General features: G+C 48.5%; 1 protein-coding gene across 1 annotated transcript; it reads left to right on the plus strand.

The window, feature by feature from the left end:
* Positions 1 to 11,517: 11,517 nt before the first annotated feature.
* LOC147097232 (putative G protein-coupled receptor 139) lies at positions 11,518 to 43,562 on the plus strand. Its single transcript, XM_085971979.1, has 3 exons — positions 11,518 to 11,560; positions 20,977 to 21,734; positions 43,470 to 43,562. Exons 1-3 carry the CDS (start codon positions 11,518 to 11,520, stop codon positions 43,560 to 43,562), a joined length of 894 nt encoding a protein of 297 aa, XP_085828105.1.
* Positions 43,563 to 72,089: the final 28,527 nt, after the last annotated feature.

The following is a 72,089-nucleotide window of genomic DNA, read 5'->3' on the forward strand; positions in this document are numbered from 1 at the left end:
GGTGGCTGCAGCAATGTACCGTGAACTGGGAGATGTTGGCAATGTCCCCAGTAGCGGATTGGAAGGAGCTGGTAGCATAGAAGTTGAGAGCCACCGTCACCTTCACTGCCACCGACAGAGACGTCCTGCTCCGCAGCTGTGGCTGCAGATCTCTGCGAAGCAGGTGGCAGATCTCAGTGACCACCTCCCTTCTGAATCGCAGCCTCCGAACACACTGCTCCTCAGACATGTTTAGATATGAGAACTGCTGGCGGTATACCCTGGGTGGGTAAGGCCTCCTGTGCCGACGTCTGTTGGCCCTTCTCCATCTGGCAATGACTGGCACTCTCTCATGGCATCTCTGATCCCTTTGAATGCAATGCAGAAAGCCAACGTTTCCACCCATTGCAGCCCCCATTATATGTGGTGACTCAAGGCTATGGCACTGAAAGTTAAATCCAAGTGCAAAGCTCTGGCCTGAAGCCAGAAGTACCTGTGTGAGCGCTGAGTCAAAGCAGAAAGCTCTCTCCAAATATCCGTCTCTCACACAGGAGGATTGGCACAAAATGGCTGCCACTTATAATGCAGGAGGAGTCCCCTTTAAATAGCGTCCCCCGCGCCCCACAGCAACTGGGAACCTTTCCCCTCAACCAGTCACTGGGGGCGCCAGGCGCAAAGAAGGGCAGCGCCACTGAAGTTCCGGTTCGGGGCGCACCAAGGGCGTTGCACCATGAAATGACGTCACGATCTGCGCGCGCAGCTGAGCGGGCGCTGCGGTTTTGCGCCGCCGCTAAATCTTGAGTGAAGTTCGCGAGAGGTGCAGATCGCGTCGCGCCCGGGTGCTAGCTGCTTAGCGCCCCACTTCTCCTCCTGCTAAGGCGCTAGCGGCTGGCGCTAACAACTGAATTTCTAGGCCAATGTGTTACCACCCATCATCATTAACTGATGCTAGTGTAGTGGGTATGGACCTGTTCTAGTAACTCAGAAGTCGTGATGTTAAATCTCACCAGGTTTTGAAACTAATTTCAGTAATGTCATGCCCATGATAGCTGTCAGTTTGTCATACAAACTGGCGCATTATGTTGTTCGGGGACAAAGGGAACCTGCTATCTCCACAAAATCTGGTCTACACCTGTGGTTGTCTCCTTAATGTGTTCTGAAGTTCCAAGTAAACCACTCAGGTGAGAAAAAAAGACAATAAAAGTGGCCTTGCCAATGTTTCCCACATGATGTCACAATGCAGATGTTTATGTACCTGGTTTCCTCAATGTTGGCTAAACGTGACTTACTTCAAGATAACCTGACAAGCCATTTGTCTGGGGCCCCCGCCACAGATTGCATTCCCCTCCCTGGCCACGGTCTCAGGCTGAACCAGATTAGTTACAACCTTGGCACCCTATTTGACCCTGAGCTGAGCTTCCAACCACATTTCCTCTCCTTCACAAAGACCATCTACTTTCACCTCTGTAACAAAAAAGGCTTATATTTCTGTTGTGCCGTTCATGACCTCAGGACATCCCAAGTGGAGTGGCTTGAAAGATTGAATGAATGTGAAGGAAATGAATGAATACCAGCAGTGTCTAGGGTCCCAGGTTCAATATCAGTTGTTAGTTTAGGGGTCGGTACTAGGATCACTGCTTTTCTTGATATATATTAATGACTTGGACTTAGGTGTACAATTTCAAAATTTGCAGATGACACAAAGCTTGGAAGTATAGTGAACAGTGAGGAGGATAGTGATGTGGCATCAATAACTCAAGGACAAGAAGTTAAAGGATTCAACTGAAGGCTTTTAATCACTAAGAACATTGCACGTCATTCCACATCGGATTCGTCTGGCAGAATGACTCATACAGCTCTTGAGACCTTTATGTGACAAAAGACAAGGGGCGGAGCCAATACACACAATAGGGGAAAAGGGGGGGCGGTACACACAATACAATGCAGGTAAAACACAGGGGCTGATGAAGGCATATATTTCATCACAGATAGTGATAGACTTCAAGAGGACATAGACAGGCTGGTAGAATGGGCGGACACGTGGCAGGTGAAATTTAATGCAGAAAAGTGCCAAGTGATACATTTTGGTAGGAAGAACGAGGAGAGGCAATATAAACTAAAGGGGACAATCCTAAAGGGGGTGCATGAGCAGAGAGACCTGGGGGTATGTGTGGACAAATCATTGAAGGTGGCAGGGCAGGTTGAGAAAGTGGCTAAAAAAGCATACGGGATCCTGGGCTTCATAAAGAAACTATGGCCCCGATTTTCAGCTTGTGTGGGAAATGGTCAGATTCCCCCGAATGTGGGGTTTCTGACACACAAAAAAATGTGTCAGCCAGCTTCACGCAATTTTCCCTCAAGTGGCCAATTAATTCCCAGCATGTGGGCAGCCTTGCTAGTTGCCCATTTCTAGTCAGAAAGCCCCACAGTATGATGTAATCATTCGTGGTGCTTTCAAGGTCCATAGCAAGCACTGCATCCTCTGAAGGCTTCCAAACGAACCACACAGGATGGCAGAGGAGCCTGCAGCAGCTGTGGCCAGTGCCAGACCCCGAGCTGCCTTCAAATTCGACGAGGCTTCACTGCAGGCATTATTGGATGGGGTTAGGGCCCACAGGGAGGTCCTCTTCCCTAGGTCAGGGAGGAAGAGGCCTCCCACTGAGACCAATGCTGCATGGATGCAGGTGTCAGCAGATGCCAACTCGCTGGGAGTCACCAGAAGAACTTTGGCATTACATCTCTAACTCCTTCCTTTACTCCCCCACAGTACCACCCAGAGCCCCCGTCCTCACTGTGGAGGAGGAGGAGGCTGTGCAGCCAGACTCCTCAGAGGAAGCTCCAACCTCTGAGGGTGCAGTTTCAGCAGAAGTAAGCGCACCCAGCACCAGCGCAGACACTCACACTCGGGGGGACCTTTGGGACATAGAGTAGTGTTGTCACCTGGTGTTTCACAGCTGACAAGTGAGCCTCAGCAGATTCTGGAGACAGGGACAGCAGTGGAGAGTCCTCGTCAGAGGGCGCAGGACTCTGCCAGCTCAGCTCAGCTGCACTGCATGTTGACCCTCTGCCTCTGGGTCCATCTGCAAGAGAAGAGGTGTTGGATCTCCATGCACAGATGCAGGAGTTTCTGGCAGGTTTTGTCTCCAGGGTCGCTGCGAGTGTGGAGCGAATGGAGGAGTCCATAGCGACCATGAGCAGAGCCTTTGTGGAGTCATTGGCGCATGAACGCATCACCATGGAAAGGTTGGTAACCTCCATGGAGGAGATAACTCGCCAGGGTACGGAAAACATGGTGAGTGCTCATAAGAGAATGACATCTCTTGAGGAGCATTGGCCATCTGTTGAACAGAGAAACCAGATCTTCATGGAAGTCCTTCTGAGTAGGACTGCCAGTGCAGAAACGGGTCCCCATGGCCCCCTAAAACGCAGCAAGGTGCTGTCAAGCCACTTCCAAGTGCTGGCCCCTTCTGGCCTGTGCAGCTTCAGGTGAGTGAGCAGCAGCCTGGTGCTCCTGGAGCTCATCCTGCTGTTCCTGGTTCTGCTGCTGCCGCCTCTGCTGCTGGAGATCCTCTAATGGCAAGAAGGGAAGGAAAAAAAGGCGTCCCATGCTTCTCGTAGATGCCTCCACTGAGGAGCGCTGAGTGAGGGTGGTGAGAGGGGCTTCCCAGGAGATCGCATTGGAGAAGTGTGTGAGGCTCCAACCTTTCACAGCTGTGCCTAAGCCTTGAAGAAGTAGCCCCAAACCTGCAACAACAAGGTCCTTCAACATGCAGGCGAGTTTCATGTGGGGAAAGCCCCAAAATTGCTACGGCCCCTCAAAATCTACTTAAACAAGGTAATAATTGGTGATTTGTGTTCCAACAGCCAGCCCCGCCAGCGGCGGGCAGGACTGAAGCGGGTCGCAGAGAAATGGCGGTCCGAAAGTCGGACGGGGTGGGGAATCAGGCGGGGGGGGGGGTCGCGACCCACTTTTTCGGCGATTTTCGGCCCCCGGCCGCCTGGAAAGCCGCCCGACGGCTGGCAGAAAATCGGGGCCATAGAGTACAACAGCAAGGAAGTTAGGATGAAACATTATAAAATACTGGTTCGGCCTCAACCGGACAACTGTGTTCAAATCTGGGCACCACACTTTAGGGAGGATGTGAAGGCCTTAGAGAGGGTACAGATAAGATTTATGAGAATGGTTCCAGGGATGAGGGACTTCAGTTACGTGGATAGACTGGAGAAGCTGGGATTGTTCTCCTTAGAGCAGAGAAGGTTGAGAGGAGATTTGATAGAGGTGTTCAAAATCATGATGGGTCTAGACAGTGTAGATAGAGAGAAACTGTTCCCATTATCAGAAGGGTCGAGAACCAAAGGACACAGATTTCAGGTGATTGGCAAAAGAACCAAAGACGACATGAGGAAAAACCTTTTTTACACAGCGAGTGGTTCGGATCTGGAATGCACTGCCTGAAAGGGTGGTGGAGGCCGACTCAAATGTGGCTTTCAAAAGGGAATTGGATAAATACTGTAGTGTATGTGCCTTTAAGACAGAACTACTTTTACAGCTCCTGTATACTGTAGTACCAGCAGTGACCACGCCTGTATATAAGCTTTGTGCATACCTCTGTACCCCCAGTCTTGAGACTACCCTCCTCCAGTAAATGCCTGTTTATCGTTAATTTACAGCATCCGTGTGGTTATTGAAAAACAGCATACCCTCAGAATCACGGATCTAACAGTGGCAACGAGTGTCGATTCGAATCTACCAGCAACAAAAAAAAAGTCGAGGCCAGGAACACGGGCGTCGACCACAAGCAGCCGCCCAGTCGTCAGGCAGAGAGTGAACATCGCAGGGGAGGCTGTGGAGAGCCGGGCTTGGTTCCCCAGCCACGACGATCAGCAAGAGACTGACGGCAGGTCCAGCACAGACCCTTCCCGGGCAGCGGCGGTTGGAGCCGACCGACGGCGGAGAGAAAGCCGAGCAGCGTCGACGGGGTAAGACAGAGGGTGAAGCGCACAGGGCGCAGCCGGGGGTTGAACACCGAGCGGCGTCGGAAAAAAAAAAAACGGAGAGAGAGAGGGTAAAGAAACAGCCGGGTTCAAGACCGAGCGGCGTCGAATAAAAAAAAATAAAATGAAGAATGCGCAGAGCACAGCCAGGGCTCACGGGCTGAACAGGGTCCGCTGGGAGAAGAAGGGAGAGCGCGGGAGATGCCATTGAGCCACGGAGAAGAAGGAAGAGTGTGGGAGATGCCATTTTTAGAAGCCGCAGAGGAGAAGAAGGGCGAGCGCGGGAAGGAAGGAAAGCGCGGGAGACGCCATTTTGTGCCAGCAGAGAAGAAGGGGAGACGCCATTTTTGAAAGTTAAATCCCACCCAGGGATGTCGAAGAGTGGCAGTATCTCTACATTCGACAATTAAGTCGAAGATTGGGCGACATATGTGAAACGTATTGAGGTGTACTGCAGGGCGAATGAAGTGCCAGATGCTAATAAAGCACTGGTTTTGTTAAATTCCATGGGTGCAAAAACTTATGGGTTACTGCAAAATCTAATAACCCCAGAGAAGCCGGTGAACAAGAATTTCGAAAGCATAGTAGAAATCCTACAGGACCACTTAAACCCCACACCGCTGCTGATAGCAGAACGATTTAAGTTCCATAAAAGGAACCAACACAGAGACGAAAGCAATGCTGAGTACCTAACGGAACTACACAAGCTATCGAAACACTGCCAGTTTGGAGCGGGACTAGCAGATACGTTAAGGGACAAGTTTGTGTGTGGGCTACAAAGTGAAGGAACCCAGAAACGGCTTCTATCAGAAAAGGATCTTACGCTGGACAAGGCTTTCAGTATGGCAGTATCACACAAAGCAGCCGCAAGGGGCGCTGCAGAGATACAACGGAGACCGCAAGAATATGGCACCAATGAAATGTCCTATGGAACAGGGAAGTGCTATCGCTGCAGCAAAACAACACATGACCAGAAGGATTGTTGGTTCAAGGACCAAGTGTGCAGACAGTGTGGGAAAGCAGGACACATAGCAAGAGTCTGCAGGTCTGGGAAGAAAACTAACAGTAAGAAATCTCCACAGGAGAAGTACAAAAAGGTACACCAGGTGATGGACAGTGGTTCAGACGAACAGAAAAGTGACACAGACTCTGGAAGCAAGGAGCTGGGTTGTCTGAAACTACATAAGGTAACCGAAATGGAGGATCACCAGACTATCTGGGTTACACTCAAGATAGACGGAGTCCAAGTGAAAATGGAATTGGACACAGGATCAGCCCTAACAGTCATAAACCAAAGGGACTACAAGCGGCTATTTTCACACATACCCATGAAAGCTACAGAGATTGCCTTGAAGACGTATACGGGGCAAAAAGTCTACCCCAAAGGAAAAATAAGGGTAGAAGTGATATATAAAGGCAAGGAAATACCTAAAATGGATATATATGTATTGCCAGATGGAGGACCACCACTGCTAAGACGTGAATGGATCCGGAAGATACAATTAGATTGGCATTCCATACAGGCACTGAAGGTTGAGGCCAAAAAGGATGATGACGTCACACCTGGACGACTGTCAAAAATGCTAACTGACGCAAAAGAAGTGTTCCAGGAGGGACTAGGAACACTAAAAGGCATAACAGCAACGATTAAAATAGAGGAAAATGCAAGCCCAAAGTTTCTTAAGGCCAGACCAGTGCCTTATGCGATCAGACCAGCTGTTGAAGCAGAGCTGGAAGGGTTGGAACATTCAGGAGTACTGTCCAAACTGGACTGGAGTGAGTGGGCTACACCCATCGTTCCTGTAATGAAGAGGTCGTTGAGTAATACGCCTGGGGAACAAAAGAAGGTCCGCATCTGTGGGGATTTTAAGGTGACAGTGAACCCAGTACTTCACACGGTACAATATCCGCTTCCACGAATTGAGGATATATTTGCCTTGCTATCTGGAGGTAAACGCTTCACCAAAATTGATCTAGCCCAGGCGTACTTGCAAATGGAGGTAGAAGAAGCTTCGAAACAATACCTTACGATCAACACTCATAAAGGTCTCTATGAATACAACCAGCTGGTGTTTGGAGTAGCCTCGGCTCTGGCTATCTGGCAAAGGGCGATGGATCAGGTGCTGCAAGGGATTCTAGGGACCCAGTGCTTTTTGGACGACATCTTGGTCACGGGCAAAAATGACGGTGATCACCTTGCCAACTTGGAGAAGGTGCTCACCAGATTAAATGAGTATGGGCTACGAGCTAATCGCCACAAGTGCGAGTTTTTCCAGAAACAGGTCTCGTATTGTGGCCACGTCATCGATGAAGAGGGGTTACATAAGTCCCCTAACAAGATTGAGGCAGTAGTCAAGGCTCCAGCACCAGAAAATGTGTCACAACTGAGGTCGTTCCTCAGGCTGGTGAACTACTACCACAAGTTCTTACCAAATTTGTCTACAGTATTACACCCACTGAACACCCTACTGCAAACAGGGGTACCATGGAAGTGGGATGACGAACATAGACGAGCTTTCCAGAAGTGTAAAGAATTGATCGCATCAAAAGAGGTGTTGGCCCATTTCAACCCAGCACTACCAATTCGTTTGGCATGTGATGCATCACCCTATGGTATTGGAGCGGTGCTGTCGCACAAATTCCCTGACGGGTTGGAGGGGCCAGTAGCCTTTGCGTCTCGGTCACTAACCTCAGCCGAGCGCAACTACGCCCAGATTGACAGGGAGGCCCTCAGCCTAGTATGGGGAGTAAAAAAATTCAACTACTATCTGCATGGGCAGAAGTTCACCTTGCTGACTGACCACCAACCACTTGTCTCCATCTTTAATCCTAAGAAGGGCGTTCCAGTGATGGCTGCACAGCGGTTACAAAGATGGTCCCTGTTTCTAGGGGCGAATCAATATGAAATAGAATATAAAGGCACGAAACAGCATAGGAACGCTGATGGGCTATCGCGCCTGCCACTGCCTACTGTGGAGGAAGCACCAGCAGTGGACCCTATTGAGATATTTTATTCGTCAATAATTAAACGATTGCCAGTAACGAACGCGGATATAGAGAAGGAGACCCGCAATGATCCGAAGCTGTCTCGGGTGTATGAATTGACGGTGAGGGGATGGCCAACTCATGGCGACTCACTGTTGCCAGCATTCTCATCCAGAAGAGAACAGCTGTCAGTATGCCAGGGGACAGTGATGTGTGGATCCAGAGTGGAGATTCCACCCAAGTTAAGGGAGAGAGTGCTAAATGAGCTACATGAAGGTCATCTGGGGGGGAGTGAAAATGAAAAGCCTTGCTAGGGCTTATGTGTGGTGGCCGGGAATCGATCAACAAATCGAAGACCTAACTAAGAGCTGCTTAGAATGCCAGAAGGTCCAAAATGCACCACCACATGCCCCTCTACACCCATGGGAGTGGCCCTCCTCTCCATGGCAACGGGTGCATATTGATTTCGCTGGTCCATTCATGGACTCAATGTTCTTGATAGCAGTGGATGCTCATTCAAAGTGGCCTGAGGTGATAAAAATGTCTTCAACCACTACAGAGAAAACGATTGCAGTCCTACGGACCATATTTTCCAGAAACGGTTTGCCAGAGCAGATTTGCTCTGATAATGGACCACAGTTTGTGTCCGACGAGTTCCAAAAATTTATGAGAAAGAATGGGGTAAGGCATTACACATCCGCCCCATATCATCCAGCCACAAATGGATTGGCTGAGAGTTTCGTACAAATGTTTAAGAAGGCGATAAAGGCCATGTGCGACGATGAAATTCCACTACAGCATAAGATGGACAATTTCTTATTAGCCTACCGAAACGCGACACATGCAGTTACCAACCAGACCCCGGCCATGATGTTCTTTAACCGAAGGTTGAGATCTCGTCTGGACTTGCTCAGACCAAATGTGCGAAGAAATGTTGAGGACAAGCAATTCCAGCACATCAATGAGAAGCCGACAAGGAGCTTCAATGTAAGGCAACCAGTCTTGGCCCGTGACTATCGAACAGAGAAATGGCAACCCGGAACGATATGTACAAGGCAGGGGCCATTAATGTACACAGTGGATGTCGGGGAGAACATTGTGAGATGCCACGTCGATCAGATCTTAGCGTCACATGAACGCGTCAACCCCATGTCTCGAGTACTTGGGGATGATCCCGACATACCGGTAGCATCTACCTCAGACCCAGTAGCAGTGGAACCCGATGAACTACCCGATGAAAAGGTGTCAGAATCGCTTCTGCACCAAGAACAAGAACCTCCGGAAAGGCGCTATCCCGTAAGGGTCAGGAAGCTGCCCCAAAGACTGAATCTATAAATGGACTTTTGTTGTTTAATGTACATGTTGAAATGTCAATTGTTATTTGAATATTAGGGGTACTACTAATCTAAAAGGGGAGGAATGGTAGTGTATGTGCCTTTAAGTCAGAACTACTTTTACAGCTCCTGTATACTGTAGTACTGGCAGTGACCACACCTGTATATAAGCTTTGCGCATGCCTCTGTACCTCCAGTCTTGAGACTACCCTCCTCCAGTAAAGACCTGTTTATTGTTAATGTACAGTATCCGTGTGATTATTTAATAACAGCATATCCACTGAACCACGGATCCAACAGTAGAGAATTCCACAGGTTCACCACTCTCTGGGTGAAGAAATTCTTCCTCATCTCTGTCCTAAATGGCTTACCCCTTATCCTTAGACTATGACCCCTGGTTCTGGACTCTCCGACCATCGGGAACATTCTACCTGCATCTAGTTTGTCCAGACCTGTCAGAATTTTATAAGTTTCGAAGAGATCCCCTCTCATTCTTCTAAACTCCAGCGAGTATAAGCCCAATCGTCCCAATCTCTCCTCATACGTCATTCCTGCCATGCCAGGGATCAGCCTTGTGAATCTTCGCTGAACTCCTTCCATGGCAAGAACATCCTTCCTCAGATAAGGTGACCAAAACTGCACACAGTACTCAAGGTGTGGTCTCACCAAGGCCCTGTACAACTGCAGCAGGACATCCTTGCTCCTGTACTCAATCCCTTTTGCTATGAAGGCCAACATACCATTTGCCTTCTTCATACTTGCTGTCAACCGGGGGGTTTTCGAGCAGGCTGAGGATCCCTGAGGCCGTGGAGCTGTCGAGTGCGGAGACCACGTGAAGGTAACGGGTCTGATCCGCAACGATGTTTCGGAGCTCGAATTGTGCTTCTGCTTGTACGAACCAGGAGGCCGCCTGTTGTTCCCAAAACTGTGGGAGCTTCAAAGCCACGGAGTTCGCTTCCATGTTTCGTTTCGCTTCGCATCTTCCGCGAAAATTGTTCATGAAAATTCGGGGTCACCACTGTAGGAATGGCTAGATTCCTAACTAAAGGACTGAGATCGAGGCACTCTATCAAACAAACGATGTTTAATACTATTCAACAGAGTTTAACACGAAAAAACAGGAGAACTAAATTACAGTTCTGTACTCTTTGCTGGCTCCACGAGGACTGGCCAGGGCGGCTCCCCAGCCTGACGTCATGACGTCATCACATTTTCCCGCCGCTGGATGATCACGTGATCAACGTGATGATGTCATCGCGTTTGGTCTCATTCTTAAAGGGATCGCGCTATGTACATGCAATAATATGAACAAGGATACAGATTCATTCTGTAGCTAATAATTTGTTAAAGATGATTATGTACATTAGACCAGAGTCCCCTGGTGGCTCTGCCACAATGTAATATTTTTGACGTAATAAAACTCACTACGCACTTGATTTGAGTATAAAGCAAGGCTTTAATCAACTTGTTTCAAAACATGGACATCCAGTTGCACTTCACAATTCCTGTCTTACAAAATGTCCCAGGGCAAGCTGGACCCACGCCCGAGTATTTATACTCCTTGGCCGGCGCCACCAGCTGGCTGTCCAGTGTTATTTCATGAGTTGTTTCTTCATGATGATGAGATTTATAACAATTTTCATTAGTTTGAGGGGATGTATTGATTTGAAGGGCTGTATTAGTTTGAGGACCCATCGAATAAAGTTCCCCAACGTTAAGTACTAACTGAATGGCTGCAGTTCAACAGGGCAACCACATCCCAGAGTGGAACAGAGCAGCCGTGAGAGGGCGATCAAACATTGGGATTTTATTTACTGAAAGGCCACAGCAGAGTGAAGGGCATTACTGGATCAAGGCGAGATCTAGAGACGGACCTGATGGTGTTTGACACAACAACACCATCGCTGGGAGAATACAGCTGGCAATCTCCATTAGAGAATTGACATGATCAGAATTCTCCAGTCTTTGGGGCTCTACAATCTCAGCACTAATCGTGTTCTGTCACAACAGGGACTTAACATGGTTGTCGTCATCTGTTTGTTCAAATTTTTTAAATAACTCTCTTGAACGATGTTGCAAGCTCAATGCCCCATGGAGATCCCGCAGAGTATAAATTAAAGGCTCTGGGAATGCATCACTTTAGTGTTTCATTCAGAGAGATTGCCTGCAGCTCAAAGGGAGACATCGCTTCACAGAGAAGATGCATCTGCCAATACAACGTGCCATGAAATTATACTACATGATACTTGCTGTCATTGGGGTACCTGGTAAGTGACTGAAACCAATGAGGTTGTGTAAATCTGTGTGTGAGTTGCTCTCGTGTTTTGCTCTGCGTCTGACAATGTATCCTGCTATTCGAGTGGTCCCCGTTATACAGGCACCCGGTCAGTGTTATCATTTCCTTAATGTCTTGAATCACTCTGCAGGTGGTCGAGAGAAAGCGGGGAATTACAGACTGGTAAGCCTGACATCGGTAGTGGGGAAAATGCTAGAGTCCATTATAAAAGATGTAATAGCAGAGCACTTGGAAAACAGTGACAGGATCGGACAAAGTCAACCTGGATTTAGAAAAGGTAAATCGTGCTTGACTAATCTACTGGAATTTTTGAGGATATAACTTGTAGAATAGATAAGGGAGAACCAGTGGATGTGGTGTATTTGGACTTTCAGAAGGCTTTCAATAAGGTCCCGCATAAGAGATTAGCGTGTAAAGTTAAGGCACATGGGATTGGGGGCAAGGTACTGACTTGGATAGAGAACTGTTGGCAGACAGGAAGCAAAGAGTTGGAATAAACGGCTCTTTTTCCGAGTGGCAGACAGTGACTAGTGGGTTACCGCAGGGATCGGTCCTAGGACCCCAGCTATTCACTGTGGTAAACCGCTTTTATCGTTCACTATCGTTACACTATAGTTATCACTGTTATATCGTTACTCTATGGTTATCACTGTTCACACTGTTGTATCACTATACGAGGTCGCCTCTTGTCACGCTGCTATACCTGGGCTGACCACTGCTGACTCCGCCCATGACTCCACCTACCTGCCCAGGTATAAAGGTAGTCGACTGGCTGGCATTCCTCCTTGTTGTATCCGATCACCCACGAGGGTGGGCTCTGTTATTTAGCCAATAAAAACCTATAGTTACTTTCTTAACTCGTCGCTTTTCATTGGATGAATTGATAGGCATATCAATTTTATTGGCTAAATTTTAAAATGTCGACACTTGAGCAGTCAAACGACCAGCCAAACGACCAGCCAAGCGACCAGCCAGACGCCCAGCTACAACAGCCACAGCAGCCGGCCTGGCTGTGAGCCCTCAGACCACCGTACCTGGACCTAAACCCACAGGCAGCAAACTCAGCCCTCGACTTCGAACACTGGCTGAGCTGCTTCGAAGCCTACCTGGGAGAATCCGGCGTGCCTCAGAAATCTATGCTAAGAGTTCTGAACGCCCAAGTGAGCCCTAAAGTATTCGCACTCATCCGGGACCTTAAAACATACGAGGACGCCATCAACCGGCTGAAAAGACAGTACCAAACCCCGGTAAATTCCATGTATGCCAGACACCTCCTAAGATCCCGCCCGCAACAGCCAGGAGAGCCCGTGGAGGAATTTTTACGGGTGCTACAAGCACTCGGCAGAGACTCTAACTTTAAAGCGGTAACGGCGGCAGAAAATACTGAAGACAATGTCCGCGATGCCTTCGTGAAAGGCCTGCGGTCCGACTACTCACGGCAAAGACTACTGGAAGCAAGGGACCTCGACCTGGACAAAGCTGCAGCCCTCGCTCTCTCTCTAGAGGTGGCCCATCGGGACCTCGAGGCATACTCAAGGTACTGTAACTCGCGACCCTGGGACTTGGGACCGACCCCGACCGCGATACCCCCCGCAGCAACCCCCCTGGGACCTACCTCAGCGTTGACGTCCCGGACCCGATCGAGACCGCCACCCCCGGTACCGGCTCCGACATCGGACCCCCGCGATCGGGCCGCCGGCTGCTTCTTCTGCGGCCAGGCGAAACACCCGAGGTCGCGCTGCCCAGCCAGGAACTCTACCTGCTCAAACTGCATGAAGAAAGGCCACTTCGCTAAGGCCTGCAGAGGTGGATCATCAGAGGCCAGCAGTGCCTCATGCGAGCTGTGGGGGCGGCCATCTTCCTTCAAGGCAACAGAGGCCAGCATCCCCACATGTGAGTCATGGGGCGGCCATCTTTGATACAGGCAACCGACACCAGCAGTGCCTCATGTGAGTTATGGGGGCAGCCATCTTCTCCGCCATTTTGTCCAACCTCGTGGGAGACGCCATTTTACGCACCACGCCCGACCGCCACCGTGCCTCTAGACCCGACTACCGCCTCAACCGCAGACTACAACAACTCGCTCAGCTATACACTAGCCTCCGTCACACTGGACCAGGCCCGCCCGCATCACCTGTCCAAGTCGATGATGGACATCAAAGTAAATGGCCACGCCACGACCTGCCTGTTCGACAGCGGAAGCACGGAGAGCTTCATCCACCCAGACACGGTGAGCCACTACTCCCTCCCTGTCCTGCCAACGCGCAACCGGATCTCGATGGCATCGAGGTCACACGCCACAGACATCAGCGGCTACTGTGTTGTGACCCTGTCGGTTAAGGGTACGGAGTATAAAAATTTTAAACTCCTCGTCCTGCCCCAGCTATGCGCTGCCGTCCTACTAGGCCTAGACTTCCAATCCCACCTCCAAAGCGTCACGCTAGCATACGGCGGACCCCTCCCCCCACTCACAGTCGACAACCAGCAGATTTTAAACCGCCCACCGCGTAACACCTGCGGCCTATCCACCCTCAAGGCCCCGCCACCTCCCCTATTCACTAACCTCACCCCCGACTGCAAACCCGTCGCTACCAAGAGCAGGCGGTACAGCGCCGGGGACAGAGCTTTCATTAGCTCTGAGGTGCAGCATCTCCTGAAGGAGGGCATCATCGAGGGGAGCACCAGCCCCTGGCGTGCCCAGGTCGTGGTCGTTAAGACCGGCAATAAAAACCGCCTGGTCATCGACTACAGCCAGACCATAAACAGGTACACCCAGCTGGATGCATACCCCCTTCCCCGCATATCTGATATGGTCAATCAGATTGCGCAGTACCGGGTATTCTCCACCATCGACCTTAAGTCGGCCTATCACCAACTCCCTATCCGCCCTGAGGACCGCCAGTATACAGCCTTCGAGGCGAACGGCCGCCTCTACCACTTCCTTAGGGTTCCCTTCGGCGTCACCAACGGGGTTTCGGTCTTCCAAAGGGAGATGGACCGGATGGTTGACCAGAACGGGCTGCACGCCACGTTCCCCTATCTAGATAACGTCACCATCTGCGGCCGCGACCGGCAGGACCACGATGCTAATCTGGAGAGATTCCTCCGTACGGCCCAACGGCTGAACCTCACCTACAATAAGGATAAATGTGTGTTTAACACCTCGCGCCTTGCCATCCTCGGCTGTGTAGTAGAGAACGGAGTCATCGGCCCCGACCCCGAAAGAATGCGCCCCCTCATGGAGCTACCCCTCCCCCACTGTCCAAAGGCACTGAAGAGAACCCTGGGGCTCTTCGCCGACTATGCCCAATGGGTGCCCAATTATGTGGACAAAGCCAGAACCCTCATGAAGTCCACATCCTTCCCCCTTACGGAGGAAGCGTGCGCAGCCTTCTCCCTCATTAAGGGAGACATTGCCAAGGCCACAATGCACGCAGTGGATGAGTCCATCCCCTTCCAAGTCGAGAGCGATGCATCCGACTTCGCCCTAGCCGCCACCCTTAACCAGGAGGGGAGACCGGTGGCCTTCTTCTCAAGGACCCCACAGGGCCCTGAGATCCGACACTCGTCGGTCGAGAAGGAGGCCCAGGCGATTGTGGAGGCGGTACGACGCTGGAGGCACTACCTGGCAGGCAAACGATTTACCCTCCTTACCGACCAACGTTCGGTCGCTTTTATGTTTAATAACAAGCTGAGGGGCAAAATCAAGAATGACAAGATCTTGAGGTGGAGAATCGAGCTCTCCACCTATGATTATGATATCTTGTACCGGCCAGGTAAGCTGAACGAACCCCCCGATGCTCTGTCACGAATTACATGCGCCAGCGCGCAAAGTGATAGACTTCAGACCCTCCACAATGACCTCTGCCACCCCGGGGTCACCAGACTTTACCACTTCATTAAGGCCCGCAACCTGCCCTACTCCATCGAGGAGGTCAGGACCATGACCAGGAACTGCCAGACCTGTGCCGAGTGCAAACCGCACTTCTTTAGGCCGGACAGAGCAAGCCTAATCAAGGCCACCCACCCCTTCGAGCACCTGAGCATCGACTTTAAGGGGCCCCTCCCGTCCTCTGACCGTAATGTGTACTTCCTCAACATTGTTGATGAGTACTCCCGTTTCCCCTTTGCCTTCCCCTGCCCAGACATGACCAGTACCACGGTCATTAAATGCCTGAACGACCTCTTCGCCTTGTTCGGGTTCCCAAACTATATACATAGTGACCGGGGCTCCTCCTTCATGAGCGAGGAACTCCGTCAGTTCCTACTAGCGAGAGGTATTGCTGCAAGCAGGACCACCAGCTACAACCCCCGAGGGAACGGCCAGGTGGAAAGAGAGAACGCGACGGTATGGAAGGCCGTCCTCTTAGCCTTAAAGTCTAAGGGCCTCCCAACCTCCCGCTGGCAGGAAGTCCTCCCGGCAGCGCTGCATTCCACCCGGTCACTACTTTGCACTGCCATCAACGCCACCCCCCATGAACGAATGTTTGCTTTCCCCAGGAAGTCGACTACGGGAACCACGCTACCAACCTGGCTGACCTCTCCGGGGCCCGTCTTGCTGCGAAAGCACGTGAGGGCCCATAAAACGGACCCCCTGGTCGAGAGGGTGGACCTCCTGCACGCCAACCCCCAGTACGCCTATGTGGCATACCCAGACGGGCGGGAGGACACAGTCTCCTTACGAGACCTCGCACCCTCGGGCACTCCGGAGACACCACCTTCACCCCCCCCCACCACACCCCCAATTCCAGCCCAGGTAGACGGCATGCCGGAACCCCACGAGCCTTCGCCGACCACGCAGACACCAGCATTAACACCGGATAATGCAACACCGCCGCTGCGACGATCAGAAAGGCTTACGAGGCCTCCGGACAGACTGACATACCAGAACTGGTAGTACACTTCAACCCGCCGGACTCAAATCTAAACAAGGGGTGAATGTGGTAAACCACTTTTATCGTTCACTATCGTTACACTATAGTTATCACTGTTATATCGTTACTCTATGGTTATCACTGTTCACACTGTTGTATCACTATACGAGGTCGCCTCTTGTCACGCTGCTATACCTGGGCTGACCACTGCTGACTCCGCCCATGACTCCACCTACCTGCCCAGGTATAAAGGTAGTCAACTGGCTGGCATTCCTCCTTGTTGTATCCGATCACCCACGAGGGTGGGCTCTGTTATTTAGCCAATAAAAACCTATAGTTACTTTCTTAACTCGTCGCTTTTCATTGGATGAATTGATAGGTATATCATTCACAATATATATAAATGATCTAGACGAGGGAACTAGATGTAATATCTCCAAGTTTGCAGATGACACAAAGCTGGGTGGGCGTGTGTGCTGTGAGGAGGGTGCAGAGAAACTCCAATATGATTTGGACAGGTTGGGTGATTGGACAGATGCATGGCAGATGCAATATAATGTGGATAAATGCGAGATTATCCACTTTGGTGGCAAAATCAGGAAGACAGATTATTATCTGAACGGCAATAGATTGGGAGAAGGGGAAGTGCAACGAGACCTGGGTGTCCTTGTGCACCAGTCGCTGAAGGTAAGCATGCAAGTGCAGCAGGTGGCTAAGAAGGCAAATGGTATGTTGGCCATCATAGCGAGAGGGTTCGAGTACAGGAACAAGGATGTCTTGCTGCAGTTGTACAGGGCCTTGGTGAGACCACAGCTTGAGTATTGTGTGCAGTTTTGGTCACCTTATCTGAGGAAGGATGTTCTTGCCATGGAGGGAGTGCAGCGAAGATTCACCAGACTGATACCTGGGAGGGCAGGAATGACATTTGAGGAGAGATTGGGTCGATTGGGCTTATACTTGCGGGAGTTTAGAAGAATGAGAGGGGATCTCATTGAAACTTATAAAATTCTAACAGGACTGGACAGACTTGATGCAGGAAGGATGTTCCCGATGGCCGGGGAGTCCAGGACCAGGGGTCACAGTCTAAGGATAAGGGGTAAGCCATTTAGGACAGCGATGAGGATGAATCTCTGCACCCAGAGAGTGGTGAAGTGGAATTCTCCACCACAGAAGGCAGTAGAGGCCAATTCATTAAATATATTCAAGAAGGAGTTGGATATCTTTCTTAAGGCTAAAGGGATCAAGGGATATGGGGAGAAGGCAGGGACAGGGTACTGAGTTTGGATGATCAGCCATGATCTCATTGAATGGCGGAGCAGGCTCGAAGGGCCGAATGGTCTACTCCTGCTCCTATCTTCTATGTTTCTATGTTTAATCCATTGCCACAACATAAATGAAATCTCTGTTTATAACTCACAGCTCGAAGATATGCAATTATTGCCTTTAATGGAATATCTTGTAATGTTGAGTCAGACCTCAGTGCGGGCAGATCTTTGAGAGAAGCTATTATTGGGAGTATTTTTCACTGTAGAACTGTACAGGGCGTGGGTCACAAACCAGAGTGGTACACCTGACCCCAGTGACCATGTATTACTGGGAGTATCTGTCACTGTAGGACTGTACAGAGTGTGGGTCACTAACTGGAGTGGAACACCTGACCCCAGTGACCATGTATTACTGGGAGTATCTGTCACTGTAGAACTGTACTGAGTGTGGGTCACTAACTGGAGTGGAACACCTGACCCCAGTGACCATGTATTACTGGGAGTATCTGTCACTGTAGAACTGTACTGAGTGTGGGTCACAAACCAGAGTGGCACACCTGACCCCAGTGACCATGTATTACTGGGAGTATCTGTCACTGTAGAACTGTACTGAGTGTGGGTCACTAACTGGAGTGGAACACCTGACCCCAGTGGCTATGTATTATTGGGAGTATCTGTCACTGTAGAACTGTACAGAGTGTGGGTCACAAACCAGAGTGGAACACCTGACCCCAGTGACCATGTATTACTGGGAGTATCTGTCACTGTAGGACTGTACAGAGTGTGGGTCACTAGCTGGAGTGGAACACCTGACCCCAGTGACCATGTATTACTGGGAGTATCTGTCACTGTAGGACTGTACAGAGTGTGGGTCACTAACTGGAGTGGAACACCTGACCCCAGTGGCCATGTATTATTGGGAGTATCTGTCACTGTAGAACTGTACAGAGTGTGGGTCACTAACTGGAGTGGAACACCTGACCCCAGTGACCATGTATTATTGGGAGTATCTGTCACTGTGGAACTGTACAGAGTGTGGGTCACTAACTGGAGTGGAACACCTGACCCCAGTGGCCATGTATTATTGGGAGTATCTGTCACTGTAGAACTGTACAGAGTGTGGGTCACTAACTGGAGTGGAACACCTGACCCCAGTGACCATGTATTACTGGGAGTATCTGTCACTGTAGAACTGTACTGAGTGTGGGTCACTAACTGGAGTGGTACACCTGACCCCAGTGACCATGTATTACTGGGAGTATCTGTCACTGTAGAACTGTACTGAGTGTGGGTCACTAACTGGAGTGGAACACCTGACCCCAGTGACCATGTGTTACTGGGAGTATCTGTCACTGTAGAACTGTACTGAGTGTGGGTCACTAACTGGAGTGGAACACCTGACCCCAGTGACCATGTGTTACTGGGAGTATCTGTCACTGTAGAACTGTACTGAGTGTGGGTCACTAACTGGAGTGGAACACCTGACCCCAGTGACCATGTGTTACTGGGAGTATCTGTCACTGTAGAACTGTACTGAGTGTGGGTCACTAACTGGAGTGGAACTCCTGATCCCAGTGACCATGTGTTACTGGGAGTATCTGTCACTGTAGAACTGTACTGAGTGTGGGTCACTAACTGGAGTGGAACACCTGACCCCAGTGACCATGTGTTACTGGGAGTATCTGTCACTGTAGAACTGTACTGAGTGTGGGTCACTAACTGGAGTGGAACACCTGACCCCAGTGGCCATGTATTATTGGGAGTATCTGTCACTGTGGAACTGTACTGAGTGTGGGTCACTAACTGGAGTGGAACACCTGACCCCAGTGGCCATGTAGTACTGGGAGTATCTGTCACTGTAGAACTGTACTGAGTGTGGGTCACTAACTGGAGTGGAACACCTGACCCCAGTGACCATGTATTACTGGGAGTATCTGTCACTGTAGAACTGTACTGAGTGTGGGTCACTAACTGGAGTGGAACACCTGACCCCAGTGGCCATGTAGTACTGGGAGTATCTGTCACTGTAGAACTGTACTGAGTGTGGGTCACTAGCTGGAGTGGAACACCTGACCCCAGTGACCATGTATTATTGGGAGTATTTGTCACTGTAGAACTGTACTGAGTGTGGGTCACAAACCAGAGTGGTACACCTGACCCCAGTGGCCATGTAGTACTGGGAGTATCTGTCACTGTAGAACTGTACTGAGTGTGGGTCACTAACTGGAGTGGAACACCTGACCCCAGTGACCATGTGTTACTGGGAGTATCTGTCAATGTAGAACTGTACTGAGTGTGGGTCACTAACTGGAGTGGAACACCTGACCCCAGTGACATGTAGTACTGGGAGTATCTGTCACTGTAGAACTGTACTGAGTGTGGGTCACTAACTGGAGTGGAACACCTGACCCCAGTGACATGTAGTACTGGGAGTATCTGTCACTGTAGGACTGTACTGAGTGTGGGTCACTAACTGGAGTGGAACACCTGACCCCAGTGACCATGTATTACTGGGAGTATCTGTCACTGTAGAATTGTACTGAGTGTGGGTCACTGGCTGGAGTGGAACACCTGACCCCAGTGACCATGTGTTACTGGGAGTATCTGTCACTGTAGAACTGTACTGAGTGTGGGTCACTAACTGGAGTGGTACACCTGATCCCAGTGACCATGTATTACTGGGAGTATCTGTCACTGTAGAACTGTACTGAGTGTGGGTCACTGGCTGGAGTGGAACTCCTGACCCCAGTGACCATGTATTACTGGGAGTATCTGTCACTGTAGAACTGTACTGACTGTGGGTCACTAACTGGAGTGGAACACCTGACCCCAGTAGCCATGTAGTACTGGGAGTATCTGTCACTGTAGAACTGTACTGAGTGTGGGTCACTAACTGGAGTGGAACACCTGACCCCAGTGGCCATGTAGTACTGGGAGTATCTGTCAATGTAGAATTGTACTGAGTGTGGGTCACTAACTGGAGTGGAACTCCTGACCCCAGTGGCCATGTAGTACTGGGAGTATCTGTCACTGTAGAATTATATTCGGTGTGGGTCAGTAACCCTAATTGAACGAACCTGTTCTAATTTGAAATCTTTGTGTCGGGTGACCGATCTCTTCCCTCCGTGAATCAAGGAGAAAGTATAACATTTTTTGGATGCTAAAATCCAGCCCTTACTATCTGGGCTCAGACACGGAGAATGCTTGATCAGTCAATTACTGTCTCTTTTCCCTTCTCTGTTTCACAGTGAATTTAGTGGCGATTGTGATCCTGTCTCGGGGAAAGTGCGGGCTCTCCACCTGTACCACTCGCTACCTGGTGGCCATGGCCGCGGCGGATCTCCTGGTCATCGTCACCGAGGTCATCCTGCGCCGGATCAACTGGTATTACCTCCCGGAGTCTTTCCTGGACATCACTCCTGTGTGTAGTGTTCTCTCTGTCCTGGTTCGCGCAGCCACCGACTGTTCTGTCTGGTTCACCGTCACGTTCACCTTTGATCGATTTGTGGCCATTTGTTGCCAGAAGCTGAAAACAAAATATTGCACCGAGAAAACCGCGGCCGTGGTTCTGGCAACAAGTTGCGTTCTGCTCTGTTTAAAAAACATTCCCTTCTACTTTATATATGAACCTGGAAAGATAATCGACAATGTACCGTGGCTTTGCTACACGATCCCAAGCTATTATACTGAGCCCGGATGGGTGGGATTTAGCTGGCTGGATAAGGGTTTAACCCCATTGCTCCCATTTGTTTTAATTCTGTTGCTCAATGCTCTGACAGTCAGGCACATTTTAGTGGCCAGTCGCGTCCGTAAGGGACTGAGGGGCGAGAACAAGGGAGCGAATCGCATTGACCCAGAGATGGAGAGCAGAAGGAAGTCTATGATTTTACTCTTCACCATATCCGGCAGCTTCATACTCCTGTGGTTGATATTTGTTATAGAATTCTTATATTATACCATTGCAGGAGGAGATAATTACAATATGTCTTTATATACCCTTCAACAAGTCGGAGGAATGTTGCAGAATTTGAGTTGCTGCATAAACACATTTATTTATGGGGTGACCCAGTCCAAGTTCAGAGAGCAGGTGAAGAGCGCGGTGAAATATCCGTTTACTTGTTCAATTAATTAATAATTAGAAGAACTGAGCACGGCCCGGAGGCGGGTCACAGTGTTTCCAGTCCATGAATGTAATATTTAGCCCCAGACTGCCAGCCACTGAATTAGAACAGGAATCGCCGGTGATCTGACAATGCAACCAGCGATGGGGCATGCACTGTCTTCAGGACACGGCACTATTTCTGACTGACAGTTCCCATGTTGTACAGGGCCTTGGTGAGACCACACCTTGAGTATTGTGTGCAGTTTTGGTCACCTTCTCTGAGGGCAGATGTTCTTGCCATGGAGGGAGTGCAGCGAAGATTCACCAGGCTGATACCTGGGATAACAACAGAAAATGCTGGAAAAACTCAGCAGGTCAGGCAACATCCGTGGAGAGAAATTAGAGTCAACGTTTCGGGTCAAAACCCTTTATCAAGACTTATCAAAATGTTGACTCTAATTTCTCTCCACGGATGTTGCCTGGCCTGCTGAGTTTTTCCAGCATTTTCTGTTGTTATTTCAGATTTCCAGCATCTGCAGTATTTTGCTACTGATACCTGGGATGGCAGGAATGACGTATGAGGAGAGATTGGGTCGATTGGGCTTAGACTCGCTGGAGTTTAGAAGAATGAGAGGGGATCTCATTGAAACTTATAAAATTCTAACAGGACTAGACAGACTAGATGCAGGAAGGATGTTCCCGATGGTCGGGGAGCCCAGAACCAGTGGTCACAGTCTAAAGATAAGGGGTAAGCCATTTAGGACAGAGATGAGAAGGAATTTCTTCACCCAGATAGTGGTGAACCTGTGGAATTCTCTACCACAGAAGGCAGTTGAGGCCAATTCATTAAATATATTCAAGAAGGAGTTTGATATATTTCTTAAAGCTAAAAGGATCAAGGGATATGGGGAGAAATCAGGGGCAGGGTACTGAATTTGGATGATCAGCCATGATCTCATTGAATGGCGGAGTAGGCTCGAGGGGCCGAATGGCCTACTCCTGCTCCTATATTCTATGTTTCTATGGGACAGGACCACTAGTTTCTTGCATTCCGTCTATAAAGAGTCACTTTAGCTATTGAGTGCAGCAATTCATTTACAGTTTCCAAATTCAGAGCCTTGCCAACAGATAGGCAGACAGAGCTAAGCTGCCGCTCAGAGGATTCCATGACATAGAATATAGAGCAAAAAAAAACATTCCGCCCAACTAGTCTGTGCCAGTAGCCAGTCCGTAAGGGGGACCCCGAGCTCCTAGTGGCCTGTCACTTTAATTCACCGCCCCATTCCCACTCAGACCATTCCGTCCTCGGCCTCTTGCACTGTTCCACGGAAGCTCAGTGTAAGCTCGAGGAACAGCACCTCATCTTTCGATTAGGCACTTTACAGCCTTCAATACCGAGTTCAACAATTTCAGATCATAACCTCGGCCCCTATCGCATATATATATTTTCCCTTTCTTTTTTTTAATCCACACTTTCGCCTGGGATTTTTTTCATTCCAATATGCCAGCTGTCCTTCATTCTGCCAGGGCCATTCACACTTCATCTAGAGCCACCTTTTGTTCCTTGAATATCTCTTAATGTCTCTCAATGTCTCTTAATCTCGCCTGCTTTCGATCCTATCTCTGACCTTCCCTTTTGTTCTTTCATCCCCTCCCCCTTTTCCCAGCTCCCACTTGCTTTAAAATCTATCCCTCTTCCTGCTTTCTTTTTCTCAGTTCTGACGAAGGGTCTTCGACCTGAAACGTTAACTCCGTCTCTCTCTCCATGGATGCCGCCCTGGCCTGCTGAGTTTTTCCAGCGTTTTCTGTTGTTATTTCGGATTTCCAGCATCTGCAGTATTTTACTATGGTAGTCTGTGCCGCTCTTTATGCTTCGCATGTGTCTACCTCATCTCAGACTCTCAGTACTTCGTTCTATTCCCTTTTCTCTCATGCACTCGTCTAATTTCCCTTTGATAGCATCTAAGCTATTTGCCTCAACCACTTCCTGTGGTACTGACTTCACATTGTATACACTCTCTGAGTAAAGTCATTGCTCCCTATTTCCCTAATGGATTTATTAATAACTATCTTGTATTTATGGACCCCTATTTTTGGATTCGACCACGAGTGAAAACATTCTCTCCACAGCGACTCTGTTCAAAACATTGATAATTTACAAATCCTCTATCAAGCCTCCTTAAAATCCATTGGCCCAGAAATTCGGGTCGGGGGCTTCCCGCGGGTGCAAGCCCCCGACCTGCACTTACCTAGCGCGCCGGCCGTTGTGCTGTGGGCCCACGTGGGATTCTGATCCTGGGCCTCCTCCAACTGCAGGCGCGCAGTGCTTGCGTATCACAGGGGCGCAGTTAGTTCGAAGCGTCCCCTGGGATCACGTGGGTCATGGAGAGCCAATGGTAGCAGGGAATCTGTATTCATAGATTTGACAGGAAGACCTGTCAAATCTATGAATAGAGATCGGCCCCAAAACATAACAAATTTTCAAATAATTTTTTTTTTTAAATCACATTTTTAAAATAGCTATAAATTACATAAAATAACTATTTTAAACAATAATGCAGTTTTGGTCACCTTATCTGAGGAAGGATTTTCTTGCCATGGAAGGAGTGCAGCGGAGATTCACCAGACTGATGCCTGGGATGGCAGGAATGACGTATGAGGAGAGATTGGGCCAATTGGGCTTATACTCGCTGGAGTTTAGAAGAATGAGAGGGGATCTCATTGAAACTTATAAAATTCTAACAGGACTAGACAGACTAGATGCAGGAAGGATGTTCCCGATGGCCGGGGAGTCCAGAACCAGGGGTCAAAGTCTAAGGATAAGGGGTAAGCCATTTAGGACAGAGATGAGGAGGAATTTCTTCACCCAGAGAGTGGTGAATCTATGGAATTCTCTACCACAGAAGGCAGTTGAGGCCAATTCATTAAATATATTCAAGAAGGAGTTTGATATATTTCTTAAGGCTAAAGGGATGAAGGGATATGGGGAGAAGGCAGGGACAGGGTATTGAGTTTGGATGATCAGCCATGATCTCATTTAATGGCGGAGCAGGCTCGAGGGGTGGAATGGCCTACTCCTGCTCCTATTTTCTATGTTTCTATGTAGACAGCGACTCAATCCCTCTGCTGGAAACCTGTCTTAGGATGAACCAGACCATTCGCAAGCTTGGTATGGTATTTGACCGCAGGATGATTTTCCGATCACATATCCACTGCATCTCCAGGATGGTCTACTTCCAGCTCACTGAACTCCACCGCTGCCTCAGATCATCTGCTGCTCAAACCTTCATCAATGACTTAGCGAGCTCTAGAATTGGCGCCTCCAATGCCCTTCTGACCGTCTTCCCATCTCCCACACTCCATAAACTTGAGCTCATCCAAAGCTCTGCTGCCCGTATGCCAACTCTCCAGCAAATCCCAATACGCCACCACCCCTGTGCTTCCTGCCCCACTTTGACTCAGGTCTGGCAAAGCCTCAATTTTCAAATTATCATCAAATCTCTACATGGCCTCCCTGCCTCTGTAACCCCCACCATCCCTACGAGCCCCCGAGATCTCAGCCCGGTCAATCCGGCATCTTGCACATCCCCGGTTTTAACCACTCCACCATTGGCGGCTGTGCCTTCAGCTGCCCTCTCCCTAAGCTCATGGGATCACCTCCCCAATCCTCTCTGCCTCTCGAAATCTCTCTCCTCCTTTTAAGATGCTCCTTAAATCTTACCTCTTTGACCAAGCTTTTGGTCACCTTTCATAATACCTCCTTATGTGGCTCGGTGTCAAATTGTGTTTGGTAACGCTCCTGTGAATCACCTTGGGACGTTTCTCTAAATTAAACAGGACAAGTTCTTGTTGTTGTTGCAAATATTGATGTTCTTTTTCCAATTACAAGCCCATTCTGCAACTTTTATAGCATCTTCCTGTATCCTGTCGCAGTCCTCCTCTGTATTAACTATATACCACCATTTTGGAGGAATCCGCAAACATTGAAATTGCACTCCTGGTTCTCGAGTCCAAATTGTTTAAGTAAATGGTGAACAAGTGTGGTCCCAGTGCCAATCCTTGTGGAAAACCACAATCCATCAGCTGCCAACTAAGCTCACTAAGCTCATGGTCTACAGAGCAGCAGTGATACCCGCCCTGCTGTATGCCTCAGACACATGGACCATGCACAGCAGGCACCTCAAAGCACTGGAGAGGTACCACCAATGCGGCTTCCGCAAGATCCTGCAATTATATTGGCAGGATAGGTGCACCAACGTCAGTGTTCTTGCTCAGGCCAACATCCCCAGCATCAAAGCTTTGACCACGCTCAATCAGCTCCGATGGATGGGCCACATTGTCCGCATGCCCGATACGAGACTCCCAAAGCATGTTGGCCTTCGTAGCGAGAGGCTTCGAGTACAGGAACAAGGATGTCTTGCTGCAGCTGTACAGGGCCTTGGTGAGACCACATTTTGAGTATTGTATGCAGTTTTGGTCGCCTTATCTGAGGAAGGATGGAGGGAGTGCAGCGAAGATTCACCAGACTGATACCTGGGATGGCAGGAATGATGTATGAGGTGAGATTGGGTCGATTGGGCTTATACTCGCTGGAGTTTAGGAGAATGAGAGGGGATCTCATTGAATCTTATAAAATTCTAACAGAACTAGACAGACTAGATGCAGGAAGGATGTTCCCGATGGCCGGGGAGTCCAGAACCGGGGGTCACAGTCTAAGGATAAGGGGTAAGCCATTTAGGACAGAGATGAGGAGGAATTTCTTCACCCAGAGAGTGGTGAACCTGTGGAATTCTCTACCACAGAAGGCAGTTGAGGCCAATTCATTAAATATATTCAAGAAGGAGTTAAATATATTTCTTAAGGCTAAAGGGATCAAGGGATATGGGGAGAATGCAGGGACAGGGTACTGAATTTGGATGATCAGCCATGATCTCTGAATGGCGGAGCGCGCTCGATGGGCCGAATGGCCTACTCCTGCTCCTATCTTCTATGTTTCTCTGTAAGTTGCAAGTGATAATAGGATCCTAGAATGATACTGTGCAGAAGGAGGCCCTTCGGCCCGTCATGCCCGTGCCGGCACTGTGGGAGAGCTATCCAATTAATCCCACTCCTCCGCTCTTTCCCCGTTATTTTTTTGCTTTACATCAAATATTCTTTCCAAATCCGTTGTGAATGTTGCTATGTATCTGCTTCCACCAGCCTTTCAGGCAGTGCATTCCAGATCACAACAACTCGCTTTGTTAAAAAAAAGCCTCCTCATGTCGTCTCTGGTTCTTTTACCACACACATTGATTCTGTGTCCTCTGGTTACTGACCAATCTGCCACTAGAAACAGTTGTTCCTTATTTACGCTGCCAAATCAATTTCAGCGTTTGATCTCCTCTATCAAATCTCCACTTAACCTTCTCTGCTCGAAGGAGGACAACCCCACATTCTCAAGTCTCTCCATCTAACTGAAGTCCCTCATCCCTGGTACCATTCTGGTCAATCTCACCTTAACCTTCTCTGCTCTAAGGAGAACAACCCCAGCTTCTCCATTCTCTCCACGTAACTGAAGTCCCTCATCCCTGGAACAATTCTGGTCAATCTCCCCTTAACCTTCTCTGCTCCAAGGAGAACAACCCCAGCATCTCAAGTCACTCCACGTCACTGAAGCCCCTCATCCCTGGCACCATTCTGGTCAATCTCTCCTTAACCTTCTTTGCTCCAAGGAGAACAACCCCAGCTTCTCCAGTCTCTCCACGTAACTGAAGCCCCTCATCCTTGGTGCCATTCTGGTCAATCTCCCCTTAACCTTCTCTACTCGAAGGAGAACAACCCCAGCTTCTCCTGTCTCTCCACGTAACTGAAGCCCCTCATCCCTGGAACCATTCTGGTCAATCTCTTCTGCTCACGCTCCAAGGATTTGATATCTTACCTAAAGTGTGGTGCCCAGAACTGAACACAATCCGCTGAAGCCTCGCCAGTGTTTTATAAAGATTTACCATTAATTCCTTGCTTTAGGTCTCTATTGATATATTAATAAAGCCAAGAATCCCATATGCTTTTTTAACAATGTTCTCAACTTGTCATGCCACCTTCAAGAAGGCAAATGGTATGTTGGCCTTCATAGCGAGAGGGTTTGAGTACAGGAACAAGGATGTCTTGTTGCAGTTGTACAGGGACTTGGTGAGACCACATCTTGAGTATTGTGTGCAGTTTTGGTCGCCTTATCTGAGGAAGGATGTTCTTGCCATGGAGGGAGTGCAGTGAAGATTCACCAGACTGATACCTGGGATGGCAGTAATGACGTATGAGGAGAGATTGGGTCGATTGGGCTTGTACTCGCTGGAGTTTAGAGGAATGAGAGGGGATCTCATTGAAACTTATAAAATTCTAAAAGGACTAGACAGACTAGATGCAGGAAGGATGTTCCTGATGGTTGGGGAGTCCAGAACCAGGGGTCACAGTCTAAGGATAAGAGGTAAGCCATTTAGGACAGAGATGAGGAGGAATTTCTTCACCCAGAGAGTGTTGAACCTGTGGAATTACCTACCACAGAAGCCAGTGGAGGCCAATTCATTAAATATATTCAAATGGAGTTAGATATATTTCTTAAGGCTAACAGGATCAAGGGATATGGAGAGAAGGCAGTAACAGGGTACTGAATTTGGATGATCAGCCATGATCTCATTGAATGGCGGAGCAGGCTTGAGGGGCCGAATGGCCTAATCCTGCTCCTATCTTTTATGTTTCTATGTTTCAAAGATTTGTGTACATACACTCCTATGTCTCTTTGATCAACACCCCCTTTAAAATTTTATCATTTAGATCATCTTGCCCCCACCCCCCATTCATCCTACCAAAATGCAGCGCTTCACAATTCTCTGTGTTAAATTTAATCGACCATGTGCCTGCCCATTTGAAACATAGTTCGGGTTATGTTGTAAGCGAAGGGATTGGATTTGGAAAGAAACTCCATCAGGGAAACATAGATACATAGAAATATAGCAGAAAGGAGCAGGAGTTGGAATAAATAGGTCTTTTTCCGAGTGGCAGGCAGTGACTAGCGGGTTACCGCAGGGATCGGTCCTAGGACCCCAGCTATTCACAATATATATTAATGACCTAGACAAGGGAACTAGATGTAATATCTCCAAGCTTGCAGATGACACAAACCTGGGTGGGCGTGTGTGCTATGAGGATGATGCTGAGAAACTCCAGTATGATTTGGACAGGTTGGGTGATTGGGCAGATGCTTGGCAGATGCAGTAGAATGTGTATAAATGTGAGGTTATCCACTTTGGTGGCAAAAACAGGAAGGCAGATTATTATCTGAATGGTAATAGATTGGGAGAAGGTGAAGTGCAACGAGACCTGGGTGTCTTGTGCACCAGTCGCTGAAGGTAAGCATGCAGGTGCAGCAGGTGGTTAAGAAGGCAAATGGTATGTTGGCCTTCATTGCGAGAGGGTTTGAGTACAGGAACACGAATGTCTTGTGTAGGGGTTCGCAAAATTCCCCTATTTTCCCTGAAGATCGGGAAATATTGGTTCACATCACAGATGAAGATTTATGTGTTTTGAATTGCCTCTGGGTAGGACAGTATTTTTAAAACATACCCAGAATCGTGAAAGGCTGCATTGGGCAGAGCAGCACTTGGGCAACATCAGGACCTAAGACAGTACAGTTTATTAAAAATGGTACATCTGAGTTTCGAACTGTGTATATTTCAAAGAGGTTTGAAAATGGCCATCAGAAAGCATGGCCAAAAGACAAAAGAAAGCAGCTTGCAGCTCGTGGAGTATGTCTGTGAAAAAGTGGGAGGATCAAATACAGTGGCAGTCAGACCTGCCAATCAAAGGGAGTTCCCTTCTCAGAAGCAATCGATGTTTGTTTAAGGGATTAGCCCACTTGAACTAAACCGCAGAACAATCGGCTCTGTTTACACAGTATTCTAGCCCCATTTCAACACCACTTACACACAATGGATACATCTAAACCCCGGAAAAAGGACTTTGATAGGGAACAGATCAGTATGGATGGGTTTGAATCTCCCATCACTCAGAACAATAGGGCAGTTGGATTCCCTTTTGTTTTAGCCCAGGTGAACTCCAGATGTGGGCGGGTACACTTCGGCCCCAGAGTGCAGACACATTAAACCACTCCAACTCATTTGGGTCAGCCAATCACGGTCTTTCCTTTGTGTATTCGGGCTTTTGGGCGCGAACTTTGGCCCCAGAGTGCAGACACATTAAACCACTCCAGCCCATTTGGGTCAGCCAATCACTGCCTTTTAGCAAGGCAACCTAGTAAGGAGTTAGGGGGTGGTAATTAAGGGGAAATTGCTAAGATTGTTTAATCAACATTGTAGCCATTAATCCCTCGCTTTTGCCACCTGCCTTCCCCCATTTAAGCAGTTTTACTGTAATTACTGTGTTCGCATGGTATAGTTTAAAATTTGATTATAGTTTCTTTAGTTTAAATAAAGTTGACTTTCTCACATCAAAACAACTTGTTCGGTTTTAATATATCATTAATTATAAGCCCTTCAGTCAGAATTGGAAGGTTGGGTAGCGATTCGAAACCGCTGTTTAAATTGGTTTACAGTGTAGCAGCAAAAGGCTGCCTGACCAGGTGAATTGCCGTAAACCAGGTAATAGGTTGGAATTGGTCAGAGTGCAGGCAAAGGCGGCTGACCAGGTAAATTACCGTAAACCACGGAAAAGATGCCCCCCTACAAATTGGCGACCGCGGCAGGACTGGAGGCAGTTCTTGATTTGATAAGTGGTCTGGATCTGGAGAAAGCATCAGCTCTTATTTCTCTTGTTTTCAGTATGTGGGTAGCCCTGCGGATGTTAGCGGCAGCGTGTAGGCTGACCTATCATGGTATAGGTGGCTGGGTTAAGGAGGGTGAGATGAGGGTGCAGGAGGAGGTTAAAGAGGCCAAGAATTGGGAGTCCCAGCTTGAAAAATGCCAGGCGGAGGTAGAACGCCTCATAAGAGAGGTGAACGAGGCCAGAGATAGTGGGATGAGGGTGCGGGGAGGGAATGCACGCCTCACATTAGAGGTCATGAAATGCCAGGCATTTATAGAGTGCCTTGTGCAGGAAGTCACAGAGGTGAGGGACGGTGAGATGAGGCTCCAGGAGGAAAATGCACACCTCACCCAAGAAGCTAGCGAGGGCAAAAGCCACGCAAGGAACAAGAGAGAGTTCCTAAAGTGCCAATTTACAGTTCAAAGAGGAACGAGATGAGACTGCGGGAAGAAAATGCCCGCCTCACCTCAGAAGTAACAGAGCAGGAGGAGATGGTTAGGGAGGTAAAGGCAGCTTATAAGCTGGCCTGTGACCAAAGGTTTAGTGGAGCAGATCATAACCCCTGTAACAGAAAGATAGAGAGTTTGGGTATGGAGTTAAGGAGGACTGGGCTGCTTCAACAGTGGAGAGCAGGTCCGGTAGCAGAAATCCAGGACAAGGGAGGCACACAGGGGATAGTTTTGGCCCCAGACCAAAGGCAGGTCCAAGTCCAAAATTCCCCATTTAAACCACCCAGGTAAGAGAACATGAGTTTGCTGACCAGACAAGTTCAAGTTCACAGCCTGTGAAGACAGGAGCTGTGGCTTGTTTCCAGGGAATAGTTGTCCAGCCCACTCATTGGGACACTTCCCTGCCCCAGTGGAACCTAAGGTTTGGCCAAAGCTTAAATTCGAACCAACGTTTAAATTTAAACAAGTTATGGGGCTCAAAAACAGAGAAACAACAACCTGAGATTAGATATCTGCAGGCTGCTGCCAATCCATTCACAGAAAATCACCTGGGGGGCTCCAGGGAGGAGCAGCCCTTTGAAAAGTCTCCCCGTGCATGCGCAGTCGCTGGTCTGGAGACAGGAATTCCCCAGTCTTTTAAACAAGAGGTCCGCGCAGGCACAGTCGCACGCCTGAGGGGAGAGGTTTCTCAAGACCAGGTTCGCGCAGGCGCAGCCACGCGCCTGAGAGGAGTGGTTTCTCAACACCGGGTTCGCGCAGGCACAGTCGTGGACTCGGAACCCCGAGCAGCTCTTGCTCACTGTGAGGCCAAGCGCGCAGGTGCAATCGGACGTTTAAAGGTCCCCGCTTCCCAATACATACGTAGACGCAGTAGCCTGCTTGGAAGACCCAGTGGTTCTTCCTTCCCTTTTCAGCGAGATTGTTCGCGCAGGCGCAGTTGCCTGTGGGACACCAGCAGCTCCTCATCGGTTTTCCCGCGCAGGCACAATCGCCTGTTTGAAGCCAGAGGCTTCACAGCCTCTGCCGCAGGACTCTGAGGAGGAGGTTTGTGCAAGCGCAGTTGCCGGCGGCACCACAGCGGCTCTTTTCTAGTTTTCCTGCGCAGGTGCAATCACCTGTTTGAAGCCATAGGCTTCACAGCCTCTGCAGTGGGACTCTGAGGAGGAGGTTTGCACAGGCGCAGTTGCCGGCGGGACCACCGCGGCTCTTTTTCAGTGTTCTCGCGCAGGCGCAGTCACCTGTTTAAAGGGACCAGCTTCCAGCCCGCTTCTAGAGTGGTTCCTCCCATGATGTGGGACCCTAGGGAGGCAGGGAGAGCAAATCCTCTTGCAGGGGAGCTGGTAACAGGCTTTGGACATGGGGAGGAATATTTCCAGCCACCAGCAGCGGGTGGTGAGGGAATACCTGCCCCCAGTACAGGAGTGGGCAGGGAAAAGGAGACAACCCCAGAGTACCGGCAGGCTGCCAGGTATCTTATACAGTGTTTGTACCAGGGGGAGAAGGTTCCCAGCCAGCTAGGGCTGTGACTCAGGCTCAGGGTCCGCCAGCCAACGTTTCCCCCACAGAGACGCCCCTCAGAAAGTCTCAGTGGATCCGCAAGCCCAAGAAAAGATGGTCTCCAGAGTACCTGCCACAGAGAACAATCTCCCGAACCCGGGAGAAGCCAAAGAACAGAGGTCCCCAACCAGCAGCCATAAGCTGCGAGGGACCAGAGGCAGGAGGCAGTCCAGCTTCGCTGCAGCCAGCCGTAATCTGCGACAGTGCCAGGGATTAGCCTGGCCGTCTGGAGACGGGCGGCATTTGTATTATAGCTATGTGTGTATATAGCTTGCTTTAAGGTGTAATTTGTAAGTTTAGAATTAACTGTTGTAGTTTAAGTTAAAGTTTAAGTTTACAAGTGTGCCAAATGTTTGTATTTTGGTCCGAGGTTGAGGGACCTGACCACGCCTCCACCTAAGGCAGCAGGTCAGTGAGACCTGGCTGCATGTCCTTTTAAGTTCTTTTGCAGGAGAGTGGAAGAAGAAGCAGCCCTGTTCGCCCAGCCCGAGCTGGGCATCGAAGGACGATATGGATACAGAATGTTGGGGATCACCTCGCCACTGGACAAATCAAGAGGGAAACCCTGCAGCGACCTTTGGGAGAAACCGGACAGGGTCCGGAGGAGCTTGCCTACTCCTCCTACGCGGAAGAGATGGCCCCAGCTGGGTGGGGCATGGCCCCCAACCCAGCACTATCCTGACCAAAGTTCACTTGTGGGAGACCTCGTTGTTGAGGAGTCATGGTGGGGAAGTGTGGGTGCCTTGTCAGATAGGGATGCGTTCCCCGGGAGTGGGTGGTGATGGCCCAGGAAAGATTCTAAAGGGGAGCGGGAGACCCAAGAGTCATGTGGGTGTGTTCGGGGAAGGGAGGAACTCACCCGGGGGCCCACGGGCAAAGTTAGAGTGGAAGTGTGGCTGGGGAGGATGAGTGGGTGGCCGGATCTGGGATACAAGTTTGAGTGTGGGGCCAGTGAGAGCCGCCACACAGGCACCCATCATTTTCTGCAGCCAGTCGAGGGAAGACAGGAGGGGAGGGACTGGGAGTCACGATCCCATACTCCCCGGTCTCGGTCTGTGCTAAGGAAATTTTAAACATGAGGGGTACCCCGCCTCCACTAAGGGACAAGGTAATGGCTCGGGGCTGGCGGAGCAGGCTGGTCTGTAAATCCATTCTGCATGTTTTAAAAGTCCAAGACCATTCAAGGGGGGTGGAAGGAACATTTACTGCCCGAGTGGGAGGAGCAATATGCACTCGAATTTCGCAACCCATCATTGGCACGTGAGGGTCGGGGTTTGTTTAAGCATGTTGTTCAAGTTTTTTTGTATTTTGTGTTACAGCCCCAAGTTGAGCAGAGGACTAGGATCCTCTCTGTGCTCGGGATCATTTTGTGACAACTCCAAGTTGAGCAGAGGTGTAGGACCCTCTCCGTGCTTGGGATCATTGTGATTACATTGTATGACTAAGATTGCAACATTTTGTAATAAGTTGTAATGTAACAAGTGATGCAGGGGTATGAGACCCCTTATTGTAAGTTGATGTATCTGTAAGATGCCTACAGTACCACGTTTTTTTCTCAAATTTGAGGGGAATAGACGGGACGGGGATCAGTGGTAGGTAGCTGTTAGGTAAATACAGGGGATGGTTGTTTGTCGGGGGGTCAGAAATTTTGCTCACTCCTTTGAGTGGATACTACAATCAAGTTGGAAGTACCAAAAGGAGGGAATGTAGGGGTTTGCAAAATTCCCCTATTTTCCCTGAAGATCGGGAAATATTGGTCCACATCATGGATGAAGAATTATGTGTTTTGAATTGCCTCTGGGTAGGACAGTGTTTTTAAAACATACCCAGAATCGTGAAAGGCTGCGTTGGGCAGAGCAGCACTTGGGCAACATCAGGATCTAAGACAGTACAGTTTATTAAAAATGGTACGTCTGAGTTTCAAACTGTGTATATTTCAAAGAGGTTTGAAAATGGCCGTCAGAAAGCATGGCCAAAAGACAAAAGAAAGCAGCTCGCAGCTCGTGGAGTATGTCTGTGAAAAAGTGTGAGGATCAAATACAATGGCAGTCAGACCTGCCAATCAAGAAGTTCCATTCTCAGAAGCAATCGATGTTTGTTTATTGACTTAAGCGATTAACCCACTTGAACTAAACCGCAGAACAATTGGCTCTGTTTACACAGCAACCTAGCCCCATTTCAACACCACTTACACACAATGGATACATCTAAACTCTGGAAAAAGGACTTTGATAGGGAACAGATCAGTATGGGTGGGTTTGAATCACCCATCACTCAGAGCAATAGGGCAGTTGGATTCCCTTTTGTTTTAGCCCAGGTGAACTCCAGATGTGGGCGGGTACACTTCGGCCCCAGAGTGCAGACACATTAAACCACTCCAACCCATTTGGGTCAGCCAATCACGGTCTTTCCTTTGTGTATTCGGGCTTTTGGGCGCGAATTTTGCACACAGACTTTTTCAGCGCGAAACAGGAGTTGGCAGGATATAAAAGATAGCTCCTGAGAAGCTATCTCTCTCTCTCATTTCGCTGGACCACAGGTGAGCAGGTTTTCTGACTCCTCAGCAAGGCAACCTAGTAAGGAGTTAGGGGATGGTAATTAATGGGAAATTGCTGAGATTGTTTAATCAACATTGTAGCCATTAATCCCTCGTTTTTGCCATCTGCCTTCCCCCATTTAAGCAGTTTTACTGTAATTACTGTGTTCGTGTGGTATAGTTTAACATTTGATTATAGTTTCTTTAGTTGACTTTCTCACATCAAAACCACTTGTTCGGTTTTAATATATCATTAATTATAAGTCCTTCAGTCAGAACTGGAAGGTGGGGTAGCGATTCGAAACTGCTGTTTAAATTGGTTTACAGTGTAGCAGCAAAAGGCTGCCTGACCAGGTGAATTACCGTAAACCAGGTAAAAGGTTGGAATTGGTCAGAGTGCAGGCAAAGGCTGCTGACCAGGTAAATTACCGTAAACCACAGAAAAGATGCCCCCTACACTTGCTGCAGATGTACAGGGCCTTGGTGAGACCACACCTCGAGTATTGTGTGCAGTTTTGGTCGCCTTATCTGAGGAAGGATGTTCTTGCCATGGAGGGAGTGCAGCGAAGATTCACCAGGCTGATACCTGGGATGGCAGCAATGATGTATGAGGAGAGATTGGGTGGATTGGGCTTGTACTCACTGGAGTTTAGAAGAATGAGAGGGGATCTCATTGAAACGTATAAAATTCTAACAGGACTAGAAAGACTAGATGCAGGAAGGATGCTCCCGATGGCGGGGGAGTCCAGTACCAGGGGTTACAGTCTAAGGATAAGGGGTCAGCCATTTATGACTGAGATGAGGAGGAATTTATTCACCCAGAAAGTGGTGAACCTATGGAATTCTCTACCACAGAAGGCAGTGGAGGCGAATTCATTAAATATATTCAAGAAGGAGTTAGATATATTTCTTAAGGCTAAAGGGGCCATGGGATATGGGGAGAAGGCAGGGACAGGGCACTGGGTTTGGATGGTCAACCGTGATCTCATTGAATGGCGGAGCAGGCTCGAGGGGCTGAATGGCCTACTCCTGCTCCCAGCTTCTATGTTTCTATGTTTCTATGTAAACTGAGCAAGGAGATAACTGTATATGCAGGAAAGAGTGTCAGTTAGAAGGTGTTCCATGATTGTGTTTTTAACTGAGGACCTGCCATGAACTTATTGAATTGTGGAGCAGGCTCGAATGTCCAAATGGCCTATTCCTGCTCCTATTTCTTATGTTCTTAATTGGCCAGTCAGTCTATGTCCTCCTGAAGTAAAAACAGGAATTGCTGGAAATGCTCAGCAGGTCAGGCAGCATCTGTGGAGAGAGAAACAGAGTTAACGTTTCATTTCGATGACCCTTCGTCAGAACTGGAAAAAGCTGGAGATGGAACAGGTTTTTAAGCAAGTGTAGGGGCCGGGAAAGGGGGGAGGGGAGGAATGAACAAAAGGGAAGGTCTGTGATAGGATGGAAGGCAGAAGAGATTAGGAGACATTAAGGGAGGTTAAGAGATGGTTCAAGGCAATAGCAGATGGTAATGGGACAAGTTGAGAAACAAAAGATGGCTTTAGATGTAGTGTAAATGTCACTGGCAGAATGAAAGACAGCTGCCATGTTGGAGAGAGAAAAAATATATAAAAGGAAAGGAAACAAAAGGATTGGGACAGAGGTTATATTCTTAAATTGTTGAACTCTATGTTGAGTCCAGAAGGCTGTAAAGTGCCTCATCGGAAGATGAGGCGCTGTTCCTCGAGCTTACGTTGAGCTTCTGTCCAGTCCTGTCAGAATAAAGTTCTGACAGGACTGGACAGACTAGATGCAGGAAGGATGTTCCCGATGGTCGGGGAGTCCAGAACCAGGGATCACAGTCTAAGGATAAGGGGTAAGCCATTTAGGACAGAAATGAGGAGGAATTTCTTCACCCAGAGAGTGGTGAACCTGTGGAATTCTCTACCACAGAAGGCAGTAGAGGCCAATTCATTCAATATATTCAAGAAGGAGTTGGATATATTTCTTAAGGCTAAAGGGTTCAAGGGATATGGGGAGAAGGCAGGGACAGGGTACTGAATTTGGATGATCAGCCATGTTTGCATTGAATGGCGGAGCAGGCTCGAGGGGCCGAATGGCCTACCCCTGCTCCTATATTCTATGTTTCTATGTTTCATTGGAACAGTGTAAGAGGTCGAGTACGGTGAGGTCCGAGTGGGAATGGAGCGGTGAATTGAAATGACAGGCGACCGGAAGCTCGGGGTCACCCTTATGGACTGAACGGAGGTGTTCCTCAAATCGGTCACCCAATCTGCGTTTGGTCTCCCTAATGTAGAGGTGATGAATCGTGAGCAGCGAATACAGTATACTAAATCACAAGAAGTACAAGTAAATCGCTGTTTCACCTGGAAGGGGTGTTTGGGGCCCTGGACAGTGGGAAGGGAGGAGTTATAAGGGCAGGTGTTGCATCTCCTGCGCTTGCACGGGAAGGTGCCGGGCGAAGGGGAAAGGGTGTGTCCTCCTGAAATCTGTTACTGTCCTCCTCATTGTGGACTACATTTTAGAGTTTCGTATCATTTGCAAACTATAAAATGATGTTGTGTATACCCAACTCCAGGTCATTAATATATATCAAAAAGGGCAGAACTCTACTGGCGTTCCCTGGAGTACGACATTGTATACCTCCATCCATCAAGATAAAAAACCGATCACCGCTACTCTCTACATTCCGTCCCTTCCCCAATTTTGAATCCATGCTGTCCTGTCCCTTTAACCCCATGGGCTACACTTTTACAAACAATCTATTAGAAGCCACCTTTTGAAACGTCTTTTTAAAGTCCATATACACAACATCAACCACACTGCCCTCAAGATGGTTCTATTTTCCTAACAAAGTGCATCACCCTGCTTTTATCTATATTAAAGTTCATTTGCCACTGATCAGCGCAGACTGCAAGTTTTGTAATGTCTATTATGAGATGAGCTTTAGAGAAATGTTCCTTCAATATTTGAAGCAAAGCATCAGCCTTATTGTGTACATACAATAACAATGAATAAAGGCAGCCATCTATAGCTGTGTGCGTTTTGGGAATTTTATCAGACAACCTGAAGATTTATTGCTCAGTAAACTCCTTGCTTATCTCTTTTAACTAGTGCTTTTCGAAGAACCGAGAGAAGTTATTACTTATATAAACAAACAGAACCACTGTCCTGTTTGCTCCAGCCTCTCTATGTAATTTTCAGTGTATATTTATGCATCTCACATCCTCAAATCCACCACACCCCATCTAACATCCTCAGCTCCACCACACAACACCTAATATAAGAACATAAGAAATAGGAGCAGGAGTCCATTTGGCCCCTCGAGCCTGCTCCGCCATTCAGTAAGATCATGGCTGATCTTCTACTTCATTCCTGAACTATCCTCATATCCCTTGATTCCCTTAATATTCAAAAATCCATCGATCTCTGTCTTGAATATACTCAACGACTGAGCCTCCACAGCCCTCTGGGGTAGAGAATTCCAAAGATTCACCACCCTCTGAGTGAAGAAGTTCCTCCTCATCTCAGTCCTAAATGGCTGACCCCTTATTCTGAGACTGTGACCCCTGGTTCTAGACTCCCCAGCCAGGGGAATCATCCTCCCTGCATCTACCCTGTCAAGCCCTGTAAGAATTTTGTGTGTTTCAATGAGATCACCTCTCATTCTTCTAAACTCTAGAGAATATAGGCCTAGTCTACTCAATCTCTCCTCATAGGACAATCCCCCCATCCCAGGAACCAGTCTGGTGAACCTTTGTTGCACTCTCTCTATGACAAGTATATCCTTCCTTAGGTAAGGAGACCAAAACTGTACACAATACTCCAGGTGTGGTCTCACCAGGGCCCTTTATAATTGCAGTAAGACCTCTTTAATCTTGTATCAAATCCTCTTGCAATAAAGGGCAACATATTATTTGCTTTCCTAATTGCTCGCTATTACCTGCATGTTAAATTTCAGCGATTCGTGTACAAGGACACCCAGATCCCGCTGAACACCAACATTTCCCAATCTCTCAACATTTAAAAAAATACTCTGCTTTTCTATTTTTCCTATATAAGTGGATAACTTCACATTTCACCACATTATATTCCATTGCCATGTTATTACCCATTCACTTAGTCTGCTTATATCCCCTTGAAGCCTCCTTGCAACCTGTTCAAAACTTACATCCCCACCCAGCTCGGTATCACCAGCAAACTTGGATATATTACATTTGGTCCCCTCATCCGAATCATTGATGTAGATTGTGAATAGCTGAGGTCCAAGCACAGATCCTTGCTCATCCCCGCCTAACATGAGAAGCTCCTCCGAAAATCCGCACCTAATATCCGCATCACTGCCCCAACCATTCTAATTTACTCAGGTCATCCTCAACTCCACCAAGTATCCTCAGCGCTTCCACGCCCCACGTAACATCCTCTGCTCTTTACCACTCCACCTAATATCCTAATTTCCCCCCCACCGCCAACGAACATCACCTCTCCACCCCACCTTACATTCTCAGCGACTCAACAGTCCCCCAGCCGCCAAACTTCCTCAGCAACTCCCCACCCTACCTCACGTAACCGCCTCTGATTTTCCATATCCCACCAGCTCCTCCGCACACACACAGCAAACATCCTCAGCTCCTCCCCACCCTGAACCTAACATCCTCAGCTCCTGCACAATCCATCTAATATTCTCAGCTATGCCAGACCTCCAGCTAACAGGTTGGGTGATTGGGCAGAAACATGGCAGATGCCATATAACGTGGATAAATGTGAGGTTATCCACTTTGGTGTCAAAAACAGGAAGGCAGATTATTATCTGAACGGCAATAGATTGGGAGAAGGGGAAGTGCAACGAGACCTGGGTGTCCTTGTGCACCAGTCGCTGAAGGTAAGTATATGAAGGTGCAGCAGGTGGTTAAGAAGGTAAATGGTATGTTGGCCTTCGTAGCATTAGGGTTCGAGTACAGGAACAAGGATTTCTTGCTGCAGTTGTACAGGGCCTTGGTGAGACCACATCTTGAGTACTGTGTGCAGTTTTGGTCGCCTTATCTGAAGAAGGAAGTTCTTGCCATGGCGGGAGTGCAGTGAAGATTCACCAGACATACCTGGCATGGCAGGAATGATGTATGAGGAGAGATTGGGTCAATTGGGCTTATACTCGCTGGAGTTTAGAAGAATGAGAGGGGATCTCATTGAAACTTATAAAATTCTAACAGGACTAGACAGACTTGATGCAGGAAGGATGTTCCCGATGGCCGGGGATTCCAGAACCAGGAATCACAGTCTAAGGATAAGGGGTAAGCCATTTAGGACAGAGATGAGGAGAAATTTCTTCACCCAGAGAGTGGTGAACCTGTGGAATTCTCTACCAAATCAAATCAAATCAAATCAACTTTTATTGTCATTGTTAGTGCACAAGTGCAGTACAACGAAATGTAGGCTTGCGGCTCCCGAGAGTGTACATTTAGATTAAGACATTTAAACATTCAACATTCATTTGGCTTGTAATACATTAACATAAACATAACCATAATAATGTGCATTGGCAGATGTGCAGGCTTTAGAGTTTATTTGTGGAGTTCAGTAGGATGACAGCCCTGGGAAAGAAGCTGTTTCTAAATCTGGTCGTACGGGTGCGAATGCATCTGTAGCGTCTCCCAGATGGCAGGAGGGCGAACAGACTGTGGCTGGGATGGGTAGTTTCTTTGATGATGGACCTTGACCTCTGTAAACAGCGTTTCTGGTATATGTGCTCTATGGTCGGTAGCCGGGTGCCGGTAATGCGTTGGGCAGTTTTGACTACCCGCTGCAGGGCTTTCCGGTCATAATAGCTACAGCTGCCATACCATACTGTGATACAGTTCGTCAGGATGCTCACTATTGTGCAGCGGTAAAAGTTAGAGAGGATCAGGGGTGACAGGTTACATCCCTTCAGCCTCCTTAGGAAATATAGGCGCTGCTGGGACTTCTTCACCAGAGTGGAGGTATTGAGAGACCAGGAGAGGTCTTCCATGATGTGGACTCCGAGGAACTTAAAACTGTCCACCCTTTCCACCACAGCCCCATTGATGTGGACGGGGGTGTGACTTCCGCCTTTAGACTTCCTGAAGCCCACAATGATTTCTTTGGTTTTCTTGATGTTAAGGGCTAGGTTGTGGCCTCCAAAGAAGGCAGTGGAGGCCAATTCATTAAATATATTCAAGAAGGAGTTGGATATATTTCTTAAGGCTAAAGGGATCAAGGGATATGGGGAGAAGGCAGGAACAGGGTACTGAGTTTGGATGATCAGCCATGATCTCATTGAATGGCGGAGCAGGCTCGAGGGGCCGAATGGCCTACTCCTGCTCCTATCTTCTATGTTTCTATGTTTCTATGTAACATCCTCAACATCTCTCCACTTATCTCTGCATAAACTCTGCAGCTGTCAATCACATACTCTCTGCCGGGGACTGTCAGGGAACTGCCTGTACGTATTTCTGCCTACAGTCTGTCAATCCAGTGGGTGCGATGTGCTATCACAGATTATCAACCAGAGAGAACAACAACAACTTGCTGCAAATTTTTTTGCAATTCCGAACAGAGTTTACGAATTGTGTGCAGAGAGATAGAAACATAGAAACATAGAAGATAGGAGCAGGAGTAGGCCATTCGGCCCCTCGAGTCTCCTCCACCATTTAATGAGATCATGGCTGATCATCCAAACTCAGTACCCTGTCCCTGCTTTCTCCCCATATCCTTTGATCTCTTTAGCCTTAAGAAGAATATCCAACTCCTTCTTGAATATATTTAATAAGTTGGCCTCAACTGTCTTCTGTGGTTGAGAATTCCACAGGTTCACCACTCTCTGGGTGAAGAAATTCCTCCTCATCTCTGTCCTAAATGGTTTACCCCTTATCTTTAGACTGTGACCCCTGGTTCTGGACTCCCCAACCATCGGGAACATCCTTCCTGCATCTAGTCTGTTCAGTTCCTGTCAGAATTTTATAAGTTTCATGAGATCCCCTCTCATTCTTTTAAACTCCAGCGAGTATAAGCCCAATCGACCCAATCTCTCCTCGTACGTCATTCCTGCCATCCCAGGTATCAGTCTGGTGAATCTTTGCTGCATGGCAAGAACATCCTTCCTCAGATAAGGCGACCAAAACTGCATACAATACTCAAGGTGTGGTCTCACCAAGGCCCTGCACATTTGCAGCAAGACATCTTTGTTCCTGTACTCGAATCCTCTCGCTACAAAGGCCAACATACCATTTGCCTTCTTAACCACCTGCTGCACCTGCATGCTTACCTTCAACAACTGGTGCACAAGGACACCCAGGTCTCGTTGCACTTCCCCTTCTCCCAATCTATTGCCGTTCAGATAATAATCTGCCTTCCTGTTTTTGTCACCAAAGTGGATAACTTTGCATTTATCCACATTATACTGCATCTGCCATGCATCTGCCCAATCACCCAACCTGTCCAAATCATACTGGATACGTGCAAGTAGTTCTCTAACAGTTCCCAGGAGGAGAGTTTACTATAAAGTATTACCAAATGTCATTCACATGGAAATGACTTATGAAGTAATACTGGGCGGCCTACTGGTGGAGCTGTCCAGGGGCAGTATAAATACTCGGGCATGGGCCCAGCTTGTGCAGGACATTCTTTAACAGGAACTAGTGAAGGACACAACTAGATCTCCATGTTGAAAAACAGTTGATTAAAGCCTTGTTTAATACTCAGACCAAGGGCCTCGTAGTTTTCTGACATCACCAAGAATTTACAGTACTGAAATTATCCTTTCAGCCCAACAGGTGTACGCCGGTGTTTATGCTCCACTCGACCCTCCTCCCAACTTTCTTCGTAAACACCTTCAACATATCCTGCTATTCATTCATCGACCATGTGCTTATCTAAATTCCCCTTGAATGTGTCTATGCTGTTTGCTTCAATTATACCTTGTGACAGCGCCATCCACCACAGGGCGGCCATGTTTGTGTCAGCTGCAGGCGGTCATGTTTGTGTCACCCACAGACGGCCATGTTTGTGTCACCCACAGATGGCCATGTTTGTGTCACCCACAGACGGCCATGTTTGTGTCACCTACAGACATGTTTGTGTCACCTAAAGACGGCCATGTTTGTGTTTTGTGCGGTCGGCCATATTTGTGTGTCTCGAGGCCAAAACATATCATCAGTTTCTTTTAATATAGCTTTCCATGTAATGTATTTAATGCAAATGGTATATTGAAGGGCTTTAATAAAAATATGAATACAAATACTGTTTTCAGGCTCTGTTTTGTGATTTCCCCTGCAGGCCTTCCATTTTAAATTTGAGAACAAAAATAAGAAATTTCCCACCCCAAAGAAAGTCATTGCTCTGTACGGGGTGATGTACAAAGACTACTGAGCACCTGGTTTGAGTATAAAACAAGGCTTTAATCAACTGTTTCAAAACCATGAGATTTCTGGTAACATCACTAGTTCCTGGTTACAGAAACATCCTGAGCAAGCTGGGTCCATGCCCGAGTATTTATACTCCTAGGATGGTGCCACCAGCTGGCCGCCCAGTGTTACCTCATGAGTCATGATAAGATTCATGACACGGGGATGGAACCCTCGACATTGGCCTTGTTACAAAATGAGCTGATAACTCCCTGGAACTGTCAGAGAAATCCTTGCATATTCTCTCAGCAAACAGTCTGCAGCTGTCAGTCACATGCTTTACCTTCCCGGGAACTGAGAATAAACTGTCTGCACCGATCACCAATCACTCTGCACAGAGTCTGCAGCTGTTCAGAAACAGTGGGCTAGATTTTCAGTATAGACAGTTTTGGGGCGCTAACCTTAGCGCCCGCCCGAAGTTAGCGCCCGCCCCAAAGTAGCGCCCCGTTGCCAGAAATTCAGTGGCTTCGCCCTAAGAGAGTGGTGGAGCGCTAAAAGAGGCGTTGCACTCCTACCTTTAGGCGCTAAGCCGGCGGTCCAGAGGGATAGCGCCCAGGCGGGGCGCAGCACGGGTGCGGTCATTTTTGCACTGACAGCAGACCCCGTGGTGCCGACCAGCTCTTAAAGGGGGAAGGGACGAATTGGTCTGCTGCCACGCCCTGCACACTGCAGCCTTGCAAAGAGGCCTCAACACTACTGCTCAGCCCCAGGGAGTCATGGCAACGCCAGAGAAGGCCCGTCAGCGTGCCCTGCGCTTCTCAGAGGGTGATCTGGACATAATGGTCACAGCTCTGGAGGTGAGGCGCAAGATCTTGTTTCCAGAGAGTGGGAGGAATCCAACCCACCACGACTACACCAAAGCCTGGAAGCAGATCGCCCAGAGGGTGACGTTCACCGGCGAGGCCCCCAGGACCCACAAACAATGCCGTAAGAAATACAACGATCTGACCAGGATTGTGAGGGTGAGTAGCCTTTCCAGTCTCCTCCTCATTCTTGCATGTACACCTGACATGATGGGCAAAGGGACCTGAAAGTCCTATTGGCCAGCCCTCAGCCAGCAGCATTGGGACAGTCATGAGCATCAAATGGCCATTCGGCACTCTACACTTTGGCCAAGCTATTCCACCATGGGAGGCAGTGGACAGTACATCAGGGCTTCACTCTGTCCAAGCTATTCCACCATGGGAAGCAGTGCACACTACATCAGGGCTTCACTCTGTCCAAGCTATTCCACCATGGGAGGCAGTGCACAGTACATCAGGGCTTCACTCTGTCCAAGCTATTCCACCATGGGAGGCAGTGCACACTACATCAGGGCTTCACTCTGTCCAAGCTATTCCACCATGGGAGGCAGTGCACACTACATCAGGGCTTCACTCTGTCCAAGCTATTCCACCATGGGAGGCAGTGCACAGTACATCAGGGCTTCACTCTGTCCAAGCTATTCCACCATGGGAGGCAGTGCACACTACATCAGGGCTTCACTGCGCACTTACAGCCCGTCCTTTCTCTTGCAGGCTAAAGTAGCGTTTAATCGCCAGGCCCGTGCCAGGGGTGGCCGCGCCAAGCTGCAGAAGCTCACTCGGCTGGAGGAGCGCGTGTGTGTGCTCATGGGAGCCCGTGTGATTGTCCCCACAGCGTGCGGTGTATCCGACCCTCCACTGCCCGGCAATGGTAAGGACCTCGCCTTTTGGCCCTCTCGCGTCGCACTGGCCCATCCGAGCTACCTCCTTTGCCACTGTCCCACCAATGCGCTGAATCCCACCAGTCCTAACTCCCTCGCTGACGCCGTCTCCTCACTCTGAAGCTACTCTTGTGCATTCCTGCTTTCAGCTGGTGACGACCAGGACCCTGAGGCTGCCAGTGACAGCACCTCCGACCAGGAGGAGGAGGAGGAGCAAGCCGGACCTTCGGGGGAACAGTCACGTCCCGCAGGAGAGGAGGAAATGCTTGACACCTCCTCACTGGACGAGTGCCTGGAGGAACTGTCGCAGGGCAATGCAGCTTCTGGGACCAGTGGCGTCCAGCCACCCAGCAGCCGTGCGCGTGGCCCGCGGCCTTCCCCCCAAAGGGGGGAAGGATCAGAGGGGAGTGCTGCTGCTCGGCACACTCGCCGTCACCAACGCGGCAAGGGTCCCCTAGTTCGGCCCCCGCTGGATAAGATGGCCGACGACTCGGACCGGCGCCACACGGAGCTCATGAGCGTGGTGGGGCGCATGCCTGAGGCCATCGAGTCGCTGGCGACCAGTGTGCGCGAGTTCGGGGCAGCAACTGCCGCGACTGGCCGCATGCTGACTGATGCCGTCAAGACCCTGGCGGATGTGATGCGCGCGCACACCAGGACCACAGGGCCACTCACTGCTGCCACACGCGCTGTCTCAGGCAGGCATCGCCAGGGCAGGCGCCGCGCTGGACCATCCCAGCAAGCCGCCCGTCGGCTGATTGCTGCGGATCCTGCAGTGCGGGCCCGGCCGAGTGCCACCGCGCCACAGCACCAGCCAGCGCATCCCAGACGCCAGCTGGCCCACATTGCGCCATCCGTCGCCGCCATTCCCCCTCTGGGGCGTCAACGGCAAGCGGCTGCAGCTGATGGTGGCCAGGCTCAGGTGCGCCACTCAGCAGACGGCCCCTCGAGGCCCAAACGCCGTGTAGGCCGCCCCCCAGCGGCATCTGGCGGAAGGGCATCTGAGCCTCAGGCGCCTTCCCCCAGCCTCGCAGCAGCCACTGGGCAGAGCTTGCGAAGGAGCAGCAGGCAGGGCAGGGGAGGCAAAATGCTGGCCAAGGTCTCGCCCTCGCGGGCCACTCAGTAGAGGGTGTGGCCAGCTTTCCTTTAATATGGCGGTGGCCATCTTTATTTTGCCCATGGTTGTGCTTTTGGAGGGCTTTTTTTTTGCGTTAGGCCGACGTTGAGGCCCGGTTTCAATAAAGGTGGAGTGGCTCCTCCCCAGTTTGTGCGAGTGAGTCGTTTGTTGGGCTTTTTGTGGGGCCCGTTTATTGTTTTTGGGGATTCATGTGGGAAGGGCTTTTCATTTTTGTGCAATAAAAAATTATCTTTATTCATGCAGTCTCCATGGTTGTTCTTCTTAGTGTTTGTTGGCTTCGCCGGCTGAGGGGTTGCGGAGCGGCTGCATTCATCTTCCCTCATGGCCCCTGGCCATTCCCTGACAGGGGGCTTAGAAGTACCATGTAATAAGGTGGCGTCGTGCGGCCCTTGGCCCTGGTCGCTCCCTCCTGGGAACGTACTCCTGCTCCTCCTCCTCCTCCTCATGCTCCTCCTGCTCCTCCTCCTGAGGTGCTGGTCCAACGTCAGGTGGCAGTGCCTGAGTCCTGCGGATAGCCAGGTTGTGTAGCATGCAGCAAACCACCACAAATTGGGAGACCCGGTCCGGCGAATACTGGAGAGCTCCTCCGGAGCGATCAAGGCAGCGGAACCGCTGCTTGAGGACCCCAATAGTTAGCTCGATGATGTTGCGGGTGGTTTGATGGCTCTCGTTGTAGGCCTCTTCAGCAGCGGTCCTGGGCGCGCGAAGCGGGGTCATGAGCCAGGTGCACAAAGGATAGCCTTTGTCCCCGATGAGCCATCCTCTTGGGGAAGGCTGTGCCTGGAACATGTCATGCACAGTACTCTGCCGCAGGATAAAGGCATCGTGGCTGCTGCCTGGGAAGCTGGCATTGACTGCCATGATGCGCTGCTTGTGGTCACAGACCAGCTGCACATTCAGAGAATGGTAGCCCTTCCTGTTGCGATACTGCTCGCCATGCTCCAGAGGGGCCCGCAAAGCCACATGCGTACAGTCAATGGCGCCCTGCACCAAGGGGAATTCCCCGAGTCTGGCAAATCCCAATGCGCGCTGATGCTGGCTCTCGAGGGCCATGGGGAAGGAGATGAATTGGCTTCTCCTTCTGAACAGTGCTTCGGTCACGTGGCGGATGCAGCGATGCGCGCCATACTGGTAGATGTTTGCTATGTCCCCAGCAGCGTATTGGAAGGAGCCGGTGGCATAGAAGTTCAATGCCACCGTCACCTTCACTTCCACCGACAGAGACGTCCTGCACCTGAGCTTTGGCCGCAGATCTCGGTGAAGCAGGTGGCAGATCTCTGCAATCACCTCCTTTCGGAATCGGAGCCTTCTAACACATCGCGCGGCACTCATGTTTAGGTAGGAGCGCTGCTGGCGGTATAGCCTGACTGGGTAAGGCCTACATGGCCGACGCCTGTAGCCCCCTCTGCCTCTAGCCAGGGCTGCCCCTCTCACAATGCGTCTGCGAGCCCTACGGATATGGCGCTGCAGCTGCGCGTTGGCACCCCATGCAGCCCCCATCAAATCCTGGCAAACAGTCTAATTTCCAAATGGCCACTTGCAGCGCTATTGCCTGAGTCCAAAAATACCTGCCTCTTGCTGCTTGAAACCAGTTAGCTATCCTCCTTGTTGTGTCTCCAGAAATGCGTTGCACAAGACTGTTTTCTGAAAAAAGGATGGCCTTTATACTGGAGAGGACGTTCCCTTTAATTAGCGCCCCCCGGGGCCCGCGCTGGTTGTGTTGCGTTCCTTTTTCCAAATGCTCCGGCCGCCCGCCGCACAATGGGGCGGTCCGACTGAAGTTTGCAATCGGGGCGGCCAAAGGGCGTTGCACGAGGATGTGACGTCATTTTCTGCGCGCGCATCCGGGCGGGCGCTAAACTTTGCGCCAGCGCTAACGGGCAACTTAATTTGGGGCGGAGCGCAAACTGCGCTGCGCCCGGGCGCTACACGCATAGCGCCCGGAAATCACTTCTCTTAAGGCGCTAACTGCTGGCGCAAGCTACTGAAAATCTAGCCCAGTGAAACATAGAAGATAGGAGCAGGAGTAGGCCATTCGGCCCCTCGAGCCTGCTCCGCCAATCAATGAGATCATAGCTGATCATCCAAATTCAGTACCCTATCCCTGCCTTCTCCCCATATCCCTTTAGCCTCAAGAAATATATCCATCTCCTTCTTGAATATGTTTAGTGAATTGGTATCAACTGCCTTCTGTGGTAGAGAATTCCACAGGTTCACCAATCTCTGGGTGAAGAAATTCCTCCTCAACTCTGTCCTAAATGGCTTACCCCTTATCCTTAGACTGTGACCCCTGGTTCTGGACTCGCCCGCCATTGGGAACATCCATCCTGCATCTAGTCTGTCTAGTCCAGTTAGAATTTTATAAGTTTCAATGAAATACCCTCTCATTCTTCTAAACTCTAGCGAATATAAGCCTAATCGACCCAATCTCTCCTCATACATCATTCCTGCCATCCCAGGTATCAGTCTGGTGAATCTTCGTTGCACTTTCTCCATGGCAAGAACATCCTTCCTCAGATAAGGCGATCAAAACTGCACACAATACTCAAGGTGTGGTCTCACCAAGGCCCTGTAAGACTGCAGCAAGACATCCTTGCTCCTGTACTCAAATCCTCTCGCTATGAAGGCCAACATACCATTTGCCTTCTTAACCGCCTGTTGCACCTACATGCTTACCTTCAGCGACTGGTGTAAAAAGACACCCAGGTCTCATTGCACTTCCCCTTCTCCCAATCTATTGCCATTCAGATAATAATCTGTCTTCCTGTTTTTGCCACCAAAGTGGATAACCTCGCATTTATCCACATTATACTGCATCTGCCATGCATCTGCCCAATCACCCAACCTGTCAAAATCATAATGGAGTTTCTCGGCATCCTCCTCACATCACACATGCCCACCCAACTTTGTGTCATCTGCAAACTTGGAGATATTACATCTAGTTCCCTCGTCTAGATCATTAATATATATTGTGAATAGCTGGGGTCCTAGGACCGATCCCTGCACTACCCCACTAGTCACTGCCTGCCACTCGGAAAAATACCCATTTATTCCAAATCTTTGCTTCCTGTCTGCCAACCAGTTATCAATCCAAGTCAGCACCTTGCCCCCAATCCCATGTGCCTTAACTTTGCACACTAATCTCTTATGTGGGACCTTATCGAAAGCCTTCTGAACGTCCAAATACACCACATCCACTGGTTCTCCCTTATCTATTCTACCAGTTACATCCTCAAAAAATTCCAGTAGATTAGTCAAGCACGATTTACCTTTTGTAAATCCATGTTGACTTTGTCCAATCCCGTCACTGTTTTCCAAGTGCTCTGCTATTACATCTTTTATAATGGACTCTCGCATTATCCCCACTACTGATGTCAGGCTTACTCATTTATTTAATTGCTAGTTGTGGGAGCTTGCTGTGCTCAAAATTCCAGGCTTCCTACTTTGCAACAGTTGATATGGTAGATTGAGAGAGACTCTTTCATCTGATGGGGGAGTCAAGAGCAAAAGGTGCACGACCTGAAAATTAGAGCTGGGCTGTTCAGGGCTGAGTTCAGAAAGCACATCTTCAGACAAAGAAACATAGAAACATAGAAGATAGGAGCAGGAGTAGGCCATTCGGCCCCTCGAGCCTGCTCTGCCATTCAATGCGATCATGGCTGATCATCCAAATTCAGTACCCTGTCCCTGCTTTCTCCCCATATCCCTTGATCCCTTTCGCCTTAAGAAATATATCCAACTCCTTCTTGAATATATTTAATGAATTGGCCTCAACTGCCTTCTGTGGTAGAGAATTCCACAGGTTCACCACTCTCTGGGTGAAGAAATTCCTCCTCATCTCTGTCCTAAATGGCTTACCCCTTATCCTTAAACTGTGACCCCTGGTTCTGGACTCCCCAGCCATCGGGAACATCCTTCCTGCATCTAGTCTGTCTAGTCCTGTTAGAATTTTATAAGTTTCAATGAGATCCCCTCTCATTCTTCTAAACTCCAGCGAGTATAAGCCCAATCGACTCAATCTCTCCTCATACGTCATTCCTGCCATCCCAGGTATCAGTCTGGTGAATCTTCGCTGCACTCCCTCCATGGCAAGAACATCCTTCCTCAGATAAGGCGACCAAAACTGCACACAATACTCAAGGTGTGGTCTCACCAAGGCCCTGTACAACTGCAGCAAGACATCCTTGTTCCTGTACTCAAACCCTCTCGCTACAAAGGCCAACGTACCATTTGCCTTCTTAACGAAGGCGCACAACCTGAAAATTAGAGCTGGGCTTTTCAGGGCTGATGTCAGAAAGCACATCTTCAGACAAAAGTGGTGGATATCTGAAATTCTCTTTCCAAAAAAGCTGTTGAGGCTAGATCAATTGAAAACCTCATAACTGAGATGGAGAGATCTTTGTTAGGTTAGGGTATTAGGGTTTATGGATCCAAGGCGAGTGCTTGAAGTTAAGATGGAGATCAGCCATGATCTAATTGAAGAATGTAACAGGCTGAAGGGGCTGAATGGCCTACTCCTATTCTAATGTTCTGACCAGCAAAAGCACGTGATTTGAGTGCTTTGGGACGTCCTGAGATTGTGAAAGGCGCTGAATAAATGCAAATTCTCTCTTTTTAAGCCCACTCTTCTTTGTGATGGACGTGGTTCCTCCATGCAGTTCGTGCTTAGCTCCGCTGCACACGAGAAGTCCATTGCTGACAGCCATGAGCATTGGTTACAAATCCATCGGCCAGCATTTAGGTCAATGTCCTTCTTCCGACTGCCACTGATACTTTTTTGTTACTCCTATTTGCTTCTGATGTTTAGTTCAGCGTCAGCCGATTTTGATCGCTGAGTGATACAATTGCACTTCAACTATATCCGATTGTGGGCATTCTCACTATTGTTTGACTTATACTCAACAGAAAGCAACCTTGAAATTCCGTAGCCCTGCCCAAGCTATCTATGACCAGCATGACAATGATAAGCCTTTTAGCACATTGGAGAGGACAAAGTATTCTGGCTGAAATTGCAACATTGCGGGCGGACAGTATGTTGGATTCCACACTGACATCACTTGAGACCAGAAATCAGCCGCACTTGGCACTTTATGTAGCAAGTTAGAGATCTCAACCGCACAACAATAACTTATATTTAGAACTAGCCCTGGAATTTGAGAGTCAGCCCCAACCCAAGCGCTTTGGCACAACTCGAATCGGAAACAGACGAGCGAGCGAGCGAGTGCTGGTGAGATTTCTTCCGCGGAGTTTGGGGACTGTGTGTTAACGCAGGCGCAAGGCAAAGGTGGAGAGGTTTTGGGAGGAAGTAGGAGGGAGGAACTGACTGTTCTGCTGAAAATTTCGGTGGAGGAAGGCTTAAAACAGAGCGTGCGAAAGTCAGAGCGGCGTGGTGTTCTGCAATAGATGGAGGAGATGTAGAAATAAGGCTAAACGAGGGCGTGAGATGATATTAAGATGATTTGCATTTTTGTAAGAATGAATGGTTTCGGGTGAAATGTTAATGGAGGTCATGAAAGACAATTGGCAAGCGGGTAAAGATACGTACGAGTGTGCTCTTTTAGCAGGCAGTAAACCTTATTGGGGGGTGGAAAGAGAGAGAACAGAAAGTAGAGCAGGAGAACCGCACCAACAACTTGCATTTATATAGCGCCTTTAAGGCAGTAAAACGTCCCAAGGCGTGTTACCAAAACAACAATTGGCACCGAGCCACATAAGGATATATTTGGACAGGCGAGCTCATTCATAAGTAAAGAGGTAGGTTTTGGAATAAACGGGTCTTTTTACAAGTGGCAGGCAGTGACTAGTGGGGTACAGCCGGGATCGGTGCTAGGACCCCAGCTATTCACAACATATATTAATGATCTAGACAAGGGAACTAGATGTAATATCTCCAAGTTTGCAGACGACACAAAGCTGGGTGGGTGTTTGTGCTGTGAGTAACTCCAGGATGATTTGGACTGGTTGGGCGATTGGGCAGATGCATGGCAGATGCAGTATAATGTGGGTAAATGCGAGGTTATCCACTTTGGTGGCAAAAACAGGAAGGCAGATTATTATCTGAACGGCAATAGATTGGGAGAAGGGGAAGTGCAACGTGACCTGGGTGTCCTAGTGCACCAGTCGCTGAAGGTAAGCAGGCAGGTGCAGCAGGCGGTTAAGAAGGCAAATGGTATGTTGGCCTTCGTAGCGAAAGGATTCGAGTACAGGAACAAGGATGTCTTGCTGCAGCTGTACAGGGCCTTGGTGAGACCACACCTTGAGTATTGTGTGCAGTTTTGGTCGCCTTATCTGAGGAAGGATGTTCTTGCCATGGAGGCAGCGAAGATTCACCAGACTGATACCTGGGATGGCAGGAATGACGTATGAGGAGAGGTTGGGTTGATTAGGCTTTTACTCACTGGAGTTTATAAGAATGAGAGGGGATCTCATTGAAACTTATAAAATTCTAACAGGACTAGACAAATTAGATGCAGGAAGGATGTTCCCGATGGTCGGGGAGTCCAGAACCAGGGGTCACAGTCTAAGGATAAGGGGTAAGCCATTTAGGACAGAGATGAGGAGTAATTTCTTCTCCCAGAGTGTGGTGAACCTGTGGAATTCTCTACCACAGAAGGCAGTAGAGGCCAATTCATTAAATATATTCAAGAAGGAGTTAGTTATATTTCTTAAGGCTAAAGGGATCAAGGGATATGGGGAGAAAGCAGGGACAGGGTACTGAATTTGGATGATCAGCCATGATCACATTGAATGGTGGAACAGGCTCAAGGGGCCGAATGGCCTACTCCTGCTCCTATCTTCTATGTTTCTATGTTTCTATAATACCCTTCAAGTTGAGTTCTTACCCCACTGTATCGTTTCAAGACAGAGCTGATCACGCTGCGAATGTTGGACACTACAGAGCCTCTCCTGAGCGAGTCAGCCCTGGCTCAGTGGGTAGGCCCCTCATCCCTGTGTCAAATGGTTGGGGTTTCAAGTCCCACTCCAGGGACTTGCGCACTAAAAATCAAGCCTGACTCATCCAGGGGAGTGCTGCACTGTCAGAGGTGCCGTCTTTCGGGCGAGAAGTTAAACCGAGGCCCCGTCTACCCTCTCAAGTGGACGTAAAAGATCCCCTGGCACTATTTTGATGGAAAAGCAGGGGAGTTCTCCCCAGTGTCCTGCCCAATATTTATCACACAATCAAAATCACTAAAACAGGTTATATCTGGTCAACATCACATTGCTGTTTGTGGGAGCTTGCTGTGTGCAAATTGGCTGCCGAGTTGCCCACATTGCAACACAGTTCAAACATAAAAGTACTTAATTAGCTCTTAAGCGATTTGGGACGTCCGGTGGTCTTGTCAGGCGCCATATAAGTATATAAGTCTTGCTTTAATCAGGGCAATGCTTGAGTCTTATATTGCTCCAATAATGTGTTACACACATAGAAACATAGAAGATAGGAGCAGGAGTAGGCCATTCGGCCCCTCGAGCCTGTTCCGCCATTCAATGCGATCATGGCTGACCATCCAAATTCAGTACCCTGTCCCTGCCTTCTCCCCATATCCCTTGATCCCTTTAGCCTTAAGAAATATATCCAACTCCTTTTTGAATATATTTAATGAATTGGCCTCTACTGCCTTCTGTGGTAGATACTTCCACAGGTTCACCACTCTCTGGGTGAAGAAATTCCTCCTCATTTCTGTCCTAAAAGGACTACCTCTTATCCTTAGACTGTGACCCCTGACTCTGGATTCCCCAACCATCGGGAACATCCTCCCTGCATCTAGTCTGTCCAGTCTTGTCAGAGTTTTATAAGTTTCAATGAGATCCCCTCTCATTCTCCTAAACTCCAGCGAGTAGAAGCCCAATTGACCCAATCTCTCCTCATACATCATTCCTGCCATCCCAGGTATCAGACTCGTGAATCTTCCCTGAACTCCTTCCATGGCAAGAATATCCTTCCTCAGATAAGGTGACCAAAACTACACACAATACTCAAGATGTTGTCTCACCAAGGCCCTGTACAACTGCAGCAAGACATCCTTGTTCCTGTACTCAAACCCTCTTGCTATGATGGCCAACATACCATTTGCCTTCTTTACCGCCTGCTGCACCTGCATGCTTACCTTCAGTGACTGGTGCACAAGGACACCCAGATCTCGTTGCACTTAACCTTCTCCCAATCTATTGGCATTCAGATAATAATTTGCCTTCCTGTTTTTGACACCAAAGTGGATAAACTCACATTTATCCACGTTATATTGCATCTGCCTGCTTCTGCCCAATCACCCAACCTGTCCAAATCATCCTGTAGTTTCTCGGCATCCTCCTCACAGCACACATGCCCACCCAGCTTTGTGTCATCTGCAAACTTGGAGATATTACATCTAGTTCCCTCGTCTAGATCATTTATATATATTGTGAATAGCTGGGGTCCTAGGACCGATCCCTGCGGTAACCCACTAGTCACTGTCTGCCACTCGGAAAAAGAGCCGTTTATTCCAACTCTTTGCTTTGTGTCATCTGCAAATTTGGAGATATTACATCTAGTTCCCTTGTCTAGATCCTTAATATATCATGGCCCAGAAATTCGTGTCGGGGGCTTCCCGCGGGTGCAAGCCCCCGACCTACACTTACCTAGCGCGCCGGCAGTTGAAGCCTGGGCCTGCGTGGATTTCCTGTCTGTGGCCCAGTCCAGCTCCCGGCGCGCTGTGCTTGCGTGATCCAGCGGCGTACTTAGTGCGATGCGTCGGCTGGGATCACGTGAGCACTGGGCAACCAATCAGAGGAGGGAAAAGTCCATTCATGAGTTTGACAGAAAGCGCTGTCAAACTCATGAAAACTCCGGGCGCCCAAAACAGTACTTAACCTTAAAATAAATTTGAAAAAAAATCACACTATTTAAATCAACTATAAATAACATTAAATAACTATTTTAAACAATAATTTAAATTTTTGAAAAAAATAATTTTATAAAAAATCAGGGCTAAAAATACACTTACCTTACTGTAAAGTATTTAAAAATAATAAACCTGTGGAAAAAATGTTCTAATTTTAATTAATTGACCACTTACCTTTTAAAATGAAGTCCTTCCGCCTGGTTTTTAGATGTGCAAAAAGTAGAGGCATTCACGCACGGGCAAACCTGTAAAAAAAAAGGAAGTTCAACGCGCACGCGCAGACTCCTGCACGCACGCGTTCGACCTCTGAACCCCTTCGTTCAGAGGATCGGAAATGCCGGTTTCCCGCGCATGCGTAGTGCATGCAAGAAACCGGCACTTCCATCGGGTCTACGCGTGAGTACTCCGTCCGTACTCACACATTGGGACCCGAATTTCTGGGCCATTGTGAATAGCTGGGGTCCAAGGACCGATCCCTGTGGTACCCCACTATTCACTGCCTGCCACTCGGAAAAAGACCCATTTATTCCAACTCTTTGCTTCCTGTCTGCCAACCAGTTATCAATCCAAGTCAGGACCTTGCCCCCAATCCCATGTGCATTAACTTTGCACACTAATCTCTTATGCAGGACTTTATCGAAAGCCTTCTGAAATTCCAAATACACCACATCCACTGGTTCTCCCTTATCTATTTTACTAGTTACATTCTCAAAAAATTCCAGTAGATTACTCAAGTACGATTTACCTTTTGTAAATCCATGTTCATTTTGTCCGATTCTGTCACTGTTTTCCAAGTGCTTTGCTATTACATCTTTTATAATGGACTCTAGGATTTTCCCCACTACCGATGTCAGGCTTACCGGTCTGTAATTCCCTGTTTTCTCTCTACCACCTTTTTTGAATAGTGGGGTAACATTAGCTACCCTCCAATCCATGGGTACCGTTCCGGATTCCATCGACTGTTGGAAGATGATCAGCAACTTCCTTAAGTACACTAGGATGCAGATTATCAGGCCCTGGGGATTTATCGGCCTTCAATCCCATCAATTTCCCTAACACCACTCCCTCCATGGCAAGAACATCTAGTTCCCTCGTCTAGATCATTTAAAAATATTGTGAATAGCTGGGGTCCAAGGACCGATCCTTGCGGTACCCCACTAGTCACTACCTGCCACTCGGAAAAAGAGCCGTTTATTCCAATTCTTTACTTCCTGTCTTCAACCAGTTCTCTATCCAAGTCAATACCTTGCCCCCAATCCCATGTGCCTTAACATTACACGCTAATCTCTTATGCGGGACCTTATCGAAAGCCTTCTGAAAGTCCAAATACACCACATCCGCTGGTTCTCCCTTATCTATTCTACCAGTTACATCCTCAAAAAATTCCAGTAGATTAGTCAAGCATGATTTACCTTTTGTTCCAAACCTGTAGTCATGCGACGATCCCATTTTCCTGCAGGGATTAATCGCCCCATACGTTTATTGAGCTGTTTATTCGCCTCCTCTCCATTCTAGATCACAGGCAGTTTGACAGAATGTTCGGTAAGATGTTTAATGAAGTCCTCTCATCTCGCAATGTCCCTGAAGCGATGATTAAAGCACCAGAATTCTAATATAATTTGATAGGGTTGACGATAGTCATTTGGTCAAAAAATAAGTATTTTTTGAAATTCCTCTTGGGCGGTAATTCAGACGGGCAGTGTCGCACCGACCGCCCTTTATCTGCCATGCGTGATATTTGGCTCCGCTTACTATGCGGTGTGTATAACAGGATACCAGCCAATATTCCTGATGGCCCAAGACGGATTGTCAGCCCCTAACCCTTGCTTCTGAATGTTTCTGTTTGCTAGGGAGCGGCTGTGTCATTTTGACAGCCAAGGTCATGCCCACGGAGGATCAACATCATTTGTCAATGCGCAATTGATTTCACTTTTGAGTGGGGATGTCTTTGCTTGAGATTTTTAATCCTATTTGAAGAGAGAATCCAGCATGTTGCACAGCAGGAGGTATCTAAGTGCACTCAATCGACAATCAGCCGATCTCTCTCTCTGTGCAGTTTTCGAACGACAATGTACATTCTGCATTTTTTCTATAAATTGCTCGTTTCTTCCCAACATTCTATTGCAGGGGCGATAGTAAAATACTGCGGATGCTGGAAATCAGAAAAAACAACAGAAAAAGCTGGAAAAACTCAGAAGTCCAGGAAACATCTGTGGAGAGAGAAATAGGGTCAACGTTTTGACTCATAGAAACATAGAAACATAGAAGATAGGAGCAGGAGTAGGCCATTCGGCCCATCGAGCCTGCTCCGCCATTCAATGAGATCATGGCTGATCATCCAAATTCAGTACCCTGTCCCTGCTTTCTCCCCATATCCTTTGATCCCTTTAGCCTTAAGAAATATATCCAACTCCTTCTTGAATATATTTAATGAATTGGCCTCAACTGCCTTCTGTGGTAAATTCCACAGGTTCACCACTCTCTGGGTGAAGAAATTCCTCCTCATCTCTGTCCTAAATGGCTTACCCCTTATCGTTAGACTGTGACCCCTGGTTCTGGACTCCCCGAACATCGGGAACATCCTTCCTGCATCTAGTCTGTCCAGTCCTGTCAGAATTTTATAAGTTTCAATGAGATCCCCTCTCATTCTTCTAAACTCCAGCGAGTACAAGCCCAATCGACCCAATCTCTCCTCATACGTCATTCCTGCCATCCCAGGTATCAGTCTGGTGAATATTCGCGGAACTCCCTCCATGGCAAGAACATCCTTCCTCAGATAAGGCGACCAAAACTGCACACAATACTCAAGGTGTGGTCTCACCAAGGCCCTGTACAACTGCAGCAAGACATCCTTGTTCCTGTACTCGAACCCTCTCGCTACGAAGGCCAACATACCATTTGCCTTCTTAACCGCCGGCTGCACCTGCATGCTTACCTTCAGCGACTGGTGCACAAGGACACCCAGGTCTCATTGCACTTCCCCTTCTCCCAATCTATTGCCATTCAGATAATAATCTGCCTTCCTGTTTTTGGCACCAAAGTGGATATCCACGTTATATTGCATCTGCCATGCTTCTGCCCAATCACCCAACCTGTCCAAATCATACTGGCGTTTCTCGGCATCCTCCTCACAGCACAGACGCCCACCCAGCTTTGTCTCGTCTGCAAACTTGGAGATATTACATCTAGTTCCCTTGTCTAGATCATTAATATATATTGTGAATAGCTGGGGTCCAAGGACCGATCCCTGCGGTACCCCACTAGTCACTGCCTGCCACTCGGAAAAAGACCCGTTTATTCCAACTCTTTGCTTTCTGTCTGCCAAACAGTTCTCTATCCAAGTCAATACCTTGCCCCCAATCCCATGTGCCTTAACTTTACACGCTAATCTCTTATGCAGGACCTTATTGAAAGCCTTCTGAAAGTCCAAATACACCACATCCACTGGTTCTCCCTTATCTATTTTACCAGTTACATCCTCAAAAAATTCCAGTAGATTAGTCAAGCACGATTTACCTTTTGTAAATCCATGTTGACTTTGTCTGATCCTGTCACTGTTTTCCAAGTGCTCTGCTATTACATCTCTTATAATGGACTCTAGCATTTTCCCCACTACCGATGTCAGGCTTACCAGTCTGTAATTCCCTGTTTTCTCTCTACCACCTTTTTTGAAGGTGGTAGAGAGAACGTCAATGTATGACCTTTCATCTGTCAAGAATATTTGACAGATGAATTGTCATCGTCTGACAGCTCTGCAATGTTTACCAATGGTGACATTCTCTGTAGTTTGATGAGGTCTTGAATTGAAGACCTCATTAAACCTCTTCCTTTTGCAGAAACGAGATGGTTGTTGCATTGAGGGACTACAGAATCTCAGCATCTCTATTGTGGAGGTGCGAGACACTCCGCATACCCACCAACTGGAGCCTGCAGGAAGAATCAAAGGTAAGTACACTTTGATGTAAAAGGACTATTAATCACTTGGTTTGAGTATAAAACAAGGCTTTAATCAACTGTTTCACAACCATGAGATTCTAGTCACATCACCAATTCCTGGTTACAAAAATGTCCTGAGCAAGCTGGGCCCACGCCCGAGTATTGATACTCCTTGGCTGGCGCCACCAGCTGGCCGCCCAGTGTTACTCCTTGAGTCGTTTCTTCATGAATAAGATTCGCGACACAATTTTTCTTACACTTTCTACTTACCTCACATCTGCACCCCTCCACACTTGCACCCATCACTTACCTCCACAGCGCACTTCTGCACCCCTCCGACCCCCGCAGGCCCACTACTCGCCTCGGTGTCCATGGTGGGGTTGAGAGCCTATGGAAAGCCGGCACTTGTGGGGGGCAAAATGGGGATAAGCTTGTTTTCTGCCTGTTAACTACCTGTTAAGAGGCAGTTAAGTGGCTGTAATCCCTCCACCCCACCCCTCCAAGGAGACGGGACCCGGCGCGGGATGGCAAGATGCCACAGAGGCGGGTTGGGCGCCCGCCCCCATATTCTGCCATTTTCCCGGCAGTCCCGCCTCCATACCCGCCTGCCCCGGGCTGGCAAGATCGCGCCCTATGTCTCCAAGATAAGGTGAGATTCTACAGCTCACGAGGACAGGCAAGGGAAAATAAAGAAAGGCTTGTGTTTCAGCCTAAGAAAGGAAAGGCTTGACAGAGTAAATCGAGCGGGGTGCCAAACAGGCTGCGATAATGTACAGGCCCATTTTTCGGTCCGGAGTTAAATTTCCATTGCCCAGCATGGAGCTAGAAGTAGGGATAAGAAACAAACAAAGATTCGCATTGATATAGCGCCTGTACCACCTCAGAAAGTTTTAAAGCCCATTACAACCAATGCATTACTTTTCAAGTCTAATCACTGTTGTAATTTGGGTGACGACGCATCTGGTTTGTGCACAGCACGACCTCACAAATATAAATGGGATGATGGCCAGTAGCACTCTCCCGCTCTTAGGCAGTCCCTCGGAACTGAGGACGACTTGCTTCCGCATTAAAAATGAATTCTCAGGTGACTGATGAGTCCAATGCGGGACCTACAGTCTCTGTCACAGGTGGGGCAGACGGTGGTTGAAGGGGCGGGTGGGTGGGGTGCTTGGGTTGACGTGCGCTCCTTGCGCTGCCTGCGCTTGGCTTCTGCTTACTCCTGATGCAGAGACTCAAGGTGTTTGGCGCCTTCCCGGATGCTTCTCCTCCACTTTGTGCGGTCTTGGGCCAGGGATTCCCAGGTGTCAGTGGGGATGTCGCACTTTTTCAAGGAGGCTTTGAGGGTGTCCTTGAAGCGTTTCCTCTGCCCACCTGGGGCTCCCATGCCGTGCCGGAGCTCCGAGTAGAGCGCTTGTTTTGGGAGTCTCGTATCGAGCATGCGGACAATGTGACCCATCCATCGGAGCTGATTGAGCGTGGTCAAAGCTTCGATGCTGGGGATGTTGGCCTGACTGAGAACACTGACGTTGGTGCGCCTATCCTGCCAATGGATTTGCAGGATCTTGCGGAGGCAGCTTTGGTGGTACCTCTCCAGTAATTGGAGATGGCCAGGTAATCTGTTGTTGGAGACGCTGGTTGAGTGAGATTTCACCTGTTCGTTTCCAAAATAATGCCATGGGATCTTTCACTTTCATCTGAGAGGGGAGACGGGGCATCAGTTTAACATCTCATCTGAATGACAGCACCTCCGGCAGTGCAGCTCTCCCTCGATAATGTCATTGGGATTGGCAGCCTGGATTATGCATTCAAACCTCAGGAGAGAGTCTGGAACCCACGTCCTTCTGACACAAAGGCGAAAGTGCTACGAACAAAGTAGCTATTCACAATATATATCAATGATCTGGACGAGGGAACTAGATGTAATATCTCCAAGTTTGCAGATGACACAAAGCTGGGTGGGTGTGTGTGCTGTGAGGAGGATGCCGAGAAACTCCAGTATGATTCGGACAGGTTGGATGATTGGGCAGAAGCATGGCAGATGCAGTATAACATGGATAAATGCGAGGTTATCCACTTTGGTGTCAAAAACAGGAAGGCAGGTTATTATCTGAACAGCAATAGATTGGGAAAAGGGGAAGTGCAACGAGACCTGGGTGTCCTTGTGCACCAGTCGCTGAAGGTAAGCATGCAGGTGCAGCAGGCGGTTAAGAAGGCAAATGGTATGTTGGCCTTCATAGGGAGAGGATTTGTGTACAGGAACAAGGATGTCTTGCTGCAGTTGTACAGGGCCTTGGTGAGACCACATCTTGAGTATTGTGTGCAGTTTTGGTCGCCTTATCTGAGGAAGGATGATCTTGCCGTGGAAGGAGTGCAGCAAAGATTCACCAGGCTGATACCTGGGATGGCAGGAATGATGTATGAGGAGAGATTGGGTCGATTGGGCTTATACTCACTGGAGTTTAGAAGAATGAGAAGGGATCTCATTGAAACTTATGAATTTCTGACAGGACTAGACAGACTAGATACAGGAAGGATGTTCCCAATGGCCGGGGAGTCCAGAACCAGGGGTCACAGTCTAAGGATAAGGGGTAAGCCATTTAGGACAGAAATGAGGAGGAAGTTTTTCACCCAGAGAGTAGTGAACCTGTGGAATTCTCTACCACAGAAGGCAGTTGAGGCCAATTCATTAAATATATTCAAGAAGGAGTTGGATATATTTCTTAATGCTAAAGGGATCAAGGGATATGGGGAGAAGGCAGGGACAGGGCACTGAATTTGGATGATCAGCCATGATCTCATTGAATGGCGGAGCAGGCTCGAGGCTCCTCTTTTCTATGTTTCTATGTTTCTATGACCAAATCCGACGTTATTAATCCCAAACCAAAGGAGTTGGAGAATTTGAGAATTGTTTTTCTGTTTCTTTTCAGAAATGGAATTATTACAATGAAAATTAAGAGACACAGGTGAAGGCATAAATTTAATGAATGATATGAATTTAAAATATCTATGACGTTATATATATATAATAAACAATAATAAATAATGATGCTCTCGCCCAGCTCCTCTTCCGTGCACCTTCCACATCCAACTCCAACAATAAGTTAGAACATCTCATGGACTTCTTTAACACGATGACGGTGACCATCCATTAGCTCTCCCGTGGTGACATCGTCTGGAAACATTGTTGCAGGTTTCTTAAGCACGCTGCCGACACCCAAATCTATCTTTCCTCCATCTCAATTGATGCCTCAACTGCCTCCGGATTGACAGGTTGCTTCTCTGACCTCCTGCACTGGCTCACCCACAACTTCCTCCAGCTAAATATTGGGAAGACCAACTCTATTCTGTTAGAACCCAGCCAGAACTCTTTACCTCGTTCCCGAGCCCTTCTCCCTCTCTGGTACTGTTCCACGTTGCATCATAGAGTCATGGAGTCATACGTCACAGAAGGAGGCCATTCAGCCTATCGAGTCCGTGCCGGCTCTCTGTAGAGCAATCCAGTCAGTCCCATTCCCCCGCTCTATCCCCGTAGCCCTGCAAGTTTATTTCCCTCAAGTGCCTATCCAGTCTCCCCTTGAAAACATTGAGTGTCTCCGCTTCCACCACTTCCGTCGGCAGCGAGTTCCAGGTCCTCACCACTCGCTGCGTAAAAAAGTTTTTCCTCACGTCCCCCCTGTATCTCTTGCCCAAAACCTTAAATCTGTGTCCCCTAGTCCTTGTACCATCAGCTAGTGGGAACAGCCTTTCCCCGTCTAGCCTATCCAAACCCGTCATAATCTTGTACACCTCCATCAAATCACCCCTCAACCTCCTTTGCTCTAATGAAAATAAATCCAGCTTCTCCAACCTGTCTTTATAGCTATGATCCCCAATCCCCGGAACCATGCTGGTAAATCTCCTCTGCACCCTCTCAAGGGCCTTCACATCCTTCCTACAGTGTGGTGACCAGAACTGGACGCAATACTCCAGTTGTGGCCTAACCAGCGCTTTATAAAGGTTCAGCATAACTTCTCTACTTTTGTACTCAATGGGGCAGTAATTCGGGTCGGTGGCTTGCCGTGCGTGCAAGCCCCTGATATGCACTTACCCGACGCGCTGACATTTCACCTCCAGGGACGCCTGGAATTCCATTTTGAAACAGAAGAATCCCGGGCAGCATTTGACGTCACGCCGCCCAGGAGTGCAGCCAGCGCGAAGCCTGGAGCGCGCTGTGCAAGTGAGACACGCCCCTTGAGGTCTCAGTTTAATAGGACACGCCCCCAATGTTTCTCACAAGCTGCTAAGCATTTTTACATGCAAAGCAGCATTTTAAATAGGTTTTTGGTATTTTTATGGTAACTTTTATAAACTTTTAAAAACGTTTACATTATTTTGAAGAATCTGAAGTAGTTTTAAACAGAATTAAAGCAATTTAAAGACTTTTAAAAGCCCTAAAATATTTTTTTTATTCCATTTATTTATTTAGCAATGTCGTCGTCATACGTGTCTTCACACTGTTCCCTTTGGGGAACTGTATGAAGTGGTGGAAGGATTTATGGCCGTGATTAATGTAGTGTATGTAACTGTTCTACCTTTAAGAGAACTATTGTATGTAACCGTTCACCTTTAAGAGAACTATTTTAGGTGTGGCACTACTTTATCTTGGCTGCTGTATACTGTAATACCGACGGTGACCACACCAGTATATAAGTGCTGTGTCAGGATTTATTGGGCAGATTCGCCCTGACCTTCGAATAGTAAAGTCCTGTTTAAGTTACTCTTGTAGTCTGTGTGTTACTTCGCTATACAACCCACAGACTTTACAGTGGCGACGAGGATGGGATCTTACCCTGCGGCAACAATACTTCTGAAGAAGTAAACGAGCGTCGAGAAGAGGCACCCGCCCTCGTCGTTTTGCTGAGAGAAAACTCGAGTCTGCAGACCAAGAAAGGAGGAAGATTTCAAACACGAAGTCTTCCATCAGCAACAGGCACGGATTGTCCCTTCTGCCACGGTGGTGAGTGAGCTGATCAACACGAGAAGCAAGTCGGCCACGGTGACTGTGAGTAAAGGGAAAATAGAAACAAATAAACGGAGGATAAGGGCGGTGCACTCGACCACGGTCGAGGGGGAAAGGAGCCGGACAGAAGTCGGGCCCAGAGGCGCTGAGACTGGGGCAGCGTGGAGCAGAAGCCGCGGTACAAGCGGGCTGGGGAGCGTCGTGAGACGACTAGACCGCGACGGCGAAAAAGGCCGGACAAATACCGCGACCACGAGGCGCTGCGACCGGGACCGTAAGGCGCGGGAAGATATAAACATAAATAAGCCACGGAGAACTCAGCCACAGCTGGGGAGGAAAGCACCGGACTGCGAGAAGCTGGGAGGCGCGATTGGGGTGAAAAAGGCCAGACAATGACTGAGGCCACGAAGCGCTGCGACCGGATCGTAAGGCGCGGGAAGAGATAAAAATAAATAAACCGCGGAGAACGCAGCCGCAGCCGGGGAGGAAAGCACCGGACTGCGAGAAGCTGGGAGGCGCGATTGGGGTGAAAAAGGCCAGACAGTGATTGAGGCCACGAAGCGCTGCGACCGGATCGTAAGGCGCGGGACGATATAAAATAAATAAACCGCGGAGAACGTAGCCGCAGCCGGGGAGGGAAGCACCGGACTGCGAGAGGGCTGGAGGCGCGATTGGGAGCCCGAGCGAGCGGGAGAGACAGAGCCCGAGCGAGGAAGGCTGAGCGACATCCAGCCCAGCGGCTGGAACTGTTCGCCGCCAACGGGTTGTACCCAGCACCGGCTGCCCTGCCGAGAGAAGGGAACGCGCTGAAGCCGACGCGCAGGCTGCAAACCCGAAAGCCAGCGGCCGTCGCCCGAGGGAAGCTTACCCCTCCTGCCAGGGGAAGAAACGCGGGAAGCCGTCAGTAGGCGGGGAAGAAGACAGAAGCGGGAACCGCCATTTTTAAAGTGGGTGGGGAAAGAAGATAAGCGCGGAAAAGCGCCATCTGTAAAAAAATAGTTAAAGAATATTGTTGTTGTTTCTCAGGAAGAGTGTGAAGATGCCTAAGCATAGTAACAGCAATGGTTTCAATGCCGAGGTGGAAGACTGGCCCACGTATGTAGAATGCATCGAGATATATTGTACGGCTAATAAGATAGCAAATTATGAAAAAGCTCTAACCTTATTAAACTCAATGGGTGCGAGGACATACGGGTTATTGAAGCATCTTCTATCACCAGCTAAACCGGCGGATCAGTCTTTCGATAATATTGTTGCTGTCCTGAAGGATCATTTTAACCCCGTACCGCTGATGTTAGCGGAACGGTCTAAATTTTACTGGAGAACGCAACGAAAAGAGGAAAGCAACGCGGAGTACTTGGTCGAGCTGCGTAGACTAGCGAAATACTGCCAGTTTAGAGGAAATCTGACAGAGGCATTGCGAGGCAAGTTCGTGTGTGGATTGTCGAAGGAAGGAACGCAAAAATGACTACTCGAAGAGAACGATCTTACACTTGATAAGGCTGTCCTTATTGCAGCATCGCACGAAGCCGCAGCGAGAGGCACGGCGGAAATGCAGCGGAAGACAGCGGTACTCAGTGTGGATCAAATGACTTCGGGTACAACGAAATGTTCTCGTTGTGGGAAGACAACACATGACCAGAACCAATGCTGGGTTAAAAACCAGGACTGTAGGAAATGTGGCAAGCTTGGCCACATAGCTAAGGTATGCCGGTCAGGAAAGAAGAACAACAATAATAAGTCACCGCAGAAGAAGTACAGAAAGGTACATGAGGTGACTGGGAAGAGTCCAGATGAACAGAATTCGGACTCAGACTCCAACAGCAAGGCACTGGGTAGTCTGAGGATTCATAATGTGAGTAAAGAAGCTGACCGACAAACTATCTGGATCACACTACAGATTGCAAAAGTCCAAGTGAAGATGGAAGTGGACACCGGGTCGGCGTTGACGGTCATGAATAAGCATGATTACAAAAAGTTATTCAAACATATTCCCCTACGGGATACGGAGATAGTATTGCAGACATACACGGGGCACAAAGTATACCCCATCGGAAAGATAGAAGTCAAGGTGAGATACAAAGACAAAGATCACCAAAGGATGGACTTGTATGTGCTGCCCGAGGGAGGTCCACCACTTCTGGGACGGGAGTGGATCAGGAAAATAAAGATAGACTGGCATTCACTAAACACAATGACGGTAGATTCTGGGAAGGAAGAGGTCAAACCTGAACGGTTGTCCAGAATATTGGACGAAGCTAAAGAGGTATTCCAGCAAGGACTGGGAACACTGAGAGGAATTAAAGCAAAAATCAAGATTGCAGAACATGCAAGCCCAAAATTTTTCAAAGCCAGATCGGTACCTTACGCGATACGACCTGCTGTGGAGGCAGAACTGGAAGAGCTTGAACGTTCAGGGGTACTATCTAAGGTGGACTGGAGTGAGTGGGCCATGCCCATTGTTCCCGTCATGAAGTCTTCATCAAGTAACAAGCCAGGGGGACTGGGGAAGGTCCGCATCTGCGGAGATTTCAAGATCACAGTTAATCCGGTGCTTCACACGGTACAATACCCGCTTCCGCGGATTGAGGATACCTTTGCTTCATTGTCTGGCGGGCAACACTTCACCAAGATAGACCTGGCACAGGCATACTTACAAATGGAAGTCGAGGAAGAGTCGCGCCAGTATCTCACAATCAACACGCACAGAGGCTTGTATCGTTATAATAGACTGGTTTTTGGAGTAGCTTCGGCTCCAGCAATTTGGCAGAGGGCAATGGAGCAGGTCTTACAAGGTGTTCCAAGCACGCAGTGTTACTTGGACGATATCCTGATTACGGGAGAAGACGAGGAGGAACACCTCACAAATTTGAAACTGGTGCTCACCAGGTTGAAGGAATATGGCTTTCGAGTTAATCGCCAGAAATGTGAGTTCTTCCAGAAACGGATCTCGTACTGCGGTCATGTCATTGACCAAGAGGGGCTGCACAAGTCGCCTGACAAGATAAAAGCTGTCGTGAAGGCCCCCGCTCCGGAAAACGTTTCACAGTTGAGATCGTTTCTGGGGTTGATTAATTATTATCACAAGTTTCTGCCAAATTTATCCACGGTGCTACATCCGCTCAATGCTCTGTTACGGAAAGAAGTGCCATGGAAGTGGAGCGAGGACTGTAAAAAGGCCTTTCGCAGAAGCAAGGCGTTGATTACCTCTGAGGAAGTGTTGGCTCATTTCAACCCAACGTTACCTCTTCGTCTAGCTTGTGATGCTTCCCCTTATGGAATTGGAGCAGTACTTTCACACAAGTTACCAAATGGCTCGGAAAGGCCAATCGCATTTGCGTCCCGATCGTTGACCTCCGCGGAGCGAAATTACGCTCAGATAGACAGGGAGGCCCTCAGCCTTGTGTGGGGAGTAAAGAAATTCAATCATTACCTGCAGGGCAAGAAGTTCACATTACTGACAGACCACCAGCCGTTGGTGTCCATATTCAACCCTAACAAGGCCGTTTCCACTATGACAGCGCAAAGGTTACAGAGGTGGTCCGTGTTACTTGGGGCACACCAATATGACATTGAATACAAAAGCTCCAAACAGCATGGAAATGCTGATGGGTTATCGCGCCTACCGTTGCCGGTAGTAGAAGAGGCAACTACAATGGACCCAGTAGAGATGTTCCACTCATCCATAGTAGAATGTCTACCAGTAACCAATTCGATGATCGAGAATGAAACAAGAAATGACTCGACTCTCTCACGGGTCTACGATCTAACAGTGGAGGGATGGCCAGCACATGGCGAACCAACACTGCCAGCATTTTCGCAACGGAAAGAACAGCTGTCAGTGTGCCGAGGAACCTTGATGTGTGGATCGAGAGTGGTGATTCCACCCAAACTTCAGCATAAGGTGCTAAAGGAACTTCACGAGGGGCATCTGGGTGGAGTGAAAATGAAGAACGTAGCAAGAGCGTTTATGTGGTGGCCAGGTATTGATGGAGACATCGAGGAAATAACCAAGAGTTGTCTAGGATGCCAGAAGGTCCAAAACGCGCCACCACAAGCTCCTCTGCATCCATGGGAGTGGCCCTCATCTCCTTGGCAAAGGGTACACATCGACTTTGCTGGTCCATTTATGGACTCAATGTTTCTAATAGCGGTGGATGCACACTCCAAGTGGCCGGAGGTAATAAAGATGTCCTCCACCACCACGGAAAAAACCATCACAGTATTAAGGACCATGTTTGCCAGGAATGGGCTGCCGGAACAGGTCTGTTCTGATAATGGACCACAATTTGTGTCCGAAGAATTCAGGAAGTTCTTAAAAAGCAATGGGGTCAAGCACTACACGTCAGCCCCATACCATCCCGCCACCAATGGCTTAGCTGAAAGGTTTGTCCAGACCTTCAAGAAGGCCATAAAGGCCATGGGTAATGAGAACATCAACTTACAACATATGGTAGATAACTTCTTGTTGGCGTACAGGAATGCAACACATGCGGTCACAAATCAAACTCCCGCCATGATGTTTTTCAATAGAAGACTAAGATGCCGGCTGGATTTGATTAAGCCAAACGTCAGAAGGGACATAGAGAACCGGCAATTCCAGGGCATGAATGAAAGGCCAACTAGATCTTTTCAGACAGGTCAACAAGTTTTGGCCCGGGACTACCGTACCGAGAAATGGCAGCCTGGAACTATTGTAAAAAGGCTAGGGCCGCTGCTGTATACAGTGGACATTGGTGACAGCATAATAAGGTGCCATGTTGACCAGATCATAGGGTCATCCACAAAGAGCCAACCTACTCCACAACCTTACACGGCTAATGTAGAAACAGAGATACCCAGAGCACCTACCTCCGATCTGGTAATACTGGAATCAGATGATCCTGACACTGTCCTTCAAACTGAATCGGCCTTGCCGGAAGAACCTACTACCCCGCCGAAAACTACTACACCACCGAGGCGTTATCCGGACAGAGTCAGGAGACCTCCAGAGAGACTGAATCTGTGAACTGTTTTACATAATTTGTATAAATGTTCTAATGATATGGTTAATGGGGAATAAGTATGTTGTAAGCTAAAAAAGGAGGATTGTAGTGTATGTAACTGTTCTACCTTTAAGAGAACTATTGTATGTAACCGTTCACCTTTAAGAGAACTATTTTAGGTGTGGCACGACTTTATCTTGGCTGCTGTATACTGTAATACTGACGGTGACCACACCAGTATATAAGTGCTGTGTCAGGATTTATTGGGCAGATTCGCCCTGACCTTCGAATAGTAAAGTCCTGTTTAAGTTACTCTTGTAGTCTGTGTATTACTTCGCTATACAACCCACAGACTTTACAATTAGCACTCATTCCGTGACCGTAACCATCTTTGAACCAGCCATTAGGGTGGTTAGTCCTATGGCGGGAGGGTTTTACGGGCTCCCACAAGCTATACAAGGAGGGGGGGCCACCCACACCCACGGACGCAAATATCCCACTGGATGTCAACCCAGAATTTAGAGCCGGAGCTCCGACTCCACTTGCCGGGACTGTCTGGAGCGAGGTTCGAAACCCTACCCCGTCTGGCCCAGCGGCGGGGATCCTACCGCTACGCCAAAGGCCCAATCCAATTAGCAACGTGAAATGGCTGGAATGAGCACAATTCACGGCATTAAAAGAACTCACAATTGAACTGATGATGACCTCAGCAATCTCCTCAACGAGGTGGAGGCACAGCGCCTGCTCATCATTGGTAATGAGAAGTCAAAGGCGCCGCAAAAAGGACAGATGATAGCTTGGTCTTTCAAGTGGCAGCATAGGGCTCCAGTCACGGGGAGGGAAAAGGCGCAGGAAACGTATGGGTGTCACCTTTTGCGCGGAGTGGGCCTTTTGCGTAGTGGTAAGCATCCCCGCCGCTGGGCCAGCAGGAGTAGGGTTTCGAACCCCGCTCCAGACAGTCCCGGCAAGTGGAGTCGGAGCTCCAACTATAAATTCTGGGTGGACATCCAGCGGGATACTTGCGTCCGCGGGTGTGGGTGGCCCCCCCCCTCAGATGGGTTGTGGGAGCCCGTAAAACCCTCACGCCATAGGACTAACCACCCTAATGGCTGGTATGAAGATGGTTATGGTCACGGAAGGAGTGTTAACGTGGCCAGAAATCCTTCCACCACTTCATACAGTTCCCGAAAGGGAACAGTGTGAGGATACGTACGACGATGACCTGTTGCGCAATGCACCTCCTTGGACCCTCAGTCGCAGATGCGAGGGGGCAAATCGTGCAATTGTTAAATTTTTCATTTTATTGACATGTAAAATGTTGGCCCAGTAATTCCCTTCCAAACGCGCGAGTACGGTCGGGGTACTTACGCGTCTGTCCGGAGGAAATGCCGGTTTTCAGCATGCACAGCGCATGCGGGGAAAACCGGCATTTCCTGTCCTCTGAACGAAGGGGTTCAGAGGCAGAACGCGTGCGACTGTACAGGCAGCGCGTGCGCAGTAAAATTCGCCGCTTTCATTCATGCTTTCAGTGAGGTCAAGTCCTTACAACTTACACATGAAAAAAGCATGAGTACAGTTGCTCCAGAGGCTGCGGTTGTTTGGGAAAGGGAGGAAAGTTATTTTAAGAAATGCTAAGGTAAGTTTTAAAGTTTATTTTTGTTTTTTAAAACGGGTTTTCAGTACTGCAGGTAGAAGGATCAATTGTGGCTATGTGAATTGAATTTGCTGTGTTTATTAAATGTGAAAATGACTCAAACATTTTTAAGAAAGAAACTTTTCATCAGTAATATATTCTTTTAAGTAATTATGTATGTATGTCTGTATATGTTCCTTTGCGTGTATGTATATATTCCTTTACTTATGTGTATGAATGTATGTATTTAATTATGACTTTCAGAGAAAGTAACTTATTGGAAAATCATAATTAAAAACATACATTCATACACATAAGTAAAGGAATATAAAACATACATACATATACGTAAAGGAATATATGCGGACAAACATACATAATTACTTATTACTGATGAAAAGTTTCTTTCTTAAAAGTGTTGGAAATGTTACATTACTCATTTTAGAACACTCATTCTCACATTCAATTCACACAGCCACAATTGCTCCTTCTACCTACCGTACTGAAAACCCGTTTAAAAAAAAAAATTTAAACTTTAAAACTAACCTCAGCATTTCTTAAAATAACTTTCCTCCCTTTCCCAAACAAAAATATTGCCTTTCAGAAGCTCCACGATAAAATATATCTTCCTCCGCAGCCTTGGAGCAACTTTACACATGCTTTTTTCAAGTGTAACTTGTAAGGACTTACCCTCACTGAATCCATGAATGAAATCGACGAAGTTCACTGCACACGCGCTGCCTGTGCAGTCGCACGCGCTGTGCCTCTGAACCCCTTCGTTCAGAGGACCGGAAATGCCGGCGTTCTCCGCATGCACGGTGTTTCCTGAACGCCGGCGTTTCATCCGGCCAGATGCGTGAGTACCCAGACCATACTCACGCATTTGGACCTGAATTACTGGGCCAATACCTCTATGTATGAAGCCCAAGATCCCATATGCTTTTTTAACCACTCTCTCAATAGGTCCCACCACCTTCAGGGACCTATGCACATTAACTCCCAGGTCCCTCCGTCCCTCATGTTGTGAACTGACCTGTCCAGGAATAATTTTGATGAATGTGTTTTCAGTGATTGATAATGAGGTCGCTCACGGTCCTAGTTTTATAAGAAGGCACCACAACGACCTGCCTTCCCAATAACATGGTTCAGTTTAACTGGAATTTCAATGTATTTATTGGTTATCACTGTTATGAAATATTATTTCACTGTCTGTGTATCCGACTCGGCTCCACAGG

This window comes from Somniosus microcephalus, chromosome 32, assembly GCF_052327205.1.
Source record: "Somniosus microcephalus isolate GS21.2 chromosome 32, FLI_Smic_1.0, whole genome shotgun sequence".
Lineage (NCBI taxonomy): Eukaryota > Metazoa > Chordata > Chondrichthyes > Squaliformes > Somniosidae > Somniosus > Somniosus microcephalus.

What these genes read in the sequence shown, in the direction of transcription:
- LOC147097232 (XM_085971979.1), top strand. Translation starts at nt 11,518, where the DNA reads ATGAAATTATACTACATGATACTTGCTGTCATTGGGGTACCTG. An exon ending in TGCTGTCATTGGGGTACCTG is followed by an intron (nt 11,561 to 20,976) that starts GTAAGTGACTGA and finishes TCTGTTTCACAG; the next exon opens with TGAATTTAGTGGCGATTGTG. An exon ending in CTTTATATACCCTTCAACAA is followed by an intron (nt 21,735 to 43,469) that starts GTCGGAGGAATG and finishes TTTCCCCTGCAG; the next exon opens with GCCTTCCATTTTAAATTTGA.